Source organism: Nicotiana tomentosiformis, chromosome 1 (genome assembly GCF_000390325.3).
Source record: "Nicotiana tomentosiformis chromosome 1, ASM39032v3, whole genome shotgun sequence".
Classification (NCBI taxonomy): domain Eukaryota; kingdom Viridiplantae; phylum Streptophyta; class Magnoliopsida; order Solanales; family Solanaceae; genus Nicotiana; species Nicotiana tomentosiformis.
The window spans coordinates 102,852,568-102,924,656 of NC_090812.1; the positions used below are offsets into that span (position 1 = coordinate 102,852,568).

At 36.0% G+C, this 72,089-nt stretch overlaps 6 protein-coding genes across 8 annotated transcripts in view; 3 read left to right on the top strand and 3 right to left on the bottom strand.

The window, feature by feature from the left end:
• The window catches only part of LOC104087044 (NAC domain-containing protein 72-like), a 1,312-nt gene extending 220 nt beyond the window's left edge, over positions 1 to 1,092 (top strand). The window contains exons 2-3 of the mRNA XM_009591434.1: positions 398 to 684; positions 1,006 to 1,092. Coding sequence (XP_009589729.1) covers positions 398 to 684; positions 1,006 to 1,092 — 374 coding nt within the window. The remainder of the gene's footprint in view (positions 1 to 397; positions 685 to 1,005) is intronic.
• Positions 1,093 to 2,754: 1,662 nt separating this feature from the next.
• Positions 2,755 to 3,837, bottom strand: LOC104087043 (fasciclin-like arabinogalactan protein 19). Its single transcript, XM_009591433.2, has one exon. It carries the CDS (start codon positions 3,835 to 3,837, stop codon positions 2,755 to 2,757), a length of 1,083 nt encoding a protein of 360 aa, XP_009589728.1.
• A 7,434-nt stretch (positions 3,838 to 11,271) lies between these two features.
• Positions 11,272 to 13,976, top strand: LOC104109290 (small ribosomal subunit protein eS24z). The gene is made up of 6 exons (XM_009618544.4): positions 11,272 to 11,378; positions 11,457 to 11,535; positions 11,642 to 11,683; positions 12,355 to 12,525; positions 13,540 to 13,626; positions 13,750 to 13,976. The coding sequence occupies exons 2-6, from the start codon at positions 11,464 to 11,466 to the stop codon at positions 13,777 to 13,779; spliced, it is 402 nt and encodes a 133-aa protein (XP_009616839.1). The 5' UTR covers positions 11,272 to 11,378; positions 11,457 to 11,463; the 3' UTR covers positions 13,780 to 13,976.
• Positions 13,977 to 16,013: 2,037 nt separating this feature from the next.
• On the top strand, positions 16,014 to 28,095 carry LOC104109289 (uncharacterized). Of its 3 annotated transcripts, XM_009618543.4 has the most exons (12): positions 16,014 to 16,371; positions 16,455 to 19,028; positions 21,330 to 21,471; positions 21,570 to 21,652; positions 22,035 to 22,273; positions 22,877 to 22,963; positions 23,254 to 23,353; positions 24,501 to 24,711; positions 24,862 to 24,996; positions 25,105 to 25,372; positions 26,521 to 26,774; positions 27,852 to 28,095. In XM_009618543.4, exons 2-10 carry the CDS (start codon positions 16,536 to 16,538, stop codon positions 25,284 to 25,286), a joined length of 3,672 nt encoding a protein of 1,223 aa, XP_009616838.1. In that variant the 5' UTR covers positions 16,014 to 16,371; positions 16,455 to 16,535; the 3' UTR covers positions 25,287 to 25,372; positions 26,521 to 26,774; positions 27,852 to 28,095. The 3 variants fall into 3 exon arrangements, with proteins under 3 accessions (XP_009616838.1, XP_009616836.1, XP_070044735.1); XM_009618541.4 differs by having other exon boundaries at positions 24,862 to 25,372; XM_070188634.1 differs by having other exon boundaries at positions 24,501 to 24,697; positions 24,860 to 25,372.
• An 8,344-nt stretch (positions 28,096 to 36,439) lies between these two features.
• On the bottom strand, positions 36,440 to 36,763 carry LOC138907948 (uncharacterized). Its single transcript, XM_070198577.1, has one exon. The coding sequence runs from the start codon at positions 36,761 to 36,763 to the stop codon at positions 36,440 to 36,442; it is 324 nt and encodes a 107-aa protein (XP_070054678.1).
• Positions 36,764 to 37,959: 1,196 nt separating this feature from the next.
• LOC104109288 (transcription repressor OFP12-like) lies at positions 37,960 to 38,694 on the bottom strand. Its single transcript, XM_009618540.4, has one exon. The coding sequence runs from the start codon at positions 38,692 to 38,694 to the stop codon at positions 37,960 to 37,962; it is 735 nt and encodes a 244-aa protein (XP_009616835.2).
• Positions 38,695 to 72,089: the final 33,395 nt, after the last annotated feature.

Below are 72,089 nucleotides of genomic sequence, written 5' to 3' on the forward strand. Positions count from 1 at the left end.
TTCGGCATAGAGGGTCAAAGTGAAGTGTAATTTTTTGTATTAATTCAGACATAGAATTTTTAAATAAAATTTACATAGTTTGCATGAAAATTTTAAAATATATAAAAAGAGTTCGATAAAATCTAGTCAAAGAAAAAAATTATTTGATTTTCCGATTAGTAACACATTCATATAAAATAGGATAGAGGGAGTTAGATTGTTATTCTTTCCAGCACTAAATGCTTATCAACTATTTTAAATTAGCTAAACCAAACGAGCTCTAAGTATTGCTTTGCACTCAAGCACCACGTAAATTAATTAATGGGAAGGGAAAACTGGAAAAGTATAGGAGTTAAATCTTTTCCTATATATAGAGAGAGAAACCTTTCTTCCAGCTCTACTTTATGGTTGCATGCAGGGGAAATAAATGGTGGTGGAATAAAGGAATGCTACGTATTGACACCGAGGCGTCGGTTATACGGAATAATGCCTCGTCCTAATCGTCGAGCCAGGAATGGCTACTGGAAATTATTGAAATGTATAAATGACAATATACTTGGCCCAGACGGGGCTGTTGGGATGAAGCAGAAGCTTTTCTTCTTTGAAGGTGAACAGAACCATGGGCGCAAAACTCACTGGTGTATGATTGAGTATAAGCTAAGGCAGCATTGTTGTTCAATTGATTGTGATCACAATATCGGAAAGGTAAGTGCCGGCCAATTGAACATCAACCCTCTTAGAGAATTCTAATTGTCAAATTTTAGACTTCATTTTTAAATGGACAGATAACTTTATTTAATAGATACTCATCGGTAACCTTAAATAACTTGTAAATGACATGCTATAACATGCAAGTAAATGTTTATTACGCTAGTAGTGTAGTATATAGTTAGTTAGATCCTTTGCTTGAATAAATTACTCAATATATATGGTGTCATATATGAGAGTGAGTTTTGTTGGTTAATTAATCTAGAGTTAATGTTTAATTTTATTAATTCGCTTCTTCTAATTGTTCAAAAATTTCAGCTCGATGATTGGGTTCTCTGCAAGGTGTACGAGGAGTATGATCCTGAAATGCTATCTTTTCAGATGGAAACAATGGATATTGGCTAAAACAATGGATTTTAGCTAAGTGTGGAGTACGAATCTTGGAGATCCTGGTGTATTGATTTATTACATTTTAACTGTGAATGTATGAACTATTGTCTAAAGTTATACATCCTAGTCTATCCAGGCAACTTCCTGTAAGCTAAATTTTCTCACCCAGAGTGCAACTAATTTTTTTTTTCTTTTTTCAGTTTATAAAACAGTGCAGCTAAGTTGAAAAGCAATTTTGTCCTTCTAATTACACCTTTCCCTAAAAAAAAAAAAATTGTTGATAGGATCACTTATGTGGTGCTGGATTCAAGATTTAAACTCTATGGGTTCAATTAGGGGTGTTCACGGTTCGGTTTGATCGGTTTTTTATTAAAATCAAAACCAAACCAATTTAATCGGTTTTTAAAATTTTAAAACCAAAACCAAACCAAATTAAATACAAACCATCGGTTTGGTTGTTGTTGGTTTGGTTCGGGTTTTCGGTTCTTAATAAGCTAATGATAAGTCGATAATAGTAAAACGACACTATACAACAATATTTTAAGTACTACTAGAGTATAAATTCAAATACCTACAGTAAACAAAGAAAAATTAATTTAAAACGTAATGCCTAACATCACTTTGTTAAATCAATGATAAAGTATTCATTGTAACAAATTAGAATCTTACGTTCATAAAAATATTCTCAAACTTTACACCGTAGTCTTGCAATTTGAGTAGCTTTTTTTTTACTTTTGTGATAGATTTTTTTGTAACTCTTCTTTTAGGCAAAAGTAGATATGTAGGTTTAGAGGATTTGAGTCTCTTAAAGGAAAAGAAATTGGCCAATTCTTATTACTTTGGGCTTAGGCAATCTTTTAAGATATAAGTAGTATAAACCAAAATCTATATATAATAATTAAAATGCGGAAAATATTTAAAATTATTTACAAAAAGATATAATACTTTATATAAATAGTTATTAAATTTTATATATAATTTATCGGTTTGATTCTGTTTATTTTTCGATTTTTTATAATAGAACCAAAACCAAATCAAATATTATCGGTTTTTAAAATTTAAAACCAAAACCAATCTAAATCAAGAAAAAAATCGGTTTACTTAATCGGTTTGGTTCGGTTTTCGGTTTGGATCGGTTTTTTGTCAAACCATGAACAACCCTAGGTTCAACTGTAAAAAAGTTTAGCATTGAACTTAATATATTTTTAAAGTTGTGGGTTCATATCTATTATTTTGTAATTTTAATAAATTTTTACTCCACGTCGAAAGTTATAAGTTCAATTGAAACAGATGTGGTTTTCAAATGGACGATCGTAGACCAAATTCAATAGATTCAATCTCATACGGTTTGGCTTAATCACAAAAGATACAAGTAAAAATCTTCATGCAATTAAAGAAGTAAAAGTCAGGAAGAACTAACAATCAACAACAAGAAAAGAAATTAAAAAAGAGGCAACAGATCAGATAAGACAAGAAGAAGAAATTTGCATTATACGTAGTTCTCTAAAAACCCAGTAAAACTCTATAATATGCTTCCTCCTCTCTTTTCTACACATTACATGCCTCAAGAATTAGTATGCTACTACAAAGAAGAGTAAAGTATTATTCTCAGTTTTGTATTACGAATCAGAGCCTTACACGAAAGTAGTAGTCTTTAATCCTTGACATTTATGTCCATTATATCACAGTCCCCATTATGTCTTGAAATTCCTGTGTACCATCATTTTGATGACGGCGAATACGTGGGAATGGCGTTGAAAGTCCATGAATCACAATCCTATTATTGTAAACAAGATCCAAATTATTGACTTTAACGTAATTAATCCTCATTGGAACCAAAGGAACATTGCCTCCCGCAGTAGTCACAACCAATTTCTCCCCCCTATCCATTGTCAGCAGCTCTGTATCATGAGGCAATTTAACCAACTCAGAGGCCATTAACAGCCTATTAGGCACAATATGAAACCCAAGATTTGCCACATACTCATGCCCATTCCCACCATCAAAAATGGACAAATCATCAATTGCAAAAATAGTCATGGATTTCAAGTCAGCTAACTCAGGGTACTTCACTCTCATAGCAAGTGCCACTATACTATAACCACCAGTACGCAGATGAGCCATAACATCTTTTAACATCAAGCGCGTGGCAGCAAACGCCGCCGTGGGCGGTGGAATAAACGGGAATGATAAAGTAGTCATGCTCTCAATTCTGCAAGAAATTGGAGAAAGATGAGCCATATACCCCTGTATACCATGAACAATGATGAAGCCACTATTGTAAATGTCCGGCTTGGTAATTTCAACCCCGTTTACAAAAACAGACCTCGAGGAGTTGTTAATACGAGATGGGGTTATAGTAAGACAGCGAGTTGGGGCTAAAGTTTCAATCTTTGTACCAAAAGCTAGGTTACGGAGGAAGTGGAAAGAGTAGAGACCAAGAACAGAGTGTTCTTGAAGAAGCAGGGGAAGGGAACAAGAAGGGCAAGTGAGGAGGGAGGAATCAGTAGGGGCGAAAATGGTAAGTGGGAAATTAATGGTGGAGATGTTGGCGTTAAGGGATGCGTTGGACAGATCTTGAAAACCGAGATTGTAGAGGATGACGGCCAACGGAGATGGAGATTGAGATGGTGATGGAGTTAGGAGAAGGTGACGACGAGATTCTGATGTTGAACGGAACAAAGGGTTTGCGGCGGTGGTGTGTGAAATGCAGATGAAAATGGAGATGAGGAAGATGAAGAGCTTAGCGTTGGACGCCATTGATGAGTTCTTGAAGAAGTTTTGTGTTATGCTTAGAGTCGGAGAGTGTTCTAGGGATATGTGAAGGAAAAGACGGTTGACGGAGCGGTTATATTGATGGGAGATTTTCCGTTCAGTTGGCATCGAGAATCTGTTAAGTTCGCGCCCAATCAAAAAGACGAGATTACCCTGCAGCTTAGTCATGTATTTCCGTTGCTTCTTCTTTCCACCAATATACTTCCATTGCTATTGAACTTTAAAAAATGACCTAATTTTTCTTTTCGAGGTCTATGTCCCCCCCCCCCCCCCAAGTTTATTTTATTAGGGGCGACAAATGGGCGGGTTGAACTAAATTTGGGCTGATCTAGATGGGTTAGATCAATAAATGGGTCATTGTCTAATTCAGTCCAAAGTGTATTTGGGCTAAGATGGGCTACATAATGGAACATAGCTCAACCCACCCAATTTGACCCATATTTTAGAACCATGTTCATCTCGCATAAACAAAAAATTTTATACTATTAGTATTTTGAGAATCAAAATATATTTTCTTGAATAACAAATTAGTATTTAAAATGTGTAAGTTGAAAAATATCTTACGGGTGGGGTGGAGGCGGGTGGGTAGTGCAGAAAAACGAAAAAACGAAAAATTGAAAAAACAATTGCGGGGGTGGGGGTGGGTGGGTGGTGCATAAAAACGAAAAAACATAAAACAGAAAATTGAAAATACAAAAAAAAGTTTAAAAAAAATTTATGGGGGAGGGATTGGGGTGGGTGGTGCAGAAAAATGAAAAAACAGAAAATTAAAAATACAAAAAAAAAAAAATTTAAAAAAAAATTGCGGGAAGGGGGTGAGTGGTGCAGAAAAAAAATTCAAACTATTTTATACAACCAAACAGTGAAAAATATTTTCCGTCATACCAAACACACCCTAAAACTTAAATACCTTGATTCTTATTTTTAAACTTATATACAAAAACTAATGATGTGGCAACTAAGTAAATTTCTAGATAAGTTGGGTTGAGATCCCTTTGTTTTGGAGTGAACTTTATGGGTTGTATTTGGGCTACTTCATGGGTCAGAATGAGTTGTAAAAAATAGGAAAATTTTACCTCCTATAGCAAAGCTTTACACCCTATTTATTATAAATAAAAACCCTTTTAAAATATTATTTTCTATAACTACCATTTAATTTTTATAGTAAAATATGTATTTATGGTCATTTCCTATTGTTAAGCCATTAAATATGATGTCTAATATTTTTCTCTCTCATTTTTCAGTTTATTCTCTCCCAAAATCATGCATAATATCTTATTTCTCTCTCCACGATCTCTCTCCGTGCTCTCTCTCTCATTCTTTCCTATATGAACCAGAAAAATGTTTCTTCCGATAGATGGTGAGCTTTTCCATGATTTTCATGATTATCACTACTCTTCATCCATGAAAACAGTGAGTTGTTCCATGATTTCCTGCAAGTTTTCTTAACATCTTTTTCAAAATTGTGCTTTCCCAATTCCACAGGATGTGGAGGCGTGACACCAATTTTTTTCCCTTCTGATTCATGATTTCTTGCTTCTATCAAGAACTATGAAATTGTGCAAGTCATAAATCATCAACATAAATTTTCACCACTAAAGTTTTTGGATTTTTGGCCGGTTAAAGCTTCTTTTTTGTTCTCTTCTACAATTTTTTTTAAAATATTCACCATTGTTAGATTTTCTGCATAGTACCCACTAAAGCACTCAATTTCGAAGGGCCATCTTTCGATTTGCAAATCACTCAAGAGGAACCTGTATTTGCAGGTTCATCAGCAACCATTGAAGCCGAAATGAGAACAAAAATACGCAATGACCCTAATTGCAGATGTATTTATATGTATTCGAGTCCGCATACATTGATTTTTAGTTTCTACAGTGATTTTCTCTTCTTGTTCTTAGATGTATTTATATGTATTTGATAAGGCATATACTTATTTTTATTTTGTACAGTGATTTTGACTGTTGTATTTAGATGTATTTATATGTATTTGAGTTCTTACAACAATATTTTTAAATACATTGTTAGTTGTATTATTTTGATGTTATTCATCAATTAGTTATGCATTCAATCTAACTGTATCCATCTGTATTTTAAACCTAACTGTATCCATCCGTATTTAAAACAACAATACAGTGAAATACAGTAAAATACTCTCAATACAAATAGAAAATCAATGAATACAACCAATGGAATATACTAAATAAAGCAGTAATACTATGTATTATGAATAAATAAAATATTGTGAATACAAAAATAAACTTGAACACAACTGTTAGATACAATAGAATACAAGCACTATGTTTATTATGAAATATGTAGGCAGTAGGTTACTATTATAGGTTGTATCCGGCATAAATACATGATGTATTCATATACAGAAAATCGAATTTTAAAATATTTATGTAGATACTTGTATCAATTCCGACCAGAACCTCGAACAATGTCAGGGAAAAAAACTCGAACTGTATCAGAAAAAAAAAGGGACTGAAACTCTGAAGAGTGTTCTGTTTTTTGGTGTTTAGCGTCTGATAAATCCTTTTATTAATTAGATTGATAATGTTGTGTGTTATAATTGATTTTTATGAGTTATATTATGAGTGTATCCCGTTAAATTATTAGCTTTCTATTATTAAACAACTCGAGAAACCTATTATTACGTTGTATTCATGAATACATGGTATGAATACATGCGAATACAACGTCTGACAGCTGGACTGCCATATTTTTAGCCGATTTTTGCTATTGTATTCATGAATATAGTAGCTCGAATACATCGAATACACTACCATAACAACTAAAAGGTAGCTACGGAAAGTAATTATGTATATGGTAGCTATAGGAAGTTAATAGTCACTAAACAATAGTCATTTCTAAAAGTTCCTCTAAAAAATAATGGGTTAACTTGGGCTCAACCCAAATAAACTCATGAGCTAAAATGTTGTAGCCCAACCCATTAATCTCTGGACGTTTTTGAAGGGTTGAGCGGGTTGGATGGATTTGGACTCAAATTGCCACCCGTAATTCTATACAACTATTGCCCAAGTTACCAAGTTTAGGACCTAAATTTCCTCATTTAGCTGTATGGGATAAACGAAGAAAGGGATTTGCATTACTGATGTGATTTAAGCTATTATAGTAACATATTATTTATCTTATTTTTTAATTTATGAATTCACTTATTATAAACAGTTACATAGATTATTTTTTAGATGACTTAATATTGTATAAATCTCTTACACTGTCAGTATGTGAAAGTTAAATTTAAAAAGAGTTTAAGTTATTTGCACTCATGTGTAAAAATATTAAAGCAATCAAGTCACATGAAGTAATTAAGTGTAATCAAGTGATGTTTGGCCAAAATGCTATAATTTTAGTATATTATTCGCCTTACATATTGTTAGTCTAGTGGTTAATTGTGCGATTTTCGAGCTAAATTATGTTGTTTTATGTGTATGAATATCGAAAGAAAGAGTCGAATGAAAGTTGCACGAAAAAGGACGAAAATGCAAGAAATGAACACAAAAATGCGAAGTACCAAGCCTGGCTACAGGCCAGGGCCGCCAGGCGTAGCCAGCTTGGCCGCGCTATAAGCCTGGCCTCGCGAGGTCAGGCGTCCGATAGTCAAAAGTTCGCGAATTAAAATACTCGAACTCGAATTTGGACTTTGAGACTTCAACCCTAGCCTGTAAATAGTCCATAAACATGTTTAACAGGAAGTTGGACGTTTTTATAGGGGATTCGACCTAAGGAGGCAAGAACACGCTAGGAGTAATGCGCATAATTCTTCTACTAGTTTTTCACTTTCTTCTTTCAATTTTTCATTATTGGTTATGAATTCTAATATTGTTGTTTTGCATACTATTATGAATAGCTAAATTGTTATCTATGGCTTTGATAAAATCTTTTGTAAGATAAATTTCTGTTATGTTTTTATATAATTGAGTAGTTAAATTTCTCTACTTGTTTAACTAAGTGTTTATTATTATTGATTAAGTAACCATCAATTGACTGTGCCTATTTAGTGTGTATTGCTTGAAAAATGGTACACATTTAGGTAGTTGTCGAACAACATCACTCTTACGTATGTAAAGAATCAATACAAAGGATTTAATGGTGGTATTAGGAATAACGAAACCCTAGTGTGATCTTAGTGAGCGGTGAACTAGTGCATGCAAGCGTAGTTCGGAAGAATACGTCTAGTAAATTGTGGTAGTTGCTCGGAAGAGAACTACGACACCCGAAGTACTCACGATCGGTAGAGAATACTTAGGAGATATTATAGAAAACGTAGCGGGAAGGATTCCGACATTTGAGAAATCATAACTCTAGGCCTCCTTAATCTTGTCTCCAACCCTTAGTATCTCTAGTTGTTAATATACTACTTTAATCTGTTAGTTATTTAGTTAGACATAAAAAATTTAATAGTTATAACTTAGAAATTATTTGAACTTGTCTTCTTAGTGATATTTAGCAATTATAGCGAAGTCTTAGTTTTCCGTGTAGGATTCGACTCCAGACTTATAAACCAGATTATATTTTCAACGACCGCTAGACCTTTTAGGAGACATTGTTGGACGTGATCAAATTTTATCCGATTAGAATTAACTTTATAACATAGCAAAAATGATAACTAACTTACTATGTTAAACTATCATGATAGTATACAATGTTTTTTTACAGGTATACCTTAAAAATATAACCTTATAAGTACAACAATCTCTTAATTAACTTTCCAATATAAGTTTATGCTTCATTATCCTACTTTTTACTGTTCCAGTCCTTTCTCTCACGTTTAAACAAGTAAAGCTAGTCTCAAAACCTAAAGAGAGAATAACCCATTTTTGTGTTTTCAGCAAATTCATAAGATTCCCGTCAAACAAAAAGCCCAAGACAAATCTTCAAAGGGATTTTTATTTCCCTATAATACATATGAAACTTTATTGCTCTCCCTAATCAAGTTTTAATCTATAATTACATAAGCATATATAATTTATCAATTATATAAAATTAGTATTAATGAGTATCGTTTTATATTATGAATTGAAAAGGGATTTATTTATTTTTCAACCCTGCTCTCTCTCTCCGTCTCTTTCTATCCTTCTCTATTATTTCTCCAATTGCCTTCCTTCATTTTTCTCTACTTTTTATCCTCTCTTTTTTTCCAGCAATTTTCTTTCATGTTGCACAATTGGTGTTCGAATTAAAATTGTCAATCAATAAGATTTGAAGGTGTTTGAGTCTCCACAATTGGCAGCCATTAAAATGTTTCAAAACTTTAAATTCGAATTTGGGTTTTCAAAAATTATTGTTCGTTTGGATTGAATGTTGTTACAAACAATTGAGAATATTCTTTGGTGTTTATATCTCAATTTTGAGGATTTTGGTACAGATTAAACTTGATTTTGGATGAATTTCAGATTAAAACTTGAAGAAGAAGAAGAAGAAGAAGAACACATGACATACAATATACTTACGAAATTGTATTAAAGTTGTATATAAATTATATTTAAGTTGTATTATGTTGTAATTATATATATTTTTATTTGAATGTTGTATGAAAATTGAAAAATAATCATATAATGTATGAATCGTTGTATGAAATTTGTATTTAAGTTATAAATACTATCTTTTTACATAAAGTTATTGATATGTATCAAATTATTTTAAGAGAGGGAGTTTTGATTGGAAGTTCAGAGAGGAAGAAGAATGCACCACTTTCAAAATATATACAAATCATATACAAAATACAGACAAAAGATATATTGTATAAAATTTATATGAAAATTGTATTTAAGTTATATGATGTTGTAGTTGTATTTACCTGGGTAAGAATGATGTAGAAAATTATAGATAAGTTGTAAATAAATTGTATAATGTATAATTACTTGTATGAATTTTTTTTTATAGTTTATAATATATTGTTGTAGATGTATCATAAAGATGGACATACCACATTACGCAAACCTTTTCTCTCTCCTCTTTCTCGCTCCTCCATCAAAAAGTAGCGATTCTTATAGAAATACAATATATAAATACAAAAAATTACATATATATTGCACCCAAATTATTATATAGGTTTTATATCCTATATATATATATATATATTAACTGCGCATCATCATTCTCTGGTAATATGGTAAGAAAATTTTTATCATCACCTCTCTCTTATATTAGTTTATATTTTAATTGTGCAATCTAATCCTAGATTTGTGTAATACACCATAAATATGTGCATCACGTAGCTGTGAATATGCCTTTTTAATTATTGGGTATTTAGATTAATTATTGTTTGAATATCAGAATGTGGGATTTGATCAGAACAATTTGGTTGAATTTTGGTATGAAAATTAGTACCAAAGTTACAATCATCACTGGTTGGTTAGAGCTAGGGGTGTACATGAACCAGGTTAGTTCGATTTTTATCAAAAGCAAACCAATCCAACTATATCGGTTTGGATTGGTTCGATTTTGTCGGTTTTTTCGGAGTTTCAGGTTTTTTATTACTTACATATTATTTCAATCTTACTTTGTTAAATATTCGATAAGTAAATATATATTTAGTAAAAATATAATAAATTGACAAATATTTTATCGATTAAAATATTCTTATGGGTGAATTCTATTAGTAACACATAATAGTTATTTTTTTAGTCGTCTGATAATAATTTTTCATTGATATACACTTTCAGGTTAACCGAATTTAGTAATTAAATATAAAAATCAATATGATACTTAAATATTAATAACCACTTCACATTCGAAAAAGATATAAGAATTTAATAGATCTTAACATATGATATGAATATGGAAGAACAAAAAGATAGACGCATTTCAGTAACACTTGATAAGAAAGTGATCATACAACCCATTATTTAAGATTAATAAATATGGAGCATTTCATATTCTATTAAAATTTATATTCCTCAAGAGAATCTCAAATATTTCTAGACATTTTTTAAAGAAAATTCTATATAAAAATTATATATATTTATATATCGGGTTGGTTCAGGTTTTTTTACTCAATACCAAACCAAATCAAACCAAACCAAGTCGGATTTTTAATCGGTTTGGTTTGATTTTTCGATTTGATGCGATTTTTCGGTTCGGTTTGTACACCCCTAGTTAGAGGATAGGGAAAGAGGAGAGGAGAGAAAAAAAGGAAAAATATGTAACTTAATCCCTCAATTTAAGGTACTAATAATGGATTGTATATAAATTGTATGAAAACTTTTTTAAGAGGGGTAATATATAAAATTGGATAATTTTGGTAAATAAGTTTTAAATATTGTATAGGAAGTAAAAAAACTGCAAAAGTAGTGAACACACGGATTGGATTGTCTGGAAAAGAGGTCCAGCCCGGCGTCTAAGCCCACGGCCCAAAAGGAACTCAAGAATTAGCGAAGCCTTTTTTTACCAACCCTAAAACCTAGCGGGCAATATTAACACGAACTGAGAACGGAGGCGCAGCACAGAGCTTGAGAGAGAGAGAGAGAGTCGCCGGTGCAGCAACCCGAGAAACAAAAGTATTGTTCTCAATACTATTTATTTTGCTGTACTTCAGTTTAGTAGACTATATTAAAAGATTCATTCATTGCTTACAGGGAAAAAATGGCGGACAAGGCAGTGACTATTAGAACTAGGAAGTTCATGACCAATAGGCTTCTTGCAAGGAAACAATTCGTAAGTCCTTAAGAATGTCGGCCCTTTTCGCATTGAAACAAAGTATGTCTTTGTAAAGCTCCTTTGATCTACTTAAAAACTCAAATGGGTATCACGATTTTTACAGATTATTGATGTCTTGCATCCTGGAAGAGCCAATGTTTCCAAGGTTAGAACTATTCTCGTTTTTTTCTTTTTTCACTAATAGATTTCCTTATGTGCTTATTTATTGTACGCGCTTTGGAGATTTTCACGTTTTAGCTGTAGTTATAGGAGGGAGAGATCCAATAACTCTTTAGCTAACATGATGGCCTTTGGTTAACTGTTCATTCTTGTGCTGGAATAAAGCAAAATGAATATAGGGACATTAATAAAAACCAATCTTGCGACCTCACTGCCTTTGCCACTATACTGGAAACTTCCCTTTTAGTCAAGGGGATTAAGAAGTATTTGTAAATATGAAAAAATTGATTTTGCCCTATTCTCCAACAGAAGGGATTCAACTGAGCCACTGGTTTGGGATTGAGACAGAGTTGATTACATATGTCAACTTCTTGCCAAGTGAAAGACCTAACGAGCCTTTTTATGATTTTGTGCTGAACCATAGATGGTGTTTCTTAAGAAATGTTAAAGAAAAGTTTTACCCTCGCATCTCGGCACTATTGCTTTGCTTTTGGTTATTTTGTAATACCCAGTACTTGATAACTAATAGCTAATAGCTTCACGGTTAAGTCATTTTTTTTATTATTTTGACTCATATATGAATATACTCAAATTTTAACCTGTTAATATTTTAGATTAATCCTTATCATTGTTCACCTGTTTTAACTGATATTGTAGGCTGAGTTGAAAGAGAAATTGGCAAGGATGTATGAAGTGAAAGACCCAAATGCCATCTTTGTGTTCAAGTTCAGGACCCACTTTGGAGGAGGCAAATCTACTGGATTTGGTTTGATCTATGACTCTGTTGAAAATGCAAAGAAGTATGAGCCCAAGTACAGGCTGATCAGGGTAAGCATCATTTTATTTGTACATGTGTGCTAATTTATGTGCTTCCAAAACCCGTGCATTGTTTTTCTTTTTTCAGTGTAACATATGAGCAGGGTTGTCTTTTGAGTGAATGTAAGCACATACTCTATTATTTCAAACTCATGAACGTAAACTTTAAGATTTTAAAAAACTCAAAAGGGAAACGTGGTTTGTGTTTCATAGATTTTAATTTTGTTTTCCATAAGGTTTTAGGTTTGTCCAATTATAATCTAGTTTAGTAGATTGCATTGGGTTGCTTGTTCACGCAGATCCTTAAGTGCTGCAACTAGTGAAGTTGGGAGAATGTGGTAGTCAAGGTTCATTCCATATTGTATGCGCATTCAAGAGTCTTAGTATTTTTGTCAGATAATTTTGTTCTAGTGTTTGCCTTACCCTATCCTAATAATTCTGTTGGATGATTTCATAGAATCACATCTGCTATCCAAAACCTATTGCAGCCTGTAGGATTGAATTTGTTTGAACAATGTAGTATAAAGCTATTCTGGCTATAATCACGTGCTTTTAATTATTTTGATCTCTTTCCTTTAACTGTAACTCTAACCCTATCTTCTTTATTCAGTAGTTTTTGGTTCCAATTTGCATTTGAAAGTGTTGCTTTATTGGAAGTGTATCTTGTCGAGTTAAATTTATCCCCACAAAAACTGTATCGTGTTGAGCTGCTTTCAGCATTTTTCATGAAGTTGTTAGTTGTATTTGAACCTTTCATGTAGACAGGAGAAATTCTTTCACTTTTTATATTCTTTTGAGAAACTATTCCTCAGGCAAAGTAGCCAACAAGTTAATGAAGGGTTTGTTAAGTTAACATTACTTATCTTAAGTTCTCCCCAAGTGATAAATATGCCCTTCCATGTGACGAAGTACTATCACAATCCAGGATCATTTTGAAATATTGAGTACTATATTTTGAAGCTTCTTCATGATTGGATCAGTCTATTACCACTGCTAATCATTTTCACCATTGAACACCTTTCGCAGAATGGATTAGACACTAAGGTGGAGAAGTCCAGGAAGCAAATGAAGGAGCGCAAGAACAGAGCCAAGAAAGTTCGTGGTGTCAAGAAGGTAAAGATTGTTCTCTCTTATGGTCTGCTGCTATGACCAGGAGATAATTGCTCTGTTGTTTTGGTTTTTGGTTCATATTTTCATTCTTCTCATGCTAACTGTATTGTTCCATGAAACTTGCAGACCAAGGCTGGAGACGCTAAGAAGAAGTGATCTATTACTAATTGTAGACAAAGCGGGGAAAATGTTTTGCCTAGACATGCCTTATCATTTGTGTTTATGTGGGGACCTTTTTGTAGGCTCTTTTCAATTTTGCTTGGGTTACTCCAATATATTTTGCATGTTCAAGTACTAGATCATCAAAATTGAGTGGATGTTTAAAATATTCTTCTCTTCCATCGTTACCAAAATACTACTATTGTCCTAAAATATTCGTACAGAGTACATGAATATACTTAAATATCTTCCAGATGACATTAACTTGGAGGTTTAAGCCTAAGTTTTCAATGGGATTGCCAATGTCCTCATAACTATGTTATAAGTTCAGTTTTTCGTGGGGATAAGATGGTGTTTCGACTTTTGCTTGCCCAACAATAATAGGATCAAAATGAGCGAGTTCTCGCATTATACATACTAAGTTTTACTCTAATTGTACAATGTGAAATTTGGCTTCAGTAATTCATCTATAGTACTCAGGTTTACGTGCATAGAACCTTAAAAGTTGTCTTTGTTTCAACCGTAGATATTAGTGAAAGTTTGTCTTTGTTTCAACAGTAGATATTAGTGAATGAATACATAAATAATTTTCTGAAGTTGAGTAAGGGTCCAATGTCCAAACTGCCTCTATAATATATGTCTGAGTCCTTGAACAAAAATGTCAATCATCTTAATAATCATGTTTATGTAAGCTAGTTGTAGGCTATGGCCAAAGGGCTTGGAAATTATGAAGTGGAATTTTCTATTTATTTCTGTTTGCATCTTTATGGTTATCGTTCTGAAAAATGGATGCGGGGAAAAAGAAATGAGTTGATTATTTGATTAGATATATAGGTATTCCGAACTTCACATTTAACGCTATTTTAGTCCGCTGTATGAATCTAGTTTCCAACCAAGATTCCTTAAAACACATCAATAGTAGCATTAACTAGGCACCTGAGCAGTGGCGAAACCACGTGGTTATCTGACCATCCTTCGTCGAAAAATAGCATTGTGTACGTAGGTAAAATATTACATTTTAGAGGTATATAACACATATTGAACACACTTTGTCGTAAATTTTTTTTCACTTTTTTAAAATTTGAACACCTTTGGAGGCTTGGCCACTGCACCTGAGGGTGTCGTATGCAAAAATGTTCAGCAATATATGTAGAGGTGCTTTGCAGCTGGTGATTGTTCAAAAGAAACTTCATATCTTCGTGGGTTGTCATCTAGCAAATTAACACGAAGCACTTCCTCCTATTTTACTAGGAAGAGTCAAAATAGACATGGAAAAAACACATATTTTCCTGATGTGTTGTAGTCATTTGTTGAAAACAAATGCTCAGAAGGAAAACATCTGAATGTGCGAGAGCTGATTTTGAGGAAATGTATCAAAATATAGTATACTAGTAGTAAAAAGTCAGGAGAAACATGTACTAGTTTATTTTTTTGTGGCAAAGAAGATGTAAGAAAACTAACGTATGAATATAGGATAACTTTCACTATCAGAAAACTTTGAGAATTGGAACTATTGGGACGGCAAAGATTATTTTGTCACAAAGTCAATAATTAGCTCAGGAGCTAGCAACTACGGTTTGACCCCTCCACTGGATTCGGATTCGTTCCTTCAATTTAAATTAAGCATTTACATTTGTTGTATCTCTCGAGATAGCAACATTTATCCCACAAAATTTTAATTTTTAAATTCGTAAAAAGTAGCACATAATCGACTTATAAGAGTATTTTTTATATTTAAACCTCAAACTATATTCTATATTTTGTGATAACACTAAGAAGTCAACATTTTGCCCCACATTCCTTTTGCCTCTTTATAAATTAAAAGACAACTGTTGAAATCATTCAAAAAATTTCCCTCTTATTAGTAAAGCGTGCATATAAGAGACAATTTATTACGACTAATAAAGAATACACCATATAGAAAATCTAAATTAAACATAATACTACTAGTACAGTACACAATTACTAAGAATATCGCTTGTGTTCTAATTAGAATTTTAATAAGAATTTGGACATCTATTCTTTTGGGAATAAAATAAACCGTATATAAAACTTGTTTGAAATGTATTTTAAGTAAAATAATTTTTTTTCTTACATAAATCCTTAGTATATATAAAAATAGAATTGTCATTTCAAAACCTTAATACACCAAACCAAATAAATAATCTCAACTTTACTAATCTTAGTATTACTTATACATCTTTTCTTATACACTCTACCAAACGACCCCTTAAACTACCATTCGTTAAGCCTAAGCTTCATTGGCATCACAAAAGGATCTTCAATTTTTGGGAAACACGCAATGGAGGGAAAATGGAAAATAAATCCAAAATAAATGAATCTCCCTCCAAAATTACAATTGGTCCTCCTCCTCGTCCTTACCTCGGAAACGAAAAACAAAAAGGTCCGAAAAAGTAAATACAACCCTCCAACTCCTAAACCCCCAACCCGACTCCTCTCAGTAAAAACCCAAATCGCCCTAATCACACTATATTCTCAGCTGATTTTAACTCTCAAAATGGAAATACAGTAATACTTGTCCTGTATGATGTTACTGGTCCACAGATTTCATAAAACTAAACTTTCTTGGTAAGACTTAATTTCTTTTGCATTTTTAAATCATTTGGTATTTGTTAGTATTACTTTTTTCTAATTTCTGGTTTTAATTGTAGGGTTTGTTTTAGTTATTGATTTCATGGGTTTTGTAAGTAAAACCTAATTTTAGCAACCACAAAAAAAAAAAAAAATTCAAGATGGAAGAGGGGTTGAAAGGAAGTTCCATGTGTAGTACAATGAAACATGAGTTGGATTTGAATAGGGATCCGTTTGAGCAAACGGAGCCTGCTTTGACTTTGACTGACTCAGTTTCTAAGCAAGATCTTGATTTAAATGAGTCTATCACAGAAGTTTGTGAAAATGATGATGAGTGTGATGTCCCTAAATGTGTCATTGCTGATGTTGACTCTGAGAAGGCTGAGGGAATTGTTGGTGAAGTCGGGGAGGAAGACCCGCTTATGCAAGTGAAGCTTCCGGAGAAGAATCGAGTGGACATTGTTGTTGGGAGGCGGCGAGGGAGAAAAAAGAAGGTGAAGGATTCAACGGAGGATAAAACTTCCTGTCAGGTAGAGCTTGAAAATAAGGGTTCATCTTTGATGTCGGGCGCGTTGAGGCCTTCGGAAGAAAGAAAATGTGAGGAGGGAACTGCTGTTGAAAATGGCGAAGTAATTAAAATTAATGTAGTTTGTGATGGTAATGGTGAGCCGCATGGCGAGGTTGATGCCAGTAAGGGCAGAGGGCGGAGGGGGAGGAAAAAGAAGGAGGTTAAGGATTCAAGAAGGGATGATGTTTCTCATGATGGTGATTTCCTTGAAAGAGGACTGATTTGTAATGGCTTGGTATCTCTTAAGGGAGAGTCAGGTGTTTCTTCACCTGGAAGGCAAATTGAGCAGGGAGTTCATGATTTTGTGGGTGTTGAAAGTGGAAAAATAACAAAGATTTCGGAGAATAGCGTTGATGACATTAGCCAAGTGCAAGTTGATAAAAGCAATGATAAAAGCGAGAAGAGGCCTGGCAAGAGAGGCAGAGGAAGGAAAAGAACTGAAGCTGAGGCTTCTGAATGTCACGATAACGATGTCACTGCCGGTGAACAAGTTGATGCCAGTAGTGATGGATCCAAGATTAAGGTACGCAAGAGAGGTAGAGGGAGGAAAAGAAAGGATGCGGAGGATGTTGAGCGTCCTGCTAATGATCATGTCAAAAGACAGAAGGTGAACACAGTGCTTTCTATGGGTCAGTTTAAAAGGGTCTTGAGGTCAGGTACGGTCGCAGTTATTGATGGTAAGAAGCATGTTTTTGGAGTAAAGGATGCAGGTGTGTCCAGTTCAAAAACAGAGAACAACATTGATCCGTCTGACAAGAAAATACTCAAGGCAAGGAATGATGGTAATGCAAGACTGATAGAGAGGGGAAAGCAAAAGCCGAAGGGCCGTCGTGGAAGACCTCCAAAGATGCAAGGGACCAGTCTGACCAGTAGCCAAAAAGACAAATTGAGGGGTCCCAAGAGAAGCATGAACGATGAAAAGGCCGATGGTCTTGTTAAGGGCTCAAAGCATCTCAAGGTGAATCAGACAAATGACGTCGAAGAGGCTCTTGGGTATGAGGAAGGCACTGAACAAGCAAATGCTGAAGTTAATAACGAGGGTCCTGGAAATGATGGAAACAAAAGGCTCGGCAGTGATCCATATCATGATAAGCAGAGTAAATCGAAAGGAAGCAAGGCTGAGGTGAAGGAATTTGGTGTTAGGGAACAAAAGCAGGCAGTTAGAGAGCAGATAATCGATATGCTTATGAAGTCAGGTTGGACTGTTGAGTACAGGCCCAGGTTAACGAAAGATTATAAGGACGCAATCTGGTATGATCCGGAAGGAAGGCAACATTGGTCAGTCACTTTGGCATACAAGAGGCTCAAAGAGAGAGTTGAAGCTGGAGCTGCTGATGATAAGACCAGGTCTGCATTTACTCCTATACCGGAGGATGTATTCAGCACACTATTCAGAGGTAGGAAAGAAAAAGAGAACAAGGGAAAGAAGAAGCAAACGGATGTTGGATGTAAAGCAAGCAAGAAAATGACCAAAAAGAAGCAATCTGCCAAAGGCAACTTAAGTGTTAGAACTAAAACAGGAAACAGCTTAAGTGTGGCAGTAAGGAGGAAAAAGTTGGGAGCAAATACAGAAGATGGAAAACGCAGAAAGCCCTGTGCTCTATTGGCACGGAGCTCCAAGGGAGGAGGGGTCGATTCAGATGGTGATGAGTTTATACTGTATGATGGGAAGCGAACTCTTTTAGCGTGGATGATTGATTTAGGGGTTATTCAATCTAATGCGCAGGTGCACTACATTTATGGTGGAAGGGAAAAAGTGAAGCAAGAAGGAAAGATCACAGGAGATGGAATTTGTTGTGGCTGTTGTGGTGAGACACTTAAGCTTGCTGATTTTGAATCCCATGCTGGAAGCGAGCTGGGTCTGCCATTTCAGAATGTGTTTCTGCAGTCAGGACAGTCTCTTTTGCAATGTCTGGTGGACTCATGGAATAAACAGAATGAAATTGACCGTATTGGTTTTCATTCTGTGAGTATTGTTGGTGATGACCCAAACGATGATACATGCAACATTTGTGGTGATGGGGGTGACTTGATATGTTGTGATAGTTGCCCCTCAACTTTCCACCAAAGCTGCTTAGATATTCAAGTAAGACCCGTCTTCTTCCACCTTTTTATTCCCGTGCTTTTTTCCCTTTTGCATTGTCTTAGTTTATTTCAATCTATGTTGAAAGAATCTGATAAATTCTCTTGTCACGTCTGTTAGTCTGAAAAGAGTCAAGTATAGTGCTTTTTTTTCTTCTTAAATACTTTTAGAGACTTTTAAGTTTTGAGTCGTATATTTAGGATCACTCTACTAATTGGTTTTCTAGTTGAGATTTTGTCTAGGTTGTGCCATTCCACTTCAAGGCTCGATTAGGTTTAAAAGGAAATAGAAAACCTTCTAGCGCCTTCTTTGTATGATGGAGATTATATTGTGCCCTCCTGAAGTATTGTTGTATACAGAATACATGGCTAAGAATTCTGTTTAATCTATTCATTTGGAGTTGGGTCTTGCGAGTTTTTGCAAAAATCAACCAGCAACTGTATGACTCACCTAGTGGGACAGTTGGCAAAACTCGTATGAGGAAAAACAATGACTTTTGAGGTGCATTTTGTTCAGTCTTATTGAGTCTTATTGAGGTGCATGAGTTATTGCCAATGGTGTTGCTGATATGGTGTATTCACATTGTTATTGACCAATGAATTTTAAGATAATATGCTTCATTGTTATTCGAAGAGGAGCCTTGGAGCAACGGTAAAGTTTTCTTCGTGTGGCCTATAGGTCACAGGTTCAAGCTGTGGAAGCAGCCACTAATGCTTGCATTAGGGTAAACTGTCTACATACACTCCTTGGGTGTGGCCCTTCCTCAGACCCTGCATGAGCGCATGATGCTTTGTGCACGGGTTGCCCTTTATACTTCATTGTTATTCACCAAGGTATTGTAAGATAATATGCTTTTAAAAAAATAAAATTCAATTGTCACTTCCATTTTGATACAAATTAATTTACTACTTTTCTTGAACTAAAATTTGTAATTTTGACTAACGTATTCATCCATTGAATTTCCGTAACAATCAATATATAGTTCTGCTGGCTATATTTATCATTTAGTGTCACCCTATCTCAAGACAAAATTTGCAAGCTTTACTTTGTCGGATAGGTTATCCACGGGCTTAATTAATTAACCTAACTTAGAAAATCATCTGGTTGGCTGGTTTCTGTTGAAGAGAGGAAGCACCAATCAACATTGTGCCTCACTTCAAGGTTTAAATGCACCTCAAATGCACTATTGATAATGCTGAAAAATTCAGGAAAATCAGACAAATTTCAATTGAAAATAAAGCAGTTGGAGTTTACTAGTACCATAAACAGATTGTTTGAAATTTTTGTCTAAATTTCATTATTTCTGAGACTAATAAACTTTATGTGAACCTGTAAATTTCTTTATTTTGGAGTGCTTTGGAATTTGTATTTTATTTTTCATTTTTTTACCCCTCCCTAGTAACTCCTCCATCTTGCTCCCCCGGTGACTCGATCCCACAACCTCAAGGTTGGAGGTAAAAGGTGCTCTTGTCGAGTTCTTTAGAATATAATACATCATATGTCCATGATATCTTTTTCGTTTCAAAATTATTCTTTATCATGTATTCCTTACACATACCGAAGCAAAAAGTATGTTTATTCGTCAAAACCATTTGGTAATGGGCATTTAATGGAATCATTTCACACCACACCAAAAGATAAAAAAAGTTACCTTTCCTATGGTAGAATATTCACCATTCTGGCAGATACAGTAGCTACAAATCTGGCAGCCAGTAAGTTGGTTCAGAGTTTGACTTTATTATCCCAGCTGCCAAAAGCCTGTGGCATCAAGAAGTTATTGCAAATCTGTCTTTTTGCTACTTGTTGTACACTTCTGTCAAAGTGTAAGCAGTTAGAAGTCACAGAGAGATAGCTTGGTGACAAGGACCCTACACCTTCCTCCATGAGGTTGGAGGTTTGATTCACCAATGGAGCAAGGTGGGAAATGAGTCATGACCACTGTTTGGCTCTTGGATAGGTAGAGAGGTTGAGGTCTCCCCATGGGAATATATTGCATATTCTTTTGTTTGTTCTAGAAGATAGTTGTAACTTTGATAGCCGATATATGGCTTTACTTTTTGTTCTGCAGCCACAATCTGGGTCTATAAAAAAAATAGTATTGCCTCAATTAGGCGGTATAATTAAGTAGTGGATGATGTTTGTCAGAATGAGGTTACAGAAGTTTCTGGACCACCTATTTGACAACTGGGTAAAGCAGTAGTCAGTCTAGACACGTTGCAACTCTGGTGCTTTCATAAACTCTCCCGACTAACTCCTAAAATTGTTGAGCAGAAGTATATCTTACTATCTTTGAATGTGTTGCAGAAGTTGCCTTCTGGAGATTGGCGATGTGTTTATTGTTCATGCAAATTCTGTGGGACATTTGTCAGAAAATCCTCAGAGAATGATGTTCAGGACGACATGCTGGTCTCTGAGTTGTTGACATGCCATTTGTGTGAGGGAAAATGTATATTTCCAAATCCCTTTTTTCTAGTTATATTTTGCCCTAAATTTGTAGAATGTATTGGATGAAATATACGAACATATTGGCTTTGACTTTTGCAGTCCATTTGCCTTGTGTCCCTGGTGATGATGCTCTGGATATTGATTCTAAAGATCTAACATTTTGCGGAAAGGGATGCCAGAAGGTATTGCACTTGTCCACTTAAATACATTGCAGTTTCTGCAACTTCAAGATCACATTATTATTAATTAGCCGTGAAGAAGTTTTTCAGTTCCATTTATCTGTCACATGCTATAATGTAATCTGGTGAAAACAGAAGAGAGAAGTTGCCAAATCATCTCCATTCTCTGGTGTATAATTATTATGTGGAGTACATTACAACTAAGATAATGTTTATCTCACAGCTAGTGGTGAGGTCTCACTTGATCCAAGACCATGCCATAAGCTGGAATGTTATCTAGAACTTTCTTCCTCCGACCTAATATTAAACTATATCTGTACAATTTATTCATACACATACACATGAGTTTCTATGCAGTGAAATAATCTCACACGTTCTTCAACAGATTTTTGAGGGCCTGCAGATGCTTCTTGGTGTAAGGCATGACATGGATGAAGGATTTTGTTGGACACTTCTTCGAAATCGTGATTTTGGCAGGGATATAAATTTGAGTGATGATCCAGTTGAAATTGAGTGCAATTGCAAATTAGCTGTTGCTTTCTCCATTATGGATGAGTGTTTTGTGCCCATTGTTGACCAGCGAAGTAAAATCAATATAATTCAGAGCGTTGTTTATAGCTGTGGGTGAGAATCTTTGAAGCTGTGATAACATAATGTTCTGATGATTTTTTATAAGCGAAGGCATAATTGCTGTCTATGCATGCTTTGTATGTTGGAGTAATGTCATTTAAAGAATTCCGTATAGAGTTTGTTATTTTCATTTAGTTCCAGATATGAAGTGTTTGCTGATTATTGGATTACAGAAGCCTCTTAAACTTTTACCTAATCAAAAGAAAAAAAAAGATGACTGAGTCCTCTTGTCCAGATGGCTTTGAAACAACTAGTAGTCGTCATGCTTAAGCTAAAAGCTTCTATATTTTTCTTGTTTTCTCAAATCATCCAAACACATCAATACCAGAGATTATTTTTAGTTTCATTCACTCAAAATGCTACTTTTTCCTTTTCAATGAATTCCAAATTTTGATATCATCTTTTTGTACTGTAGTTCTTCTGAAAAGTTGTCTTTGTTTTAATGTTACAGTTTCTTACTGTACACTAAATGATTCCAGTTTTGGTGTACACTGGTGATTAAGAAACTTATCTTTTTCAGATAAATTGATTAAGAAACTTATCTTTTTCAGATAAGTTGATTAAGAAACTTATCTTTGATTTCTCTTGTGATACCAGGTCAAACTTTAGGCGAATGAACTACCATGGGTTCTATACTGTTATTCTGGAGAAGGGTGATGAACTTATCTCTGCTGCATCCATAAGGTGAATATTAGTTGAGTTTCTTAGTCTTTGTTGGATTGTTTGTCACTCGTGCTGATCATGATTCTGTATATCTCTGCTGCATCCATAAGGGTGATTAACTTTTGATTATCGGCCCTAATGCTTTTGACATGTTCCAATTTGGCATTTGATGATGTGGCCATCTCTTCATGTGCTTAATTGATGCTAGAAAAATTTGCAGATGTGGTATCTAGTATTATTTGAGTTTGCTTCTCTTTTGTATTCAAGGATTGTGATAATACCAACTCAAAATTATTCTACTCTATAAATAGGATTCATGGGAACCAGGTTGTTGAGATGCCATTTATTGGAACAAGATATATGTATCGTCGTCAAGGAATGTGCCGTCGGCTTCTCACTGCAATTGAAACGGTATGATTATGTATTAGCTAGTTTGATGCTCTTGTTTTTAAAGTTGCATTCTAGTTCTCCTTATCATAATAAAGAAAAAGAAAAAGGAAGGACAAGTTGCATTCTAGTGCTCTGTACTCGAAGGATTTTTTGATGGTTTTATATCTCTACAAGTATAATCTTCTACCATTCTTTCAATAGACTGACATAATTGAGTTACTGGTGGTAAATATATCTATAGATGAAAGGTAAATTTTTTTTAAGAAGGGCCTTGTTCTTGTATAACGTTTACGAGTATTGGCTCATACCTTTGGAAGCTAAGATGTTTTGTCCCTGAGTCTCTTAGAAAATGTGAGATTTGGGTTTATTTCATTTTATGTTTGAATTTTGTTGTTTGTGATTTCAAGATTCATAGATATATTAATCTTAAGGAAAAAACCATATTTGACCACTAACCTTGTCCCTAAACTCTCTTACACACCTAAGCATTGTGGGTTACCCCTTCACCTCCTTAATCGTGTTTGAACCTAATACCACCCCAAGAAATCAACTTTACTCTGAAAATTTGATATGTTGACCCTTGCATTTTGAACACACCTTTATTTTCTGTGATGGAGGGAGTATATTAATTTTACTGTTTAAGAGCTTTCGATGAGTCTTTGCAGCAAAACCTTTTTCTATCAAGCTGATTGATTTTACAAATTTGAACTTCTGAACATTGGCAGTGCTTGTTTAACCAGTGTATGAGTCTGAGTTCTACATTTGAACCCATTCCTAGAAAGTTGAGTCATTCTGTAAGATCCTCCAGAACTTAGTGAAGGTACCATGCACATGATACCAACATTATCTGTCTCCTTCCTCCCTTGATCTTCTCTTTCTAACTAGATTTCAAGTTTCCCTTTTAGTCAACAAGGCCAAAAATATAATCGGGAGTACAGAATACAGATTTGGTGTCATTAGGTAGAGGAACAATGGTGAAGCAGCTACATTTGTGACACCACAAGATGTTACAAATGTTATCAACTTACATGCATGGAATCCTATGTTGTTTGTATGGAAATGTGGAGTTGATTAATCTACATGTGTTTTGTAGTCCTCTGGAGTCGTAAGTGTTGTAATTGCTCTTCAGCACCTCTCTGAAGTCTTTCTTGTTTTTAACTCTTGTCAGGCTCTTTGTTCTCTTGATGTTGAGAAGCTGGTTATACCTGCTATACCAGAACTTATTGAGACATGGACAAAGGTTTTTGGTTTTACACCCCTTGAAAAATCAGAGAGACAGGAGATGAAGTATATGAGTATGATGGTGTTCCCTGGTACGGATATGTTACAGAAGCCTCTATTGAAGGATCAGTTTAGTGAAGGCCAAGTTACTTCAACAGGTATATGATATATATATATACACACACACACACAAACACTTTCTTATCTATGCTATCTATCTTTTCAAGTTCTTTGCTTCTCATGATGCTCTCTATCTTTTCAATATTTGCTCGAGAGCTGGAATTAGTAAAGTAAAAATTGTGTTTCAGGGTCCAATGCTGATGCTTTCTCTGAAGTCAAACTCAACCAGGATGATAAAGGTGCTATTTTACGTGTAGAACCAAGTCTTGATGTAGCTGATGGCTTCTTGAATGATACGTCTGATTTGATATGTGATTCCACTGGTTCGTTAAAAGCTACTTCCAAGGACTCTCATCAGATAGAAAATGTTATGGGTTGTTTAGATCTACCCGTTCCTAATGGCTATATTTGTGATAAAACATCTACCTCAGATTTGTCCTCCTTGAACTCTCCTTTGGCAAGTCAAGAAACTTCCAATGAAATCATGAGAAGTAACCTCAATGACCATAAAGAAGTTTCTGTGGGTGCTCATATATTGTCCCTTGATTCAAAATCTCTCCAAGATGTAGCTCGGTTGCCCCCAAAATCCACCGAGGAACTGGAGTCTTGTTGATACTAGCGGGTTGTCTGATTTTGAGCCCTGAGGTAGTATGAGTTCTTGCGATGTCCCTGTGGTGCTAATAGAAGGGTGCTCCATATGTAAGTTCATTTTCTATTGGCTTCGCATTGTTCCCTTCCCTAAAAAGTGACACTTGGATTTGTTAAGAAGCCAATGATGTATGGTTGATTTAGTTTTTTCTATTTGTCTCCTTTTCCTGTTTTAGGGGATCTTCGTGGCCATTTTTTAACCGGTGAATCTGTGCTTCCTGATTTTTAAGCTATTTAACAAGTTAGTGACCCGTATACAAAGTTTATACCACATAGAGCTCTGCAAAGATGAGTTCCTTTCTGCAGTGATCCAATTATCTACCTTCCCGACATGCTCATGAACCCTGGGTTTATGAGCATGTCGGGAAGGTAGATAATTGGATCATGGGTTTATGCTTTCCTTGAGCTGAGGGTTTGTCGAAAACAATCCCTCTACCTTCACAAGGTAGGGGTACGGTCTGTGTACATACTACCCTCCCTAGACCCACTTGTGGGATTTCACTTGGTATGTTGTTGCTGTTGTTGTCGGAATATCTGTATACTTCAAATGGCATATTTACTGGAATATGTTAGAAGGATCTCTTTACGACATGAAAGGCTCTTTAGTTTCTCTCCCTCCAAGTGGTCCACATGAAGGCTTGGATCACAATGTCCAGATCTCTCTTCTTTAGTGCCCCCCCCCCCCCCCCCCGTTTCCTAGCATTGAAGTAGTTGCTTAGTACTTTCTTCAAAAAAAGTAGTAGTTGCTTTGTATTAATCGGCTTGAAGCTACTCCCAAACATTTAAGAATGAAGCAATTTGATAGACACTATCAAATAATTTCTTCTTTTTAATAATGAGCTTAATATCATGGTGTTTATGATATTCATTTCTTATCTACTATATTAGTGATAGTGAAAGAAAATACTATGTCAATGTTGAAAAGTTAGTTTGATAAAAAACATCATCTTTTATGATGTGACCAAACAAAACCAAAGTTGATTTTGAGAGATGTATTTTACTTGTCGTCAAGATTACTGCTAGCATTTAGGCTATTGTCAATATGTGCTTTTCTGACCGTGGCATGTCATTGTGGTACTTGCTCTTTTAGTCTTTAAGTGTTATGGTTATTCTGTTTCGGGTTGCCTAGTCTGTTGTTCCAACAGATTGTTGATTCCTGAAGTTTTAACTTGAGCTCTGAATTTCAATTTCTATTGCAGGTACGTTGTGTAGATTTTTGAAGATGTAACATGCTAATTTTGATCTTTAATTGAGCAACTGACACAGCCAAGTGTATATTCCTCCACGTAATTACGGACGTAAACATATTCGGTGCTATATTTTTTTAGTAGCTCTTTTTTGGTTGAAAGTTGTAGATATTTCCTACATGGCAGCGAAAGAATGAGTATTGATTAAGATAATCTGACCGACAGACTGGATTGGGATGTTTATACCTAGGCGTAGCTGTTTTGAGGTATGTATTTTGCGTCGTTTTAACTCTTTTGGTTGCATTTATTAGGTAACCACCTTTTTGCACAATTTATTGCACGATAAGAGCATTCCCTTAGCTTCTTGCTGTGTATATTATGTCATTTGCATGGTAATAATTTTCAATTGCATTACACCTTTTCCCTTTATTCTTTTTGGTTTTGATAAGTTTATCTCTTTGTCCTTTTTCTCTGCTGTCACTCACAACTCGTATAGAATTTATATTTGTCCAAAGTAATTTTAGGATCGTCCTTCCATTTGAAATTTCATACCCGGGGAAATAGTGGAACAGTGTCAGAGTAAAAGAGTTCAGAAGTTTTAGATTTGCCATTGGTCATTTTGACAAAATTCATGCATGAGATAGTGATAAGGTTGGTTTAAATGAATATTTGTGGTGCTGCAGTAGTAGTAGGGTAGGAGAATAAGCGAGAACTGGGAAGTTTGGAGAAGGAAGGCACACAAGTAAAAAATCGATGACTTCAAATGTGATTTGCTTCCTTTTTTCATGGTTACTTGAGACTGTCAATACAGCTGGTTAGGATTGGAACAAGTACCAATGGAAGGATTAACTAGATGGTGTTGTAATCTTGCTGCGCCATCTAAATCATTGGGCTTAACTCAAACTCAAGTCAAAATTTACTAGCTTGTGCACCTATTTGGCTAGTGTGCATCCCTACTCAGATGATTCTAAGTTTGGTGTCAATGAAGTACCCAAAGAATATGTTTGTTGAGAAAGATGCAAAAGAAGATTGAAAGTGATATTTGTTTCTAAAAATTAGTCTCTAGTAAGTTTAACTATAATTCAGTGAAGCTTCTGCTTTACATTAAGTAACATCTATGTATTTGATGTTTGAGTTTTGTTCTCATTGTTACCCTGTTTATAGGTTTCACTTTTCGTCTGCTGTATGTAGTTAGATTATTTAATGCTGGATCGACTTCTCTTTTTTTTTTATTGATACATACTTATTTTTCTGTCTTTAACCTCCTTCAATATTACTATGGTCTTATTAATGGCATCAAGGTTAATCATCTAACTCTTATCCTATTCTCAAATTTTCATCAGCTCAACTGTAGAGGACCCGCTGAAGCTGCATTAGGAATTGACGATGTAGTGTTTCTTTTATCTTCTTTCGTCTGTGTATATTTTGTAGATTGTTTCTTCTAGTAACTTTTGGTGCAACAAGGCTTAATTTTAGTTTGTTACCAGTATCGTCCGTAGGAGGATTTGGTGTTTTGATGTCAGTTGAAATGACGCGCTTTTCATTGAAAGTGAGTTGTTTTGTCTTAATTGGCATTTTATTTCGAGATATCTGGTGTTCTCATGGTTGCTGTACTAAATTCTTGTGATATGTAGAACTCTTATGTTATGTTTGTTGGACCCAAAATTTAAATCTGGGCTTAGACAATCTATATATCTATATAAAGGAGGGCCTAGAAAACCTGATGTGGCATATCTCTTTCTTCAAGGATTACATTTATCTTTTTCCTCGTATTCTTAACATTTTTCACATTTTTTCCATTTATGCGTACATTAAGAACCCCAAAAGTCATTTTGCAATCACCGAAAAGTCACGTCTTTAGAATTACAGCCATTCGCTTCATCTTCTTTCTCACATTTGTTGCTTTTTGATCTCTGTCGCCTTCTTCCTCTCGCCGGTCCCTTCGACTGCTTCTCCACCGTGGAATGCTTGGCTGCTCGTGCTTTTTACCGCCATTACAGAGAGAAGGATTCAGAAAGCAAAGTAGCAAATTCAGAATGGGTTCATGGCCATTCCATCTCCATTAGTCTAATTGCTCATTATCTGCATGTATATAGTAGGGAGCATAAAAACAAGTGGGATCGAAATCCCTGGTAACGGTAAGGCCTTATTAACTTGGCTAATCGTTTCTATCTTTAAACCCTATTTTCATTCTCTATTTATTTGCTTTGTTGGATTCTATCTACATTAATCATAAGCGAAGTCTTGATTTCTGACTCAAAAGTTAATAAAGTTATTTTCCGATAGAACTTATTTGAAGATATGATCTTTCAAGGTTCAAGCATAGGTATGAGATTGTGGCTTCTGTGTAAGCCTACTTTTGGATGAGAATAGAAGCAGTGGGAAAGCAATTTCTTGATAAAAAATTAATCTGATTAAGATTATGGTGCATACCGGAAGAAGGCTAGCTTTTGAGTCCAAGATGGCCATGAGTATGACTATTAAGGTTTAATACATGAGCAAATCAATAAATTAGCCAGAGTGAAATTACTGCGGAAATTTAAGAGTAATTGTACAGTACTTTTTTGCATTTCACTGTTAATACTCTCTTTACTTTCTGGTTCTTTTATTTATTCTCTCCTTGGAAAATTTTTGAAGTATTACAAAATCCATCACATAGTTTTTGAAGAGATAAAAGCAGATTTTCTGTATCATGGTGGTGAAGACCATCAACTTTCTGACTTGCTGAATGTTTCCTTAAACTTTGGAAGGTTAGTATCATACATTATAAAAATATGGCATTTTCTCCTGATTTACCAAGACAAGATCTCATCTTTTTCCACTCATTGTTTGGTTCTTTTTCCCTTTCTTATAGGAATAGCTTATTTATTTAGTGTGCTAATAAATAAAAGCAATGAAGAGTTGTAAGATGACGATGCAGAGTAGAAGAGTTATCAGCAAGTTAGCAACCATTTAGATTCTACGTACCATCTTTTGCCTACAATGAAATTCCAGAGAATGCTCTTGAACGTATGTATATTCTTGGTTTTAACCTTAAATTTTTTTTCTATAAATTTGATTGTTTAAGCATCTATAGTTTTCTTTTCCCTGATTGGTTTATTTTGTTCTTCTTTTCGGATTGCCCATGTCCTCTATCTGAAATAGTAAAAAAAACTGATGCTTGCTGACGTTGCCTCAATCTGGTCATAGATTTGCAATTTATTCTATACTTTCACTGATGATTGTGTTTGAAAAATGCATGGTGACCAATGAAAACAGTGATGTAGGAGTGCTAAAAAATTTAATGCTCTTGGGCTCCAGAAATCACACCATATATTAGTGAAGCCTAATTCTATGTTAGTATGTTCTCTCATCCACACTTATATACTGATTAAATTACAGGCTTACTTTCTATAGTACTATCTTGGTGTTCCTAAAGAAAATTATTGTATAATTGTAAACATCTATTTGTTAGTAATAATAGAAAAAAATGGGAGGACTCTCCGTCATCAGAGTCCCATTTCCCACCAATATCCTTTGAGGCGAAAGTGGTACAGAGTCATCAAGGAAAACGTGTCAAAAATATGTTAAATGTTGTCTAATTTTTGCTGATAAATAGTACTATATGTTATTTTTTGAGTCATACTTTATCCTTTAGTTTATCATTTCCGTTAAATATCCAGGGATATAACATTTAATTATTAGATTTTGGTTAATTTTGATCTGGAGTTTCGATGTACTATTATGTGATTCTTTGCTATTGGATCCTTCAATACCTGACAAGTTTTACTGATTTCTTCCTTTTGTAAAAAAAGAAAAAAGAAAAGAAAATGAGAGTATTACAGTCTCAACATCCTAGGTACTATTCTCATTAATCTTTTCCCTTTAATCCATTATTCCTTAATTTTTATTTTTGTATCAATTTTTAAAGTTAAAGCTATAATTTGAATGAGATCTTTCTTTAGTTTGTATGATTCATATATATTTTTCGTTTATTTTGCATAATCATTGTCAATCTCTTTGACGAATAAACATATTTATCTCTTTTTTTTTTCTTTTCCTATTTTCCCTTTTACCTATTTGTTTTATGTGTTAAGAAGTCCAAAAGTTGCCTCATTGATCCCCTAAATCATTACACCTTAAATGACTTTGACAGTTTTTATATGGACTTTCATTTTTCCTTTTTTGAAGTAGCCTTTTGAGCTTTCTTTGCCAACATCGTTGCCTCTCACTTTTGTTAAAGACACTTTTTTAATAATATGTTGTATTTACAAATGTATTGCTTCAAATCGGACAGTTCTGCTCTTCAAGCTGAAAATACAAAGATCAACGGTCACGAATTTCACAGCCACAAGAAAGAAAGTCAGGGTCTATTCCATAAATCCATATAGGCGATGCTGGAGAAACTCTAAGGTTCATAAAATAGTCAGTGCTTTTTGTAGCAGAAATGATTAATGTGTATGCAAATATATAGACTTTATGTGATATATTTGTCATGGTGGTGAATTTTGCTACTCCCTCTAGCATGTTATGAATATTTAACTTGTATGCAAATGCAATAATAGATGATTTTTTTATTATTTATTATTATGAGTTTTGAATTGTGCCTATTTAGTAGTACTATTAATTTTCTTCTGGCCTGGCTTTGATTCCAAAATTTTGTCAATATATATGCAAAAACTTGAATCTTAAAGATTACAAAATTTTGAAATATCTTTTTTGTATCTAAAACCTTACATTGTATATATGGCTTCTTGAGTATGAAACCTTCATAAAGTTTCATGTTATGCAGCCATGATATGTTCCTTTCCAACCATCACTACATCTATTTTATGACAGAGGTCTCGCAAGATAATATTTTAACTGAATATTGGTACATTAAAGACAATTTAACCAAGAATCAATTCATGTTATCTTCATGTTCTGATTTAAATACCCGAGCCCCATAATTCTGATACAGTAACACACATAAAAGTAGCTTCCAGAAGCTAAATGCCCCAAATTCAATTTCTACTAAATGCCAAAGATGAAAATAGCTCTCAAATCACCATTACATAACAAAAAAAAAGATCATCTAGATACCATAATTAAGTATCAATAGCATACCTTTTTAGCATTAAAAGATATTAAATTTTAAGAGAGAGAGATGCTGATGGTTTATATCCCTAGATTTTAGCATTACTATTATTAAAATTCACACGTCATGATTTACATAAATTTTTATGAGACTAAGATTCTATTGTATTTTGACTTTTGTTAACGGCCGCGCGAAGTCGTTACACTAGTTTGATTTAATAAAATAGAGTCAATCTTAGCCAATATTAATATTGTAGTAAGATAATATGTATATTATCCAAGTAGCAATAAGTGTTGACAACACTAGCAGTATTCAATGACCCCAAAAGAAGGGGATAATATTAAATAACAATAAATAGCATTTAAGTAAATAAGAATGTGTGAATCACTCGAAAATGGTGAGATATTTGGATGTTCTTTCTGACAATGATGAATGATTGATGAGCGTTCGAATGTTTAGATTGTTCTTGAGAGTGAAGAAGTTAGACAAGAATCTTAAGAAAAAAGTATATATTGTATGTTTGCAATAATGCCAGATTCTATAGAGAGTCAGTGTTTTTTTTTACACGTGAATATCTTATGTTCCATATCGTTGTGTTTTTTTCTATTTACAGGGAACATATACATAAACACCCTAATAGTAACCGTTATTTACTCTGTCTACGGTGAGTGCTCGACCTGGACCTTGATCTTCGATGACTCCTCGACCCTAAATAACTCATCGGCTCCCCCTTCATATCTTAAGGGACCACTTCGACCTTGGGCATGCCTTTGTCGAAGTCATACCGGTGACACATGGCAGCTCATGAAGGCCCTCTTAATGTTGATTCGCTTTAATCATATCAAAGATAATTTTTGGCCCATACAATGTTCAATCTCGGAAAGAATTTTCTCACTCTCTACAATAATAATGCGAATGTTTATATATACTTGATTTGAAACTAAATTTACACTTTTGGTCCATGAGCGGAGAGTTTCCACTGAAAACACTAGGGGGTGGACATATCTGTTCTAGTGCCCTATGATCTTCTTTTGAAAAAAAAAAACTTTGAATCTTAATGTAATTTTTTACTACATTTTGTCCTATAAATTCCGGCTTAATTGTAGATATATATATTCATGGCAGGTTAAAAAGAAAGACCAATTTAACATTCAAACAGATTCTATTTTGTTGCACATATACATTAAGGGGTTCTGTTGATGAATCAAACATGCGGCAATTTATACATGGATTTGATGCGATATTCTAATATTAGATTCCAGAATTAGCATTACTGATCAGTACACATTGGTCAAGTTTTTAGTTTGAAAAAAAAATCTATAATGCAAAGTGACTTTGATTTTACGCAATTCTTATTTAAGTAGTGTTAATACTGATACACCTATTTTTTATTTCACTTAATCCTACTATTTTGCATGAAATCATACATATAGTCGTACATAAATAGTGAAGTTATCATTTTTGTTTCTAACCGTAATTTCTTATGACGAGATCATCAGTCCTTTTTACCTCTTTGCCATAGCAATGGAACAAAATCATCCTTTTCTATGTTTGTTTCATAATAAAATCCTAAAAGGTGATTTGATGAATCGCTGAAACTTGCCAGAAGGATTATGGCCGTGATGTGTACTTTATTTGGTCTATCATTGAACAAAAAGTGGGAATCTAAAAAGAAAGTATTTAGCATGCTTGAGTCTTACCCCACCATTTTTGTAACCAATTTCTTGTTTATAGTATTAAATTAGATTTATTTTGTCAAATAAGACTATAAGCTTCATTTTCTAATTTTTCTGGTAGTCTCTTTCGAAAGAGACAAAGGAGAAAATAAAATAACAGACAGAAGAGGGAAGAAAATAAGAAATGTAAAAAAAAAAAAAAAAAAAAGCACATGAGACTTGCTGTTCTAACACCAAGCCAATTTAATAATTGGAATTATAAACCAATTATAACCCAACTTGTGTTCAGAAACCAAGTCATGTTTCACTGGCAAAATTGGCATCTCTGAACTAAACTATTAAAATACCACATGCATTTTACTGATGTATCTCATATATATTCTCATGACAGAATCCTGAGCAACAGTGATATTTAATGTTTTCACCCAAACAGCAAAAATCAAAGTGAAAAACGAAACAAAGATTTACTGCTTTTGTCTTAAAGCTGCAAGTTTTTTATTCAAAGCATGCCATATATTTATCACCGTTTTGGCATAATATATAAAAATTACTGATGAAGCAATCATCTGGTTAATATAACATGGTGTCAGAATAATCACTGTATTTATATATAGTACGGTTGTAGATAGCAAATTAAGTATTATATATCACTGCACCAGAGACAAACTTCAATGATTTTCTTTTCTTTTGAAACTTCAACGGATAAAGATAATTTTGAACTCTAAAAGAAATTGTGTGCCCACAGGTTTTGTTGCCATCCTGATGTGCTGTACTGGTTTATTATCCCCAGACTAGAAGATGTGGTTTCTTTATCGTTTGTTTTCCTTTATTAACAAAAATGATTTCAGAATATAATTCATAATATATACAATATTTAATTGGTCACGCCAAATAATGCTGCAAAACTTAATATAGCATTGTTGACCTCATTAAATTTCACGTTGCTAATAATCTAAGTTGTGCGAGAATTTGTTATTTAATTACACTATGAGATAAGAATGTATGTATTAACATTACATGAATAAGAATAATATTTTCTCATAACAATCCTTACATTATTCTTAGTCATCGCGTAACCATTTCTGTATTATTAGTTACGGCATAAATAATCTTATGCAATATTATTCGTAACTAGCATGTATAACCAAATGATCCCTTAATAGAAATGTGACTTTTTATAGGAGTAACACTTTACTCCACTACAAAAGAAAAGAACAAGAAGAAACGTAAAAGAAAAGGAAGAAATATTAGAATCTCGAAATCTTAAGTTCTTTGTAAAAGTGACACATCTCAAGAAGCACAACAGACTAATTGACCGTTTAAGGCGTAACCAGCTAGATAGCTCCTAGTTTCAAGTTCTGTAGGGGGTTACATGTTACTAACCTTATATACTCTCTCCGTTCACTTTTAATTAACATGTATATTAAAAATAAAATTTTATTTTTACTTATCAATTTACACATATTAAAAGAATACATTTTTTTTTATTTATTACTCATTTCAAATTATTTTCTCAAATCCAATAAAAAATACATAAATTAATATGAGTATCATGATAAAATTTGTACTTCATTTATTATTTCTTAAAGGGCGTGAAAAATCAAAACGTGCCAAGTAAAAGTGAATGGAGGAAGTACTTAAAAGCGATAATGCATTCTACCTTGTTAGATTAATATATTGTACCTTTATAATTGTAAATTAAGGTAAAAATACATAGTTTTAACTGTGATTAAGTGATAAATCTGTAGGAAGAACACATCTTTCATTTATTGGTGTAGCAACTAACACAAGTATGAGATACTCCTTCTAATCCATCTTATATTTAATTTTAGTTACTCCATTTTGTAGTTAATAGTATGACTTACTGAGACTCATTTAATATAAAAGTAGGTCGAAAGAAAAATTTCTTCATTACTAAGGGTTAACTAGTCTGTAATTCTTGGTTTTGCATGTTGGGCTACAACTGCAAAATTACAATACCCGAAAAAGAAAAGCAGAAAGCTTTTGGGACTCTGTCCTCTGCCATAAAGAAGCCTAGTTAAAAGGAAAGCATATAGCACTGCAGAGGAAGCTCCACCCTACTAGAGCCTACTGAACCTAAGCTTCTGCCATTTCCAAAAGACTAGTTCAAAAATTAAAAAGAATACTATAAGTTATACTCCCTCCGTTTCAATTTATGTGAACCCATTTGACTGAGCACAAAATTTAAGAAAAGAGAGAAGACTTTTAAACTTGTGGTGTAAAATGAGACATATATATTTTGTGTGGCTATAAATCATTATATAAAGGTAAATTATTTTCAAATAAGGAAAGAGGTCATTCTTTTTGACACAGACTAAAAAGGAAATAAGTTCATATAAATTGAAACGGAAGGAATATGTATTATTAGGGGTCGTTTGTGTTATGCAATTTTAAAAAAATATGCAAGCACCAAGAAGGTTAAATATGATTGAAAATCTGTCTCTAAAATTTTATTAATCATAGGGTTTTAAATAGCCAAATAAATAAAGTATTAGACTCCTCCTACAACTAAATTACTAAACTCTTACTATAATTAAAATTCTGAATCTTCTAGCAGACTCCTCCTAAAACTAAACAACTAATTATACTAGAAAACAGTAGCAGTAACAGATGCAAAATCCAATACTCCTCTTTGCTTCTGTTGCTGCAGTCTAAAGAAGGTCATCCTCAATTCTTTCTTCTGCTATTAGTGCTTGTGCATGAGCATCTTTGAACTTGCACACTTTTGTAACATGACCTTTTCGTTTGCAATTTTCACATAATGCATCAGGTCTCTACCAACAAAATTTTTCTAAGTATTTTTTTTTTTACAATATTTGCAATAAGGATAATCGACTTTTTCTTTTTGGTGTTTCGCATAAAAAATATCCTCAGTAACTTTGTCTTATCTGAAGGCCCTTCTTTGCTCTTGTGCTTGATGGGCACTTATTAATTCTGCAACATAGATGATAGAGAGATCTTTAGACTCTTCCAGAGAGGAAATTTTGGATTCAAATCTCTCGAAAATTGTCACAAGAATTTTTTCAATTACCCTGTCATCTTTGAAATCTTCGTCAAGTAACTTGATTTTATTGACAATTAAAGAAATTCGGTCAGAATACTTAGCGATGGTCTCATCATCTTGCATTCTAAGAGATTCAAAATCTCTTTTCAAATTTAAAATCTGATTTTGTCTGCCTCATTCACTTCCTTGATACTCCTGTTTAAGTGTTTCCCAAGTTTTTTTTATTGTCTCACATGCAATGATTTTAGAGAAGATTGAATCTGCAACTGAATTTTGAATTATAGTTTTGGCTTTGTATTTTTTGATTTTCTCATCTGAATGAGCTTTGATTTGGGCAAGGGTAGGATTTGCAGGAAGTGGTTGTATAAGTTTGTCTTCCATTACAACTTCCCATAGATCATAAGTTTCAAGATAAGATTTCATTTTCACTGACCAAATCTGATAGTTTTCACCAGTGAAAGTTTGTGGGGTATTCAAAGAGAGACCGCTACTTGCCATTGTTAAAAATTTGATTAAAAATCGGTATGGGTAAAAATGCGTATAGTTTAAAAGTGGTTGAAATTGGTTATTTTTCAGCGAATTCAGAGATCCGTCAAGATCAATGGAGACTCTGATACCACTGTTATAGATTTTAGAAAAAATATGCAAGCAGCAAGAAGGTTGAAAATAAGATTGAAAAACTGTCTCTCAAATTTTATTAATCATAGGGCTTTAAATAGCCAAATAAATAAAGTAATAGACTCCTCCTACAACTAAATTACTAAATTCTTACTATAATTAAAATTTTAAATCTTCTAGCAGACTCCTTCTAAAACTAAATAACTAATTATTCTAGAAAACAGTAGCAGTAAAAGATGCAAAATCCAACAGTTTGTGGGGTATATAAAAATAGTATCGAATAAAGTGTATTAGTAATGTAAAAATTAGTAATGCAATAATTATTACTTATCCACTATTTGATATGGTGTATTAAAAATTAAAATGCATTGCATAGTTTGTAAGAAAATTAGTTGTTTACAAAAATACTCTCCATATTCTTTAACTTTAAGGGAATTTAAGGATAATTTTATCTTTAACCATGCTAATGCATGCATTAATAGCCTTGGGTATTGCTAATACCATAGTTTTCTATGTATTAGTTATACATAGGATAATACCAAATAGGTTATATAACTAATACTTGCATTAGTAATACACAAGTTGAAAAAATACATCATTCAAAACGACCCCTTAGCGTAAAGAAATTATCAAGTTATACAAAATATAGATAATCTTGAAACCAAGGTAGATTATTTGCTACAACAAGTAAATGTAATCTGATAATACAAATTTTTTTTATATGGAAGGTGATGAAACTTAAATTCAAAATAGTCAAAAAAATAGTAAGGGATATTCGAGGAAGTACTTTCGTTGCAAGTGACTTCTGCATTAGGATCTGGAAAAGGTGGAAAAAACAAATACTCCAACAGAGACAAGATACTGAAAAAGGATGATAAAAGAAGCTTGGATTCATACTATTCAAGACAACAGCTGTTTAGGAGGGTACCAAATTAATATCTCCACCATAATGTACATGTTCATCAACTGCGCTGCCCAAAATTATGCAAAATGCTTACTGCTAATAATTTTTTATAAAGAGTACATCTCGATTATTTTACTGAGTACATTGTACAATATCGAATTACTCAAATAAATTATTCACTAGGATTAATCTTGTAATCAAGAATGCATTTTTGTGAACAGGACGACTTACTTGTGCTGCCGGCCAATGGATCTAAATGTGATTTTGGGCAATTACATTTTGATGACATGAGGCAGACAATAAGGTCGGCAAATGCACCAATTATGTACTTGTGTGTACTCTTCGGATTTAATGTAAGGTAACACATGAGAAGCTCATGTAGCGAATCCCAATTGTCTCTTATATCACTCAACTCACGCGCCTCCACCATTTCTTGCATTGATCGTCGGAAATCCAAATACGGGTCCGGCGAGTACGTCGGAATTGCAATGCTGCCGTCGATAACGGTGTCGGATTCCGGCGGTTCTACCGACGATGAAGTTGATGCCAAAGAAGATGACATGGACGATGATGATGATGAGTCAATGATAGAGTTGGAATGGCCAGGTGATGCAAAAAAGAAACGTTGGGAAGCATAAACAGTGGCTAAATCAGGAATAGTGGCTAATTCCGAAATACAATCGTATTCATCGGAGATAGCGGTGGAATAGGTAGACGACGATGTGGGATTGGAATTGCAGTCTAATGATAAGTCGTAAAGGGAGTTAAAGTTTTTAATAGAGTTGCAAAAATGCGTACTATGATCTTGTTTATGTTCATTATTAAGGTTGGGGGATTGTAGTGGCAATGGACGTTTGAGTTTAGTGAAACAAAGATTAAGGTTTGTTCCAAGTGTATTTCTTGGCATATTGTATGGTTGATGAGAGAGGTGCAGGAAATGGTCAAATGGGAAAGGCTAAGGAAGAAAACTAAAGAGTAGAGTGAGAAGAGTGGGGAAGTTGAGCCAATATATATATATTTTAAGATGTCGTAAAAGTTAAGGGTATGGATCACTTTGGTGCTCATAATTAAATGAGGTTTTACTTGTGTTTTGTGTTTACTAGGACTTCCTCAGATAGTCTTTTGCATTGTTTTTTCTTTTTTTTCACAAGTCACAACTATCTTTTCAACTTTTTGTTTCAGTTTTCCAAATAATGAAATATTTACACTATCGATGTATAGAAATAATTGAACTAGATCTAATAGTATATACAATATTTTACTAATTCAAATAATGAAGATAAAGGGTGTGTTTGGTATGTGAAAAATATTTTTCCGAAAATATTTTATAATTTTTTCATATTTGGTTGGCTTAAATATTTTGAAAAATATTTTTCTCCAATTTGGAAAATATTTTCCAAAACTCTTTTCCAACCTTCCCCCATTTCTCATCCCCACGAACCCACCCCCACACCCCACCCTACCCTAAATAGAAATATTATTAATAGTACTTTCTTTTCATGTTATAGATAGAGTTTTTTTTTTCATTTCAACAAATGAGTATTTTCTTTTCGTGATATATATATATATTTTTTTCGTATTAACAAAAAAAATATTTTCTTTTCATGATGTAGAAAAAAAATCTTTTCTTTCACTTCAATAAAATGATGTAGTAAAAAGTATTTTCTTTCATTTCAACAAAATGATATAGTAAAAAGTATTTTTTTTTATTGCAACAAAAAAAGTATTTTCTTTCATTCAACAAAATGAGTATTTTCTTTTATTGCAACAAAAAGAGTATTTTCTTTTCATGATGTAGAAAAAAGTATTTTCTTTTATTTCAACAAAATGAGTACTTTATTTTCATGGAGCATAAATTTCAATGTTGGTTTTGCATAAAAAAAGTAAAACAACACGCTAGTTCCTTTGAGTTTGTATGAATTTTTTGAATAATAATTAAATTCTTGAAGAAAATAGAGTCATGGAAATATTGGGTATTTGGGGGGAAGCACATGAAACATAAGGACTTGGGGGATGGGAGATGAGGAGAGTAGCACAAAAAATTATTTTCCTAAAAAATATTTTCTACTCTCTAACCAAGCACTAGAAAATATTTTTCGAAATTATTTTTTCATTCACTAACCAAACAAGGGAAAATAAGTAATAAAATCACTGATTTCCCATGAATAATATTTTCTAGGAAAATATTTTAACATGAAAAATATTTTCGTTCGTACCAAACATACCCAAAGTCCAAAAATTCTTTATGCTTTACTAAAATTTGAGCAACATTCTTCTCATCTCGAATTGGTTTTGTTATGAGTTTCTACCGGCCTTAGACAACTCGAATTCTTTTGATTACAAGTTCATTAACTTTATACCAGAATAGCACAGTTAAAATTTGGACATTCAAAGTCTTCATTAAGAAACGATGCAAGTTATACATTATTTTTACTTGTAAAATATAAGACTAACAAATAAATGTACGTGTTATATATAAGATCAAATAAACATGTGAATGTCTTCGAATTTAGGAGAGTTTCATATTTTCACAATTATTTTCACTTTGCCTTCATTTGACATTTTTTGGGAAAACAAAACGGAAAATCGTGCTTGGGATCTGATGTTAGGCATATTTTCATATGTTTCGATATTAATTTACTCTCATTTTACCGTTTTTTGGTTATATTTGATATTGAATATGCCCAACTTAGCTTGATTATGGAGTTTTATATTTATTTGAGTTTTAATGGATAATGTAGGTACTTTGAAGATGAAATTTGGAGAAAAATGAAGAAGTAAAAGTTAGTTATGCATGGCAACGTAATTAAAATTTGAGGCATTGGAGACTTTAGTTGAAGAATTGAATGTGGAACTCTTTGTTCTCAAATTGGAGAATCACTACAAGAGTTAAATTAAGCAAACTAAAAATGTGATTGGAAAAGACAAATTGAAATTTTAATAATGGAAGGCGTCAAAGTTTGGTTACAAGTACACAAAGAATGGAAAAGTTGGGCAAGGAATGAATTCAAGCAGCGAAACACAAAGGAATTTGAAGGCAAAGATTTAGAGGGCGTTTGGACATAAGAAATGTAAAATTTCCAAAAAAAAGGGAAAATAATTTTCTAAGTGAAAATGGTATGTGAAAATTATAGTTATGTTTGGACATGAATATTTGGGTTATTTTTGAAGTTTTGTGAGTGATATGAGTGAAAATTTTAAAAAATAATTTTTTTGGAGTTTTTCAAATTTTCAAAAAATTCCAAAATTCATTTTTAAGTGAAAATTGAAAATTTTATGGCCAAACACTGATTTCGAAAAAAAGTAAAAAAATTTCGAAAAAAGTAATTTTTTTTATGTCCAAACAGGCATTGGTTTCTGCGCCAGGGCCAGCACCTCGCACTGCCCTGGACGCTGAAGGCGGGACCTGTCCAATTTTGTCTGGGACTTGGTTATTTCGGTCCTATACACCCCCAATTCGTATAAAAGGGGTCCTAAACCTATTTTGGAGGGAGAAGAGCGTTTTTTAGAGTAACTTTTGACAAGGGGACAACACAGAGCTGCCGTGGAGGCCGAAATTCATCTTTCTTATACTAAACTTAGTAATTTTTATGTTTCTTTGTATGATTTGTTGTTTGGCTACCATGTCTATGTGGAGCTAAACTTCACGTTCTAGGGTTGTGGTTCTTTCATGACTATTGTTATTCGGACGTTGATTTTGCTTTCTTGATTTATCATATTGATTTGTTTATTCAATCTTGCGCTTAATTATTTAATTGCTTGATCACCAATTAAATACTATCTACGAATCTAGAATTTTACTTGAAAGTTGCACATAGGATTGAGTAGAGAAAGTTCTTGAACCTGGGTATCGGGGAACAGATTCACGGTTAGGATAGACATATACCTAATTGCCTTGTTTGGTTGATGTACATGATGCGTTCTTGCTAGTTCTAACTCCATAGACATATAGGCGTTAGGTTAGCTTGAATTGGCGAGTAGGAACTCGACAGATTATTATGAGCAATATTAACCCTGTCAACCAATAAGCTAGATGAATTAGTTAGTCAATTCAATTAAAAAATACAATAGGAATGTTAGATAGCCCATAACCCTGGATCGTTTTCATTACATTGATAACATAAAAATCTTCCTTTGTTCAGAGTTTATATTTATTTTCTTTTTAGTTTAATTACTTTAGCATCACTACTTTTGGGTTCAATTCTTGTTTAGATAATTAGGATAATCTAATTTAATTAATAGTTGATAACAAGTCCTCGTGTGTTCGGCACTCTATCTTATCACTTTATTACTTGACGATCGCGTATACTTGCGTGTGCGTTTGGTCGGAACAGGATCTTTGCTAGTATGTAATACTCCAAACTACCTAACAAACATATGATGTACCTAACCGAAAATCAATCACATGGTGTAACTGCAGCAATTAATTTAGGCTGGGGAATTTTTTAATTTTGATAGATCGTAGCTACTAGCTAAGTCCAAATAAGGTCAAAGAAAATTATTTACAGTTTTCCTATTAAAGTCACCAGTATAGCACTCTACTAAATTAATTGCTGCAGTTACACCATGTGATTAAAGTCACCAGTATAGCACTCTGTATTAGTCCATGCTACTTTATAAAATTGAAAGCATAATAGAGTCCTCATCTAGTTAAATGAGAAAACATGATCTTGCAAAGGTCATAGTTAAATAAAGTTGATCACCTTAAGAGTAATTAAAAGAAGATGAATAACTTTACTGTATTAAGAAACAAAAGCCAAGATTATTCATAAACTCCTTATCTATTGGAACCTTTATAGAGATTTCAGTAACAATCCATTAAAGAGATGCCTGTCTCACATAAATAAAAGGTAAAAAAGTTACACTAGGAAGTGCTTAAAAAAGCTAATTAGATTGGTATATATACCAAGTGCGGATAACTTTTTACCAGCTAATTAATAATGATACGAACTCGTGATACTGTTGTTCATGTATATGTAATAGGACTACAACGTCTTCTTTTGTTTTTCCAAATATGTTATTGAGTCTCATTTCTATTACTCCTATTACATTGGAAAATAAGAGAAATTACATTCAATTATCAATTTTCAAAGGAATGAAGGAGGAGGAGAGTGGAGGGCAGTGGCAATCAGGGGTTGGTTTTGTTGCATCTTAAAGCAAAATTAAGCACATAACTATCACATCAAGACACAATCTATGTCTAAGTGATGTTATTATTTTCTACTTATTTGTTTCCTTACAGTATTAATATATATATTTAGTAAAAAAAAATCACGAAGCGATGTCGCGTGACACCGCTTTGTTAAGTGTGCATCCGTCCCCGGTGGCAATCTGTCTGTGAACAAAGGAATTAAAATGAATTAAGTCGTATTTTGAACCAAACGTTTTTTTTACCAATTAATAAGGAAACATATGGTGAAAGAAAGTACGTAACATTGGGCCTTCACATTGTTTAAGTTGCAAGCAAGGTGCACATGTTTGCTAAGCCGTGTTCCTATCCTCATACCAGGCAAGTAGGCCACCCTCTCATGATCCAGTCTACCAACTTTATGCTATTATTTAATTTCTTTGTTAAACTTTTTCTTTTTTGGTTTAGCTATTCAGTAATGGAAAACATATTAATTTAACTAATTCAGAATCATATCAGATAGTTACCTAAAGCAAAGAGTTCTCTGTTTCAAAATTATTCAATCTAACTCGAAACTTTTGATTAAGAATAATTCAATCCGGACAATATTCGACTACATTCTTTGGTAGTGAAAAGAATATCTTATGACATGTGAACCACCAAGTGATAGACCTTTGTTTTATGTCCAAGAGAAGAAATAAGTGATTTATTTTTCGTTATGAGGAAAAGGGAGGGATGTGAGTGGTCATTGTCGGTCCACCACAGTTGCAAAAGATAGGAAAGTGAAATATCAATCGCGCATGATTGTCTCATAACAACCTCTCCTCCACCACTTTTTTTTTTCTGATTAATTTTTTAGGAATGATTCTAATTCTGTGGGACCTTAAATAACTCATTCGAACTAATCCTGAATTGATTATTAATACTAACTCGACGTAATTAACAACATAGCATTTGAAACTAATATTGATACTTTCAATAATTTTATGATATTGCTAGTACTTGAGAATAAAATTGTAATAGATCCAAGAAGAGCACGTTAAGACAAAGAAATACATAAACATTACTATTGAATTAAACACATCTTCCTTATCCTAGCTTTCATTTCATGGAGATTGAAGAGCGAGCAAAAGGGGCGGTAAGTAAATAAAAACCCCTTTCTCATGAGCAGGGTAGTTTTTTTTTTAAACTAATTAATAATTAATAAAGCAAGTTAGATTTTGGTAAGACTAGAGCCAAAGATGGAAAAGCAGGATCAAATAAGAAAAGGTAAATCTTGTAAAGGAAGTCACATCTTGTAACAAAATCTTATAAAGGAAATATATATATCAATCTTGCTCTTTCACATAACCATCAAGGTGCCAACCCTAACGGCCAATTTCCGTGCCATACATTTCTTAAAAATTCAAAGATTACTGATCACTTGTTGGTAGCTACTGCCATTTGGAACAAATTTATCATTCAACAAAATTATTGAGATCTAGTACTATTGTTGCTCCCAAATGCACACGCAAGTATACGTGGTCGTACAAGTAATAAAATGATAAGTCGAGTATCGAACCCACAGAGACTTATATCAACTACCCACTAAATTCACCAAGATTGTTATTCAGTCAAGCCAAATTCGAGTTCAAGAATGTGATTATACTAAACTATAATTCTGAGTAATACTAAATTATCAAGTAGTAAAATGATTGTTATGTATTCAATAGAGACAAATATTCTAGGGTCGTGATCGATTCACCAATCCTATTGTGTTCTAGTTAACTCTCCCTTCCATACAATTCATTCATGGTTGCTAATTAATCGATAATTGCTCTCATAGCCTTCTCCCGAAGTACTACTCGCCTATTCAAAATAGATTAATGCCTATATTCCTATGAAATCAATCTATTAAGAACGCATTAAGATTACAATATTTAATTAAGCACGGTGACTAGGTATACTCCTATCCTAACCACAAATCCGCCCCCCTAAGAGTTAAGATCATGCTCTCTTCAATTCTTATCTAATCTAAACATGGCTTTCCCAAGCATAACATAGATAGTAAATAGAATCTAACTGCTGCTCAGACAATTAAGCAATTAATCACAGAATTTAAGAAATAATCATATATTAGTGAATTGTAATCAAGGTTAAGTCAATATTAAACAACAATATTCATGGCTAAATCATAACCCCAGAACTATGGGTTTTAGCCACTCATGATAATAGCAAACAATTTCATAAGAGTTAAGATCATGCTCTCTTCAATTCTTATCTAATCTAAACATGGCTTTCCCAAGCATAGCATAGATAGTAAATAGAACCTAACTGCTGCCCAGACAATTAAGCAATTAATCACAGAATTGAAGAAACAATCATATATTAGTGAATTGTAATCAAGGTTAAGTCAACGTTAAACAACAATATTCATGGCTAAATCACAACCCCAGAACTATGGGTTTTAGCCACTCATGATAATAGCAAACAATTTCATAAGTATTGGATAATTGAAAATACTAAGAAAAGATGAAGAAAACTAAAATCTCTTCGCTACCGAATGTTTCTCGTGTGTATTCCCCCTTCAAAGTGGCGTCCCCTCTCTAAAAATAAGCTTAGTCTTGCTTTTATACATGTTGGATAGGTTTAGGGCCGAAATAACCTTGTCCCGGAAAAAGTTGGACAGAAATCCTGTCACCAGCGTCCAGCCCAGCGCTAGGCGCCGTCCCTGGTGCTGGTAAATTGCTCATTCTGTCTGGGACGCCACAGGTAGCGTGGGGCGCTGGAAATGCCCCCTTCCCCTTTTTCATCCGTTTTGGCTCTAATCTCGCACCTTTTGCCCCCAATTGCTTCCAGATGATTCCTACACATAAAAACACATCGAATTAATATAAATCAATACACTTTACATCCTTAATCCACGAAATAAGAGTAAAATATGAGGCGATATACATATAAATATATACTCCCTCCGTTTCAATTTATGTGAACCCATTTGACTGGGCACGGAGTTTAAGAAAAAAGAGAAGACTTTTGAACTTGTGGTATAAAACGAGGCACATATATTTTGTGTGGCTATAAATCATTGCATAAAGATAAATTGTTTCCAAATAAGGAAAGAGGTCATTCTTTTTAGCACGGACTAAAAAAGAAATAAGTTCACATAAATTGAAACGGAGGGAGTATATTTTAAGCTAAACATCAACACCTCACACTTAAACTCTTGCTCGTCCTCAAGCAATGGGACTATCAAATATACCCCCAACTACGTACAAATCTCAACTATAGAAGAGCACTTCATCTTTTAACCATACACTCTACCCTTGACTATGATCAATACCGACAATCAAGTATGAACATACCAAATACACATTCTTCCCGTTTTAATCCTACTCAAGTATAACATGTCAATTCAATCAATTCCAACAACCTATTTGTAACCACCCAACCTCAAAAATCGACTTGTTACCAATAAGCACCCTCAACGCGCGCACTCACCCAACAAGAAAAGTTTACAACATTACCAATCATTCATAAGATCATGTGCCCTCACCAACAAACAAAAGAGTGAATATAAACTAGTCCACTCATTCAAATATGCTTTTGAATATAAATTAAGGACATCACACAATTGAACAAAATTTGCTCATTCTCACAAAATATTTATATGCATCCCGTGGTCGTACCATAAGCTTTCCCGTAGTGTACATCTCTACTAATCTAAGATAGCCAAATCTAGAATCAATTAGTACTTTAAGATTGTAATGTAGGCCAAGGGACGAGTATGATACATTTAGAAATAGTGACTAACCCTTCTAAGCACTTTAATACACTACACTCACAATTCGAGCACATATTCTTCTCAACCAATTCACTTTCCACAACCCATACACAACATAACCCTTACTTTCATTAAGCACTTCTATACTCCCACTAGCACAAATTAATAAGATTTGAAGGTGTATATTTTTCTACATACTTTGACTATCCTTTTTTTTTCCCTCCTTTCTTGCAATTTTTCTTTTTCTTTCTCTCTCTCTTTTTTTTTTCTTCACACACTCCATACATTAAAGTTCATCAGCTAGTGACTTTTGATGTCAACTTTAGTGCACCAAAGAGCCCTTCCATGGTTCCACTCGAAAGCTACTCCCCAAATCTCTCACTTTACTTCTTTTAGCGACTAAGTTCCTTAGGAGGTAAAGGTTCAACAATCTCAAATTAAGAACAAAATAGGGGTAAGGCTTATAATGTGGGTGCCAAAAGAAAGGTCTATAGGCCCGAGGGGGCTAGCAACGGAAAATTTTATTTTTATGTGACAAGCACATATATGATCAAGAAAGAAACACCTACATCATCTCCTAGATTAGTACAACTTAACAATTTCGCTTCGATTAACACACGGGGCAAGTTTTAGACTACACAGGATAGCACAGAAGATCACAACTCCTCCCACACACATTGCACATGACTCAATCAAGACGGTTCTGTTCAACTCTCAAGTCAAGCAAGCACACATAATTGAGAAAATTCAATCAATATGCACTATATGGCATACAAGTCAAATAATTGAGAAAAAAAATCACAAAATAGGCTATTTACTTTACTTAGGTGTCACAATTCAAACCAAATACACGGGAAGATAGAATGTATGTCATAGCCTAATGTGCCAGCACCAAACATGTCACTAAGTAGCTCAGAGCAACTCAGTAGTCTTCCTAACCTACTCTAAAAATAATTAAGTACCCGGTTTGAGCTACACCCTTGGAAAAGAACCGGCACCCAAAGAAAAATCAAGGGATACTACCTAACTATCCAAAAAAAAAAAAAAATCTTTTTGGTGTTTATAATCAGACTCTATACCTCAAGAAAATTGTCCAAAAGATCCATCGTCGGGAAAAGTTCGAGCCTTTTCTAATATATATATATATATTCTAAAACAAACTAGACTAAAACTAGATATCATTTATACAAGTACATCACAAGTAGTATTCCTCCCACCCTACACTTATATTATGCATAGTCCCCAATGCATATAAAAATATAAAATAGAGTAGGGTGAAAAGAAAACTCCCTGTCAATCGGAGTCCTCCTCCTCAGCATGCCCTCCATCCGTAGCTCCGGGTACATCATCATCAGGTCCTAGAGGCACCAAAGCCAGGGGCCCCATAACATCATCACCCACCTCGTCCTCTGTGTCTAAGCCCTTGATAGTGTTTGCATCCTCCGACGAGTGAACTGGGTTGCCAGGTGCAATCCCCAACATCTCCTTGGATGAGCTCGACAAGTCATTGCGTAAATGCATACGCTCCTCGTCTGAAATACCAACCCTTCTCATGAGTAAATTTAAAAAGTTATAGAGGTACTGTGGAAGTTCTCGTCTCGTTCATTCCGTGATGCCTGAGTGAGCTTAGACGACATCTCCAACAAGGATGTGATGTCCAACAGTCCTGTAGGCGCCTCCAACACCTCATCATACCCTGGGTACTCCGGCACCCCTCGGGAAAACATATATTGCGTGAGCGAGTTGCCGAAGAAGAACCTCCTAATCTGCAGCCCAAATCGCGTGCGGGCCATCTCACCGAGCATGATCTCACCCACATTAATGGGTATGCCAGTCATCAAAAAGAATATGACACACACTCGAGCTCGAGTGCAGTCATTGTTGTTCTCCACGGGCATGAGTCTGGCTTGCACAAAATTCTACCACACTTTGGCAGTCTTGTTGAAATCATAACGAACCATATGAAGGTGAATATGGCCTTGCTTTCTGGTCCACTTGGCATTTGAATCGACACCACAAAGAGTGTGACGTATCCTTGTGTAGTTTGGGCTTCAGACAAACTTCTGGATCCTCCTCGGGTCAGCATTCTCAAGCCCCAAAAATGCACATAAGGACCGCCTATCCAGTGGCACGTCTTTGCCACGTACATGTGACCTGAACAAGTTTGTATCCCAGTTGGTGTACAGTTCCCGAACCATGTCAAATTTGCATGCCCGTGGCATTCTATGAGTTTGTCCATGTTCAGTGCACGCAACCGGCCAAGTACATGCGGGAAGTTTCTCTCTAACGTTTTTACATTAATCCCCATTTTTGAAACGTACCGCCCAGAGGGCACGGAATCCCTATTCCATGCAATAGCCTCATCAGTACTTAAATTCAAGCGAGGCCATAGTCGCAATGGTGCCTGCTGTGATCCCTCGGCAACTTGTTTTCCTTTAGCATGCCTCGAGGATCCTTCTCCTTGCTTGCGCTTTTTGGGCGCAGGGGCAGTGGTGGAGGACTTTCCTATTCCCTTGCCCTTGCTTTCATTAGCAACCTAACCACCCCCAGCTCAGCGCTCCACGCTATGCCTGTCGCTGGGGGTTTCGAACATACTGTCTTAAGCACCGCAGGCAGCGTGGGGCACTGACCTGGGCATTATTTGTTTTTTTGAATATAACATCCCGATCCCCCGAGCCTTTTATATACCCAATTTACATGTCCCACACCATTCTACCTATAATTTCTATGCCTACAAAGGAAATACAAACTCTATTCTACTCTAACTAAAAAGTTAAGAAGCTAATCTATGAAAGCAATAAAAATTGGGTTCCCTCCAAACAAGCGCCTGATTTAACGTCGCGGCACGACGCATGGCCTCGCTTACTCATTAGCGAGTACAACTTTGATCTTCTCACGATCAATTATTACTTCCCAATAGTGCTTTACTCTGTGTCCATTCACTAAAAATTTTCTCTCACCATTTAACACGTGCAGCTCAATTGCACCATAAGGAGTGACTCTCACCACCTCAATTGGGCCTGACCATCTCGATTTTAACTTCCCAGGAAATAGCCTTAGCCTAGAACTGAACAATAATACCTGTTGGCCTGGCTCGAATTGATGCGACTTGATATGTTTGTCATGCTATCTCTTTGTCTTTACTTTGTAAAACGTAGCATTTTCATAAGAGTGCAGCCTGAACTCATCTAATTCATTAACCTACAAGAGTCTTTTCTCGCCCACGACTTCAAAGTCCATATTCAACTTTTTAATGGCCCAATATGCTTTGTGTTCAAGTTCAACAGGCAAGTGACATGCCTTCCTATAAACAAGCTTATAAGGCGATGCCCCAATTGGCGTTTTGTATGCAGTTCTATATGCCCACAAGGCATCATCTAACTTTACAGCCCAATCCTTCCTATTCACACTTACCGTTTTCTCTAAGATTTGCTTTATTTCTCTGTTTGACACCTCCGCTTGTATACTTGTTTGAGGATGATATGCCATCGCAACTCTATGGCGGACTCCATATTTAGCTAGAAGGTTATTCAACAATCGATTGCAAAAGTGTGTCCCTTCATCATTTATCAAAGCACGTGGAGTCCCAAACCTTGAAAATATGTTCTTTTTTACAAACGCAGCTACCACCATGGCATCATTTGTTGGCAATGCGATCACCTCTACCCATTTTGACACGTAGTCAACTACAAGCAAAATGTATTTGTTTCCTCTGGATAATGGGAATGGTCCCATAAAATCTATTCCCCATACATCAAAAATCTCGACCTCCAGGATGTTATTCAAAGGCATCTCATACCTCTTTGTGATTGTTCCTGTTCTCTGACACTGGTCACACTTCTTAGCAAATGCATGGGCATCCTTGAATAATGTTGGCCAAAATAACCCAGATTATAATACCTTTGCAGCTGTTTTATCGCTTCCATGATGGCCCCCATAGGGTGATGCGTGACAATCGTACAACACTAGTTCGACCTCCTTTTCTGGTATGCATCTCCTCATTATTTGATCATCACACTGCTTGTACAAATATGGCTCATCCCAATAGTAGAAGTTCACATCATGTAGAAACCTCTTTCTAGCCTCAGATTCAATTTCAGGAGGAAATACCCTGCTCACCAATTAATTCACATAGTCTGCATACCATGGGAGAGGGTCTTAGGTGATAGAAAAACATTGCTCATCAGGAAATACTTCTTTAATTTGGTCACCCTCCTCCACGTGATCGTGATTTTTCAGCCTTGATAGATGGTCAACTACTTGGTTCTTTGTGCCCTTTCGATCTCGTATTTCCACATCAAATTCCCGCAACAACAAAACCTAGCGCATCAATATAGCCTTAGATTCTTTTTTTTGTACATAGATACCTGATTGCTGCATGATCGGTATGGACTATGACTTTTATTCCCACCAAATATGCCCGAAATTTCTCAAAGGCCCACACCACAGCTAACAACTCCTTTTCAGTGGTGGTGTAATTTAGTTGCGCATCATCAAGAGTCTTACTCGCATAGTAGTTGTAATAAAATATTTTGTCCTTCCTCTGGCCTAGCACTGCCCCAATAGCAAGGTCACTTGCATCACACATAAGTTCAAATGGTAAGGACCAATCAGGTGCCGCAATAATGGGGGCAACCACCAACTTCTTTCTGAGCTCTTCAAATGCTTTCAGGTAGGCGTCATCAAAATTGAAAGTTACATCTTTTTCAAGCAACCTGCACAAAGGAGTAGCAATTTTAGAAAAATCTTTAATAAAGCACCGATAGAATCCCGCGTGTCCGAAGAAACTTCGGATACCCTTCACAGAAATGGGTGGAGGTAATTTTTCAATCTCCTCCACCTTTGCTTTATCAACTTCAATGCCACTCCTAGACACTCTGTGACCCAACACGATGCCTTCCTGCACCATAAAATGGCACTTTTTCCAATTCAATACCAGATTTGTTTCTTCACAACGTGCCAACACATTGCTCAAATTCTTCAAGCAATCATCATAAGAAGACCCAAAGACTAAAAAATCATCCATAAAAACTTCCACAAATATTTCGACCATATCAGTGAAAATAGCCATCATGCATCTCTGGAAAGTGGCTGGTGCATTACAAAGACCAAACGACATTCGCTTGAAGGCGAAAGTGCCATAAGGACAAGTAAAAATGGTATTCTCCTAATCCTTGGGGCATATGATGATCTGGTTATACCCCGAATAACCATCAAGGAAGTAGTAATATTCATACTCCGCTAATCTGCCAACATTTGGTCAATGAATGGAAGTGGGAAATAGTCCTTGCAGGTTGCTTTGTTGAGCTTTCTGTAATCAATGCAAACTCTCCACCCCGTCACATTGCGAGTAGGTATTAGCTCATGTTTTTAATTCTCAACCACAATCATCCCTCCCCTTTTAGGCACACATTGCAATGGGCTTACCCAGTTGATGTCAGAGATAGGAAAGATGATACCTGCATCGAGCCACTTAATTACTTCCTTCTTCACAACTTCTTTCATGATATGATTCAATCTCCTTTGCTTCTCAACACTGGGGCGGTGTCCATCTTCCAAAAAATTTTTATGCATGCAAAATGATGGACTGATTCCTTTGATGTCAACAATTGTCCACCCTATAGCCTTTTTATGCTCGCGAAGTACTCTGAGCAATTTTTCTTCTTGTACATTAGTCAGGCTGGACGAGATAATTACTGGAAATGTTTCCGAGTTCCCCAAATAATCATAACGCAAATATGCTGGAAGAGGCTTTAATTCTAGCTTTGGAGCTTCCTCAATAGATGACATAGGAAAGGTCAGAGTAATATGTCTGCACCAATGACGTAGCATTACTTTCCATGACATAAATCATGGATAACTCTTCATAGTAGGCTGGCAATCTGAGTGCTTTGTACACATTAAATACCTCCATTTGATCACCTACTCTCATCATCATCTTTCCTTCACATACATCAATAATAGCTCGGCCCGTGGCTAAGAATGGACTCCCCAAAATAAATGGGACTTCCTGGTCAGGCTCGTAGTCTAAGATAATGAAATCACCAGGGAATATGAAAGAACCCACTTGAACTAACACATCTTCAATCATTCCTTTCGGATGAGCAAGGGAGCGATCAGCCAACTGTAAGATTACCGTTGTTGGGCGCGGATCACCAAACCCAACTGTCTAAACATAGATAGCGACATCAGATTGATGATCTCTCCCAGATCACACAAAGCTCGCCCGACTGCATGCTTACCAATCGATATTTGGATAGTGAAACTACATGGATCCTTCAATTTCTGAGGTAGCTTGCTTTGGATTTTCGAGCTACATTCCTCAGTGAGTGCCACAGTCTCAAATTCAGTCAGCCTCCTTTTATTTGCCACTATGTCCTTGATGTATTTTGCATATTTGGGAACTTTTTGCAAGATGTCTACCAATGGAATATTTATTTATACATGCTTCAAAATATCAAGAAATGTTTTGTACGCGACATTATCCTTCACTTTCTGCAATCTTTGAGGGAACGGAGGTGGTGGCCTTGCAACTAATGGTAGGGGCTGCTCAGCTACTGCCTCCTCAGCTGGCTTCTCTGACTCCTTTGATTTTTCTGATTTTGATTCTATTATGGCTGGCCTCGCATTAAAAGTCACATGTTTTCTCTTTTTCTACTGGAATTCTTCTAATTGTCTCCCATTCCTCAATGACACGACATTAATGAATGCCATATGATTAGCTTCAGTGTCACTTTGAAGAGCTCCATCTGGTTGAGTATTTTGGGCACTGGCAAGTTGTTCCATTTGGCGCTCCAAATTTCTCATTGCTGCGGCTTGGGCCTGCTGGTCATCCATCACTTTTTTTATCATCTCTGCTGTGTGGGCTTGCTGGCCAGCCATCAATTTCTTCATCATTTCCTCAATGTGACTTGTTGAGTTTGCATGTTGTTAGGTGGTCTATATTGTTATTGAGGTGCTTGTGGTCGGTATTGATTTTGAGCACCTTGATTTTTACCCCAAGAGAAGTTTGGGTGGTACCTCCAGTTGGGTTTGTAAGTGTTCCCATACTGGTTTGTCTGGCCCCTATTTGCATTACCCCAGACAGACTTTGGACTAACTTGGCATAAGTCTCTCGTATGACCCTCTCCACATACTTCACAAAACAATTGAACTTGTTGAACTGATTGAGCTTGTTGCTTGTTAATAACCAAGGTCAACCGATTGACTTGGTTGGTCAGTGTAGAAATCTGCACTGATAATGCCAAGATGACATCTAACTCGAGAAACCCTGTAGATTTTTGCACCGTGTGTCTGCCCATTTCTCCTTGCCAATCCGGATTTCTTTTGGAGAATTTGTTCAATAATGCATATATCTCGTCAAAGCTTTTCTCTAATACTTGACCTCCAGCTGTAGCATCTACCACAATTTTTGTCTCAGGATGTAGCCCTACTATGAAAGCGTGAGCTAACACTTTGTTGGTCTGATTGTGATGAGGACAGTCTCTAAGCAGCCCCTTGAACCTCTCCCAAGCTGAGTATAACTACTCCCCCATTTTCTGTTTGAAGGAGACTATCTCACTTCTGATCTTTGCAGTTTTACCTGAAGGGAAAAACCTTGCCAAATATTTCCTTGCCAGATCGTTCCATGATGTAATAGAATTAGCCGGTTCTGCCTTCATCGATCGCTTTGCTTTGCCCAACAGAGAGAATGGGAAAAATGTGAGCCTCACATAGTTTGGAGTGACTCCGTTAGTGATATAAGTATCACTAATCTCCAAGAAATTCAGGATATGCTATTGTGGAACCTCGTGTGGAAGACCCATAAACTGCCCATTCGCATAAAGTAGCTGGATCATGCTCTGTTTTAGCTCAAAGTGCCCAGTGATCCTGGGCTTCACAATGCTGGAAGTGATATTAGCAATGCTGGGAATTGCCACCTCCTGAACAATCATATGTTGCTCCTCTGCCATGTTCACAGGAAATTGAACAAGCGCCTGAAGATTATTTGTATCCTTTTCTTCCCTCAACCTCATATGAAATGTTCTCTCAGGTTCGGGGTCAAAGCCTTTAAGTCTGTCCTAACTTCTGACCCTGCGCATTCAATTAAAGTTCCTGAGATCAGAGCAACAATCAAGTAATGTTAGACTCGATGAAATAAACAAAGAAAGCCAAAACTAGAAAGTAGTCAATATTCAAGTCCCCGGCAACGGAGCCAAAAACTTGTTACTCCCAAACGCACACGCAAGTATTCATGGTCGTACAAGTAATAAAATGATATGTCGAGTATCGAACCCACATAGACTTGTATCAATTACCCACTAAATTCACCAAGATTGTTATTCAGTCAAGCCAAATTCGAGTTCAAGAATGTGATTATTGATGTTTGTCTATAATTCCATATTTTTAGCGCATTACTTACCTTATATTTTGGGGCTTTAATGCTAAACTATACTATATTTGTGCTTAATTGAGTTTATTTTATGTGTAGGTACATTGGAGATGAAATTGGAGCAAAGTAAATATTTAAAGTGTAATTCATACACTAAAACAATGGATTATATAATAATAAGGAAATTATTGATGAAGAAAGAATAATTGAGACAAGGATTGAAGACCAATTCAAAAGAATATAAAAAGAAACAAAGCAAAAGAAAGACAAAGGGAAATTGAAATAGAAAGGAAAAGAACGAGAAAGTAATGAATGCAAAGTTCAGTAGCTAAGCACAAAGTGAATCAAGCTTGGGGAGAAGTTGGGTGACGCGAGCCTTGTTGCTCGCGTTAGTGCATGCGACGCGAGAGATTTAGCTCGAGATTGAGCTTGCGCCGCGAGGCTTGAAGCGAGAAGAGGCGTGCATTTTGCCTCGTGAGGCGAGGCCTGTAGCGAGAGTGTTCTAGGTTTTTAAAGCCTATTTTGTCTCCTATTTGGTTTTGGACTTGGTTATTTCGTTTAGGTCTTTTCCCTACACATATAAATAGTCATTAAACACCATTTTAGAGGAAGTTTTGCGACCGAAGGCAAGAACATCACGCTTTGAGGAGGCTTTTTTCTTCTCTTCTTTTCTTTTAATCTCATAGTTTATTAGTTCTAGAGTTTTGGGTGTTGCATGAACATTGTAGTTTGAAACTTGAATTGTTCTTATTAGTTTATCATATTGGTTTATTTATTCAATCTTGCGCTTAATTATTTGATTACTTGATCACCAATTGAATACTATCTACGAATCTAGGATTGAACTCGGGAGAGGAAATTCTAGATTGCATATAAGATTGAGTAGAGCAAGATCTTAACTCTGAGTAGGGGGGGGATTTGTGGTTAGGATAGGAATATACCTAATCGCCTGCTTGGTTACTATACATGAATTATTAATGCGTTCTTGTTAATTCTAATTCCATAGGAATATATGTATTAGATTAGCTTGAATAGGCGAGTAGTACTTCGGGAGAAGGCTACGAGCAATATTAACCCTGTCAACCAATAAACCAGATAAAATTAAACGATTTAGGTGGTAAACTCAACGGGATTGTTAGCTAACCCATAGCTCTAGAATATTCACTCACATTGAATTCGTCTTTAAGCTTGTCGTTATTTTCTTTAATCTCTTAATTTGTTACTCTAGATTAAATTTTAGTTAAATATTCATACTTTACGATTCGCTTGAATAGATTAATTATTTGGTTTAATTTAATTGATAGTTAATCACAAGTCCCTGTGAGTACGGTATCTGGACTTACAATCCTATATTACTTGTCGACCATGTATATTTGCGTGTGCGTTTGAGAGCAATAAATTTTTGGCGCCGTTGCCGGGGACTTAGAAATTACCTATTTTACTAAGATTAAATTTTTACTTTTTTATCTATTTAAGTTTTAATTTTAGTTTAGTGTAGTTACTATTATATATGTTTTTTATATGTCATCTTTGAACGAAAAGCGGTGGGATAGTAAGTATTCTTATTTTTGTGATCCTTATCCATATTGTAAAGGAACCCACTTTTGGAAATATTGTAAGAATATTTCCAGGACCGAGTTGTGTGCACCATCTCAATCCTGTGCTATTTGTGGTGGTAATTGGAATAATTGTCCTAAGTATTGTTATCCTACTCCAATCCCTTCTTATGTTGATTCTAATAATTCTTGTGAGTTTGACAGGAGTAATAGATTGGATGATGTAGAATATGATGTTCGTATTCTTGATATGCACATGAAATTATTAGAGGAATATGGAGGTTTCCATGAGAAAATTACAAATGGGATACAATACTTTATTGAAGGAAGAGTTGAACCGGGACAAGAGATCGACCAATTTGGCAGTTTTATTCGCGACTTGGAGGCTCAATTGAGTGCAAAGGTTGATGCGTGTAACGCCCAACAGTTTAGTGATGAGTTGTGTGAAGTTGAAAAAGATCTTCTAGGCCAAATTGAGGAGCTAAAACGAGAATACCAATTATTAGACCATGTTCTTGTAGATGATGCTGAGGTTGAGGAAGTATATATTATTGAGGATGTCAAAAATAATACAGTTTTGAAGTTGGGGCGTGTTGCTCCTCATTCTAATCATTTTTCTACATTATGTTTGGATGGAGACATGGAGATCGAGCCTTTGGAGAGATGTATAGATGAAGAATAAGACCCTTATATTCTAAAATTTGCCACGCCAAAAACACAAAATGACATTCCTCACTTAAAGGCCAAGAAGTGCAAGATGCGGTATCTATTTCTTGGTTCCTTAATTTTTACACCACCGCCCCATGAACATGACAGAAAAATTGATGCAAAATTTGGGGCGCAATTCATATCCTCAAAGTTGAAGGACAAAATGGTAAAAGTGATGGCGTCGTGTCGCAATATTAAATCAGGCGCTTGTTGGGAGGCAACCCAGCTTTATTGCTTTCTTTTATTTTTGTTTTTATTATATTATTTTGCAGTGTTTGTTTTGATTTTGTAGGATGATAAGCATAGGAAATAAAGCCATTAGAAGAGTGCAAAAACAAACTTGACGGTGAGAACTAAGTGTGGGGTGCCCACACAAAGGACCATACCTGGGAGAAGTCTGAGTATCCCGTGAGCCGCTATTACTTCGACCTTTGGCCTTTCAGGGAGTTTCTTATCCACCCTTGTTATTGTTTTGCTTTATTTGTGCATTGGGGACACTGCACTCTTTTAAGCGTGGGGTGGGAGAATTCTCTAGATAATTGGTAGTAGTATGTTAGAAAAATGTTAACTTCTTATTTTTGTTTTTGTAGTTGTATAGTATTTTAGTAGCTATAAAAAATTTTAAAAACAAATTCGAAAAAAAAGTAAAAAAATTAGATTTTTCCCGACAAACAGTTTTCTTGAGGGACTTAAGTCTAAAGAAAAAAACAAAAAAATTTTCTTTTGTTAGGTAGTGTAATAATTCCCCCTTGATTTTTCTTTGTGTCGCGATTCTTTTTCAAGGGTTTTATTTGAACCGGGTATAGTTAATTTTTTTTTTTTGGAGTAGGAGCCACTGTGAGATGAATTGAATTGGAGCAATATCTCTTGACTTTGTTTTGCCTTGAGAATAGTGAATACTTTAGTTGTGACGCTTAGGCTCAGTTTTTGTCTCTTGTATAAGTATCTTAAATCGTATGATCTTAAATTTGCTTAACTGCTTTGACTATTGTGTCTTGATGAGTCCAATCCTGAGTGAGTTATGTGCCATGTGTGTGTGAGGTTTGTGTGTTATTCTGTGCATTGTATTTGATGTCTAGAACTTGCCCCGTGTGTTTGCAAAGTGAAATAGTAGCGTTGTTCAGTCTTGGAAGTGATATAGGCGTTTCTTTGTTGAGCCAAATGTATATAGTTTACCCACCTAATTGTTATGTATCGTAGTTAACCTTTTGAGCCTGTAATCCTGTTTCTTTGGCAACCACATTACAAGCCTTACCCATTTATTTGAATTGACTATCTATTTGAACCTTTTCACCTCTTATGAGCACTTGAATTGTTTTGAACTTTCTAAAAGTTAAAGTGTGGGGTAGTTGGTTTGGCTTTTGAGTGAAACTAATAAAATAAGGAGAAAGGTGCACTGTTTTAAAAATAATAAAAGCCACTTGAATTGAAAAACAAAGAAAAAGAAAAAAAATAGTTGTATTGTTGTGAAAGATATTCTTTGATAGTGGTGACTCTTGATGTAATTGTGCTTAAAGAAGTATAGAGTTAATATACATTGATGTGAATGTAGAGTTATGGTTTGACATAGGTGTGGGGTTTAAATGTTAAAGTGTATGTATTAAAGTACTTAGGGAGGTGTAGTCACTCTTATATCCAATTGTATCCTGCCCGACCCGCAGCCTACATTACAACCAATTAAAGTCCTACTTGATCCTGAACTAAATGAGCTTGATTAGTAGAGTATTTCACTACGGGAAAGCCTATGGTGCATCTTTTGTGGCATATGAATTTCTTAGCGTGAGTGAATTTTTCTATCTTGAGTTCCTAATTGCTCTCAAATTTTTATTGTGTGTGGAACTACTCTCTTTTGTTGTGTGAGGGCACTTGATTGAAGGAAAGGTAATGTCATTGACCTCTATGTTAGAGTAAGTGAGTGAGTTGTGAATAATGCGGGGTACTTGTGAGTCAAATTTTGAGGTGAAGATGTTACACCCTTGTGCTTAGTCTATTTTAAAATTTCTTGGTGTGATGAGTTAGGAGAATTGTTTAAAAAGGTCGTATCTATATAAAGTGTAGTTTGATTGTTCGAGGACGAGCAACGTTTAAGTGTGGGGTAGTGATGTTTGGCTATAATTTCGTATTATTAGTGCATTACTTACCTTATATTTTGGGACTTTAAAGCTAAACTATACTATATTTGTGCTTAGTTGAGTTTATTTTATGTGTAGGTACATTACTTAATTGGTCTTTTTTCTACACATATAAATAGTTATTAAACACCATCTTAGAGGGAGTTTTGCGACCGGAGGCAAGAACATCACGCTTGGAGGGGGCTTCTAACTAGTTTTTCTTCTTTTCTTTTCTTTTAATCTCATAGTTTATTAGTTCTAGAGTTTTGGGTGCTACATGAACGTTGTAGTTTAAAGCTTGATTGTTGTTATTAGTTTATCATATTGGTTTATTTATTCAAACTTGCGTTTAATTATTTGATTGCTTGATCACCAATTGAATACTATCTACGAATCTAGGATTGAACTCGGGAGAGGGAATTCTAGATTGCATATAAGATTGAGTAGAGCAAGATCTTAACTCTGGGGGGGGAGGGGAGGAGAGGAAGGGATTTACGGTTAGAATAGGAATATACCTAATCACCTTGCTTGGTTACTATACAGGAATTATTAATGCGTTCTTGTTAATTCTAATTCCATAAGAATATAGGAGTTAGATTAGCTTGAATATGCGAGTAGTACTTCGGGAGAAGGTTACGAGTAATATTAACCCTGTCAACCGATCAACCAGATAAATTAATTAGACGATTTAAGTGAAAAACTCAACGGGATTGTTAGCTAACCCATAGCTCTAGAATATTCACTCACATTGAATTCGTCTTTAAGCTTGTCGTTATTTTTTTTAATCTCTTAATTTGTTACTAAATTTTAGTTAAATATTCATACTTTACGATTCGCTTGAATAGATTAATTGTTTGGTTTAATTTAGTTGATAGTTAATTACAAGTCCCAGTGGGTACGATATCTGGACTTACAATCCTATATTACTTGTCGACCACGTATACTTGCTTGTGCGTTTAGGAGCAACAATTACACTAAACTATAATTCTGAGTAATACTAAATTATCAAGTAGTAAAATGATTGTTATGTATTCAATAGAGACAAATATTCTAGGGTTGTGATCGATTCACCAATCCTATTGTATTCTAGTTAACTCTCTCTTTCATACAATTCATTCATGGTTGCTAATAAATCGATAATTGCTCTCATAGCCTTCTCCCGAAGTAGTACTCGCCTATTCAAAATAGATTAACGCCTATATTCCTATGGAATCAATCTATTAAGAATGCATTAAGAATACGATATTTAATTAAGCACGGTGACTAGGTATTTTTCTATCCTAATCATAAATCTGCCCCCTAAGAGTTAAGATCATGCTCTCTTCAATTCTTCTCTAATCTAAACATGGCTTTCCCCAAGCATAGCATAGATAGTAAATAGAACCTAACTCCTGCCCAGACAATTAAGCAATTAATTACAGAATTGAAGAAACAATCATATATTAGTGAATTGTAATCAAGGTTAAGTCAACTTTAAACCAATATTCATGGTTAAATTACAACCCCAGAACTATGGGTTTTAGCCACTCATGATAATATCAAACAATTTCATAAGTGTTGGATAATTGAAAATACTAAGAAAAGATAAAGAAAACTGAGATTTCTTCGCTCCTGAATATTTCTCGTGTGTATTCCCCCTTCAAAGTGGCGTCCCCTCTCTAAAAATAAGCTTAGTCTTGCTTTTATACGTGTTGGGTAGGTTTAGGGCCGAAATAACCTTGTTCCGAGAAAAGTTGGACAGAAATCCCGTCACAAGCGTCCAGCCCAGTGCTAGGCGCCATCCCTGGCGCTGGTAAATTGGTCATTTTGTCTGGGGCGCCACAGGTAGCTCGGGGCGCTGCCTGTGGCACTGGAAATGCCCCTTTCCCTTTTTTCGTTCGTTTTGGCTCTAATCTCGCACCTTTCGCCCCCAATTGCTTTTGGATGATTCCTACACATAAAAACACCTCGAATTAATATAAATCAACACACTTTATATCCTAAATCCACGAAACAAGAGTAAAACATGAGACGATATACATATAAATATATATACTTCAAGCTAAACATCAACTATCCATTACTGGAAGGAGTCAAAAACTTGTGAGTAATTCATGAACTGTAAATAAAAAGCTAAGGATATGAATCATCGTCGTTTGCTATTGGCTGAAGATCCAATTCATTCATAATTTGGATTCAGTATCCATTTTGTAGCATTTAACCCGAAAATACTAGTTTTAGGAGACTTGCGGATTTCTCTTGGCGGAAGCGAATTTACAACAATCACGATTTAAATTATCTGTCTGTAAGAATTATCACAATGCGAAAGAATTCCTTTGGTTTCCATAGCCTAGATGTAGAGAATTCGACCCTAGCCGTCGTTTTCCCCCCTAAGAAACATTAGGAAAATCGTCTCTTTTCTACACCCACAATGGTATATTTATAGGTTATAAGTGAAATTTAGGAGAATGACAAACTAATGAGATACTGGGTTAATTAGCACTATGGGTGGACCCGACCCGGTAAATTTTTCCAACACATTTTCTAGGTTATTATTTGGACACAAATAACATATACGAATTTGTATAGGTGGATGTTGCCCCACTTGCTCGAGTCTTTGTTGCTGCCATGCATATACCCACATGCCCATTTCTCGCTCAAATTTCAATCTGGACATAACCATGTTAAGGAGAAAGAAGACAGAAGGGAAAAAGAAATATCCCTATAACCATTAAATGAATGAACAAATAACAGCAGGACAGATGATGTAACAAGTTCCATAAATTATTGGTAAGCCTACCAGCTTCAGAATCTAAAGATACTACTCGAAGACAATAAGGACACTCATGATGCTGAGTGTTAACTGACTCGATTAGTTTCATTTGTTTGTTAGAGTATACTATATACATTATTTAATTTGTTGTTCCTAAACATATAGATTAGTATAACAAGGAAGACATAATGCTGATTCCAGCAGACAAATAATAATTGTCGTATTAAACTATAGACTGTACGGTTGTGCGCTGAGACAATTTCCTCACAAGTTCCATGATGTTGTATGGAAGTTGTGGCATTGCACGGAACAAGTAACGTTTATCCGAAAAATCGGATATAGTTAAATTTATAAATCATTCTAAGGATATGTGATATAGCTTGACATAAATCATACGTAGAAGTGAAAATGTTTAGATTCTTGGCTATAAAAACGGGAGATAAATTATTGAACAAAAAGAGTGAATATGCTGAGTAAAACAAGCTCAAGAGATTTATTCTTCAATAAGAGTAGTCTTTTCTTACAATGTGTGAACCTTTTTTGTGCATACAAGGATTTTCCCTTTTATAGTAGAGAGATCTTACTATATTTATAATAAAAATTATATAGTGGAGAACACATGATGAATTGTCTCTTCCTCGATTCCCGCCAAGATTCTCTCCCCTAGTACGGTTGCAACGACTCTTGTCTGCAAGCTCGATACTCGCTCGAGCTCGGTATTGGGTCGAGCCCTCGACCTTGATTCGAGTTCGACATTCGGGGTGAGTGTCAATCACCCCGTGCGTCTCCGACAACCTTCACGTTGCCTTGCGGTTCGATTTGGTCATGGGCTCGATAATGATACCGAACCGATTCCTCGATCGGTTTTGGAGCTCGAAGCTTGTTTGTACTATCTTCGGAACTCGTCTCAAAGTCTCACTTCGGTCGCTTACCATTCGAACTCGATCAAACGTACGAAGGCCGAAATCTATTTCGACCGTATACAAATAGTCCCCTCGTTTCTCAGGAAGAATGTGGTGAGAAGCGATATGATTTTCAACGGCTCGATCGGATTATAAGCCGACGTTTTCACTGGGCTCGATCATGACGTACGTGATAGCTGTCCCGTTGATTTCTTTCAAGGTATTTAATGCATGTCAGACGGTGGTCGGCCACCGCTGATATTGAACCGCCACGATATAAACCTATAAATAACCCTTCCATTTATCATTTACCACTTTTACACCTTCAATCTCCCAAATTTTCTTACTCTTTCTGCCTCTATTTCGCCGCTTGTAGAGCCACCTTCACCAGCGTTTGGCACCATCAACTTTTCATCTTCCTTTGCTTTTCTTTTTCTTATATCAATGGCTAAAATTTCAAAAATCGTACTTCAGAAGGAGAAAGCTTCCTCTTCACATCCGTCCGGCGACAAGGCACCGGTGGAGCCGCCTCCCCACGAGTATGTTCCTGGCCTGTGTACTCTAAAGATTGATTTTAAGGTTGAAAATCCTTCATCGATTCCGGGTCGATGTGAGCATGTGTCGATGTACATGTGCTCGATAACAGAGGGCTATCTTGAGGCTGTGAGGAAAGACTGCAACTGGGGTCCCCAGGTTGTGTTGCAAATTCGCTCTCCCAAAGAGAGCATCATCACTCATGTGGAGGGGTTTTTAAGTGTTTATACTTACCCCTTCACGTTGGGTCCCGTCGACCCAGTGATCATTGATTTTTGCAAAATATATCAGGTCACCCTCGGTCAAATTCATCCTTCTCTATGGCACATAGTAATCTTACTTCGCTTCTTCTCCAACAAGGCAGCTGGATTTTACCCTAAATCACCTCATACGATTGTATCGGCCTCAAATCTTTCGAGGACTAATCAGGCTCCATCGTCGGGCAACGAAAGCTTTAATGTCAAGCATCGACGAAGACAATGATCGGGGTTGGATGGGCCGTTATATTCGGGTGAGGACCCGTGACCTTATCCCGGAAGAGAAGATGCCGTTCCCCGAGGAATAAAATTTCGACCGTAAGTGATTTTCATAAGGCATTGCTTTTCGTATCTTTTTCTGATTCTATCTAATATCTCCCTCCGATATACAACTGCCCCTTGGATGCCACAAGAGGTACCCGACCTCGAGGATTAGGTTCGGAAGTTAGTCTCGACTTCCTCTTATGCCGAACGTGCTTGGCGTGATTTGGCGAAAGGTAGGTGGGAGGCCAAGAATCACGGTAAGGGTCACTTCTCATATTTTTCGAAACATTTTTTATGCTCCAATCGTTACTGACTTCCTTTCATGCAGGTGTAACCAAGGATGCCGTTTTGAGGCCTTCTAGTGGTGAGGAAGGAACCAAGTCCCCGGTTCTGAAATCGGGGAAAGATAAAAAGCGAAAAGCTGTCTCTCGGTCAGAGGACCTCAAGCCCAAAACTCTAAGGGTGAGGAGGAAGGTAATCACTCTTTCGATGGACTCGGTCCAACGACTGAGAGAAGAAGAAGAAGATGCTTTGGCTTTGGTGGTCTGATCCGCGAAAGCTATCGAGGTCGGCAGACCTTTTGAGCCGATGACGGCTACACCGGTCGTGGTTGGTTCTGATACCCTGAGTCTCGATCAGAGCATCCCAAGAGATTCTCTCGGGACTATGATAGTGGGTCATTTGCCTTCTCTTCCGACCTTTTCTAAGGAGGCATTAAAGGAAACTCGATAATTGAAGACCCCCGATATGGGCGAAGGCTCTAGTGTAGGGGATCCTTTTCGGGATTGCTTTACTGGAGTCGGTGATTCCTCCGATATTAGTGACGCTTCTCTTCTCCTAGAAGAGGCCCGGCGTTTCATTTCTCGGGTAATGATTTTACTGCGCTTGGTTTCTTCGTTCTTTTCTAAACTCGACTTGTGTTTTTTCCTTTCTGTGTAGGCCATTAGTAAGTTTCGAGCCGACCTCAGCCAGTGTAAGGTCGAGCTTCAGAAGGTCTCGGGGGAGAGAGATGCTCTGCGGCTTCTTTGCGGCCAAAAGGACGAGGTTATAAGGGACCTCCAAGCAGATTTGGCTAAGGCTTGTGAAGAAGAGCCCGAACTAGATAAGCAGGTGAGCCTCGTTCTATTAGAGTATGGGTTTGACCCAACTGTGGAAGCTAACCCTTCGTTATCTCAGCTGCAGCAAAAGGTTGAAAAGATCGGGTTGCTTTGGGAAGAAGTCGAACAAATCAAGGTCGAATGTGATCGATGGAAGGAGACTATCGACCGCCTGGCTGCAGAAAAAGAAACTATCTTGGCCAAATTATCATCAGCCGATACTAATATCTTTTTCTTTTACTCACTTGCTTCTTCTTTCTTGCCTTGTGAAGATTTTATTCATGCCTTGCGAATGTTTTCATAAGGATTTAGGCGATTTCATCGAATTCGGCCTTCGTAGCCTTTATGGACGAGTGAATGTTTGGTCGAACTTGAAATAAAAGTAGCCCACAGGCTTAGTAGTCGAGTGAATGTTTCGAACTCGAAGTAAAGTATCCCGTAGGCGTAATGGTCGAGTAGGTGCTTGCTCGAACTTGAAACAAAAGTGGCCCATAGGCTTAGCATTTGAGTGAATGATTCGAACTCCAACTTAAAGTATCGTAGCCCATAGGCTTTTTATGATCGAGTGAGTGATTGCTCGAACACGAAGTAAGATAGCCCTTAGGCTTTAATAATTGAGTGAGTGATTGCTTCGAACTCGAAGTATCGTAGCCCATAGTCCTTTTATGATCGAGTGAGTGATTGCTCGAACTCGAAGTAAGATAGCCTTTAGGCTTTAATAATTGAGTGAGTGATTGTTTCGAACTCGAACTCAAAATATCTTAGCCCGTAGACTTCTTATGATCGAGTGAGTGATTGCTCGAACTCGAAGTAAGATAGCCCTTAGGTTTTAATAATTGAGTGAGTGTGATTGTTTTAACTCGAACTCAGAGTATCGTAGCCCGTAGGCCTTTTATGACCGAGTGAGCGATTGCACGAACTCGAAATAAGATAGCCCTTAGGCTTTAATAACTGAGTGAGTGATTGTATCGAACCCGAACTCAAAGTATCTTAGCCCGTAGGCTTTTTATGACCGAGTGAGTGATTTCTGGAACTTGAAGTAAGATAGCCCGTAGGCTTTAATAATTGAGTAATGTGATTGTTTCGAACTCGAACTCAGAGTATTGTAGCCCGTAGGTCTTTTATGATCGAGTGAGTGATTGCTCAAACTCGAACTAAGATAGCCCTTAGGCTTTAATAATTGAGTGAGCGATTGCTCGAACTCGAAGTAAGATAGCCCTTAGGCTTTAATAATTGAGTGAGTGATTATTTCGAACTCGAACTCAGAGTATCGTAGCCCGTAGGCCTTTTATGATCGAGTGAGTGATTGCTCAAACTCAAAGTAAGATAGCCCTTAGGATTTAATAATTGAGTGAGTGATTGCTCGAACTCGAAGTAAGATAGCCTTAGGCTTTAATAATTGAGTGAGTGATTGTTTCGAACTCGAACTCAAAGTATCTTAGCCCGTAGCCTTTTTATAATCGAGTGAGTGATTCCTCAAACTCGAAGTAAGATAGTCCTTAGGCTTTAATAATTGAGTGAGTGATTGCTTGAACTCGAAGTAAGATAGCCCTTAGGCTTTAATAATTGAGTGAGTGATTGTTTCGAACTCGAACTCAGAGTATCGTACCCCGTAGGCCTTTTATGATCGAGTGAGTGATTGCTCTAACTCGAAGTAAGATAGCCCTTAGGCTTTAATAATTGAATGAGTGATTATTTCGAACTCGAACTCAAAGTATCTTAGCCTGTAGGCTTTTTATGACCGATTGAGCGATTGCTCGAACTCGAAGTAAGATAGCCCTTAGGCTTTAATAATTGAGTGAGTGATTGTTTCGAACTCGAACTCAAAGTATCTTAGCCTGTAGGCTTTTTATGACCGAGTGAGTGATTTCTCGAACTCGAAGTAGGATAGCCTGTAGGCTTTAATAATTGAGTGAGTGATTGTTTCGAACTCGAACTCAGAGTATTGTAGCCCGTAGGTCTTTTATGATTGAGTGAGTGATTGCTCGAACTCGAACTAAGATAGCCCTTAGGCTTTAATAATTGAGTGAGCGATTGCTCGAACTCGAAGTAAGATAGCCCTTAGGCTTTAATAGTTGAGTGAGTGATTGTTTCGAACTTGAACTCAGAGTATCGTAGCCCGTAGGCCTTTTATGATCGAGTGAGTGATTGCTCGAACTCAAAGTAAGATAGCCCTTAGGATTTAACAATTGAGTGGGTGATTGCTCAAACTCGAAGTAAGATAGCCCTTAGGTTTTGATAATTGAGTGAGTGATTGTTTCGAACTCAAACTCAAAGTATCTTAGCCCGTAGCTTTTTTATGATCGAGTGAGTGATTGCTCAAACTCGAAGTAAGATAGCCCTTAGGCTTTAATAATTGAGTGAGTGATTGCTTGAACTCGAAGTAAGATAGCCCTTAGGCTTTAATAATTTAGTGAGTGATTGTTTCGAACTCGAACTCAAAATATCTTAGCCCGTAGACTTCTTATGATCGAGTTAGTGATTGTTCGAACTCGAAGTAAGATAGCCCTTAGGTTTTAATAATTGAGTGAGTGTGATTGTTTTAACTCGAACTCAGAGTATCATAGCCCGTAGGCCTTTTATGACCGAGTGAGCGATTGCTCGAACTCGAAGTAAGATAGCCCTTAGGCTTTAATAATTGAGTGAGTGATTGTTTCGAACTCGAACTCAAAGTATCTTAGCCCGTAGGCTTTTTATGACCGAGTGAGCAATTGCTCGAACTCGAAGTAAGATAGCCCTTAGGCTTTAATAATTGAATGAGTGATTTTTTCGAACTCGAACTCAAAGTATCTTAGCCCGTAGGCTTTTTATGATCGCTTGTATCAAAAATCCTTTTGATGGTGGTTGGACTTTAAGCCTGTTTGAATCATGAAGCAGGAAGATCTTTTCAAAGTGTGAGATATCTGAAAAACGAAGAAGTTCTCCTTTATAAGTCATTGTACATATGTTTGTATCTTGTGCCAGAGTTCGAGCAAAACTACGTGGGCATGGTTCATTTTGACCATTTGGCCTTTACACGTTTCTCTGTCGAGACCTTGTTCGACATGAATTTGATATGAAACAACTTTCTTGTGCCGAACTTGATTTATTCGATTGGTAGCCCCCATTATTCGAGGTTGATTATGAAGGAGCCTCAGATACTATTGATTTGTCCCCGGGTAGCACATAATTGTTGCCTCGTTAAAAACCTTGCCGGAAAAACCCATTTGGGATAAAAGCCGAACTAAGGGGAAAAAGAGTACAATGCGTGCTTTGAAACCAGAGGTCTTGATGTTTTTTGTCGAATTCCTGCAATGAATTAGTGTGGAATATACGTATATAGACGATAGAGAAGAGAAAATCATACCTTAACAATAATATCGTTTGAGAAGCGATATATTCCAATTGTTTGGTAATGGTTTTCCATCCATTGCTCTAAGTTTATAAGACCCTTTCCCGACTATATCGAGGACTTAATAGGGTCCTTCTCAATTTGGGCCGAGCTTCCCTTCATTAGGATCTCGAGTGTTGACGGTGACTTTCCTTAGGACCAAGTCCCCGGTCTTGAAATAGCGGAGGTTGGTTCTTCTGTTATAGTACCTTTCGATTCGTTATTTTTGTGCAGCCATTCGAACCAGTGCCGCTTTTCATTTTTCATCTAATAATTCGAGGCTAGTATTCATTGCCTCGTAGTTCGATTCTTCCGATGTATGTCGGAACCTTGCGCTTGGTTCCCCGACTTAGACCGAAATTAAATCTTCGGAGCCATACACTAAGGAAAATGGAGTCGCTCCTGTACTGGATTTAGATGTTGTCCGATATGCCCAAAGGACTTCGGGCAAAATTTCTCTCCACTTTCCTTTGGCTTCGTTCAATCTTTTTTTTATGTTTTGGATGATAATCTTGTTCGTTGATTCGGCCTGTCCGTTCCCACTAGGATGATATGGTGTTGATAGTATCCTTTTTATTTTATGATCTTCGAGAAATTTTGTCACTTTACCGCCGATAAATTGCTTACCATTGTCACATGTTATTTCTGCTAGTATGCCAAATCTACACACGATGTGATCCCAGTTGAAATCTATAACCTCTTTCTCTCTTACTTTTTCGAACGCCTGTGCTTCAACCCATTTAGAGAAATAGTCAGTCATAAACAAAATGAATTTAGCTTTACCTGTGGTCGATGGTAGAGGGCCGACGATATCCATTCCCCATTTCATGAATGGCCATGGAGAAATGACTGAATGAAGCCGCTCTCCGGGTTGATGGATCATTGGTGCAAACCTTTGACATTTATCACATTTAAGAATGAACTCCTTAGTGTCCTTTTCCATGCTATCCCAGAAGTATCCCGCTCTGATGATTTTGCGAATTAGTGGTTCGGCGCCAGAGTGGTTTCCACAGGTGCCTTCATGGACCTCTCGTAAAACATAATCGATGTCCCCTGGTCCCAAGCATACTGCCAGTGGTCCGTCGAACGTCCTTCTGTACAACGTTCCATCTTCAACTAACGTGAATCGAGCAACCTTGATTCGTAGTACCCTCGATTCTTTAGAGTTCGATGGGAGTTTTCCGTTCTTTAAGTATTCAATATACTTATTCCTCCAATCCCAGGTTAAGCTTGCGGAATTTATCTTGGCATTCCCTCCCTCGATTATAGATCTCGAAGGTTGAACGACAGTCTCCGAGTCGATCTTATCTTCTTCGACCGGCGACCCCAGATTTGCGAGTAGGTCGGCCTCACTATTTTGTTCTCAAGGCACATGTTGTAGGGTCCATTCTTTGAAACGGTGTAGAGTTACCTGTAGTTTGTCCAAATACCTCTGCATCCTATCTTATCGAACTTCAAAAGATTTGTTCACTTGGTTCACTACTAGCAAAGAGTCACATTTAGCTTCAATGACTTCTTCTCCCAAGCTCTTAGCTAGCTCGAGAACTGCAATCATGGCCTCGTACTCGGCCTCATTGTTAGTTAATCTAGTAGTTTTGATGGATTGCCTAATATTGCCACCTGTGGGGGGGTTTTAATACGATGCCAAGCCCGGATCCCTTCACATTTGAAGCATCATCTGTGTAGAGGGTCCAAACCCCCGACGATGTACCTGATTTTACAACAGTTCCTTTTCAACTTCGGGTACGAGGGTTGGTGTGAAATCGGCCACGAATTCTGCTAAAATTTGGGACTTGATGGCCGTTCGAGGCTAATATTCAATATCGTAACCACTGAGTTCGACGGCCCATTTGGCCAGTCGGCCCGATAGTTCGGGCTTGTGCAAAATGTTTCGAAGTGGGCAAATTGTTAAAACGCATACGGGGTGACATTGAAAGCATGGTCTTAACTTTCTAGAGGCGCTTATCAATGCAAGCGCTAATTTTTCTAAGTGTGGGTATCTAGTCTCTGCCTCTCCTAAGGTCCGACTTACATAATAAACAGGAAATTACGTACTTTGCTCTTCTCGAACTAGGACACCACTTACCGCGATTTCCGATACAGCTAAGTATAAGTAAAACTTCTTATCTGTCTTCGGAGTGTGAAGTAATGGTAGGCTCTATAGGTACCGCTTCAGTTGTTCAAGTGCCTGTTGGCATTCTGGGGTCCAGGTGAAATCGTTCTTCTTTTTGAGCAGAGAGAAGAATTTGTGGCTTCGATCTGACGACCTTGAAATGAATCGGCCTAAGGCAGCTATCGGTCCGGTTAGCCTTTGCACTGTTTTCACACTATCCACGATGGTGATGTCTTCGATGGCTCTGATTTGTCGGGGTTGATCTCGATCCCCCGATCCGACACCATGAGCCCGAGGAACTTGCCCGATCCAACCCCGAAAGCACATTTCTCGGGGTTGAGCTTCATGTTGTATTTCCTTAAAACTTTGAACGTTTCCTGCAAATGAGTCAAATGGTCCTCTGCGCACAGGGACTTAACTAGCATGTCATCAATGTAAACTTCCATCGATTTACCTATTTGTTCTTCGAACATTTTATTCACTAGGCGTTGGTACGTAGCCCCTGTGTTTTTTAGCCCGAATGGTATTACATTATAGCAATAGGTTCCATACTTAGTGACAAATGAAGTTTTTTCTTGGTCCTCCGGGTTCATGATAATTTGATTGTACCCGGAATAGGCGTCGAGAAAAGTGAGGATCTCGTGCCCGACTGTGGCATAGATCAAGCGATCGATGCTAGGCAGTGGAAAAGAATCTTTGGGGCATGCTTTGTATAGATCTTTATAATCTACACACATTCTAAGTTTGTTCCCCTTTTTTGGGGACTACAACCACATTGGCTAACCATTCGGGATATTTTACTTCCCAAATTGACCTTATTTTGAGAAGTTTAGTTACCTCATCTCTTACAAATGCGTGTTTTACCTCGAATTGAGGTCTTCTTTTTTGCTTCATCGGTTTGAACCTAGGGTCCAAACTCAGCTGGTGCGTTGTTATCGATGGTGGGATCCCTGTCATGTCTAAATAGGACCAAGCAAAACAATCTATGTTATCAATAAGAAATTGAATAATTTTTTTCCTGAATTCGGGGGTCAACCCCGTTCCCAGGTATAACTTTCTCTCGGGCAGATGTTCGATTAATATAACCTGCTCCAATTCTTCGATCATCGACTTGGTGGCGTCGGAGTCGTCAGGGACGATGAGAGCTCGAGGTGTCGGAAACTCTTCCTCGTCATCTTTTATTTCCTGCTTCACCGATTCGGTCGAGACTGGTTGCTGTGATTGCTATTTGGTTTCTCGCCTATCTTTGTGCTCGACCTTTCTGAGGCCGATAACGTTGGTATCAGTGTTATCTCATCGACCGCAAACATTTCCTTCGCAGCATGTTGCTCCCCGTATACTATTTTCACGCCATCCAACGTAGGGAATTTCATCAC

Coding starts and splice junctions, on each gene's coding strand:
- LOC138907948 (XM_070198577.1), bottom strand. CDS start 36,763: ATGGCAAGTAGCGGTCTCTCTTTGAATACCCCACAAACTTTCACTGGT.
- LOC104109289 (XM_009618541.4), top strand. CDS start 16,536: ATGGAAGAGGGGTTGAAAGGAAGTTCCATGTGTAGTACAATGAAACAT. Junction 22,274..22,876: donor AGCGTTGTTTATAGCTGTGG/GTGAGAATCTTT, acceptor TTGTGATACCAG/GTCAAACTTTAGGCGAATGA. Junction 23,354..24,500: donor TTCTCACTGCAATTGAAACG/GTATGATTATGT, acceptor AACTCTTGTCAG/GCTCTTTGTTCTCTTGATGT.
- LOC104109288 (XM_009618540.4), bottom strand. CDS start 38,694: ATGCCAAGAAATACACTTGGAACAAACCTTAATCTTTGTTTCACTAAA.
- LOC104087043 (XM_009591433.2), bottom strand. CDS start 3,837: ATGGCGTCCAACGCTAAGCTCTTCATCTTCCTCATCTCCATTTTCATC.
- LOC104109290 (XM_009618544.4), top strand. CDS start 11,464: ATGGCGGACAAGGCAGTGACTATTAGAACTAGGAAGTTCATGACCAAT. Junction 11,536..11,641: donor TTCTTGCAAGGAAACAATTC/GTAAGTCCTTAA, acceptor CGATTTTTACAG/ATTATTGATGTCTTGCATCC. Junction 11,684..12,354: donor GAAGAGCCAATGTTTCCAAG/GTTAGAACTATT, acceptor CTGATATTGTAG/GCTGAGTTGAAAGAGAAATT.